The sequence below is a fragment of the Gobio gobio genome, assembly GCF_949357685.1.
Source record: "Gobio gobio genome assembly, chromosome: 12".
Lineage (NCBI taxonomy): Eukaryota > Metazoa > Chordata > Actinopteri > Cypriniformes > Gobionidae > Gobio > Gobio gobio.
The window spans coordinates 55235707-55307795 of record NC_137105.1 but is presented as its reverse complement, the minus strand read 5'-3'; the positions used below and the strand labels follow the sequence as shown (position 1 = coordinate 55307795).

General features: G+C 41.2%; 1 protein-coding gene across 1 annotated transcript; it reads right to left on the bottom strand.

Annotated features, from left to right (window-relative positions):
- Positions 1–14939: 14939 nt before the first annotated feature.
- On the bottom strand, positions 14940–52197 carry LOC307134794 (NLR family CARD domain-containing protein 3-like; the record flags this gene model as incomplete). The annotated part of the gene is made up of 10 exons (XM_079830791.1): positions 14940–16383; positions 35183–35229; positions 35313–35486; positions 42488–42661; positions 42767–42940; positions 43046–43182; positions 43348–43498; positions 49831–50083; positions 50228–51179; positions 51607–52197. 10 exons carry the CDS (start codon positions 52195–52197, stop codon positions 15782–15784), a joined length of 3255 nt encoding a protein of 1084 aa, XP_079686917.1. The 3' UTR covers positions 14940–15781.
- Positions 52198–72089: the final 19892 nt, after the last annotated feature.

Genomic DNA, 72089 nt, shown 5'->3' with positions numbered 1-72089 from the left:
CTGCTTAAATGCTGTGGGGAAGGTCCCAGTGTGAAGAGAGGTGTTGACAATATGAGTGAGTGCAGGAGTAACAGAAGATGAAATGGCCTGGAGGAGGTGGGTGGGGATAGGGTCAAGTGGACAGGTAGTGGGATGGTTGGAAAGGATGAGTTTGGAGACATCTGCTTCAGAGAGCAGAGAGAAGGAGGGGAGCGTGTGTGTGATGGTTGTTGAGATGTGCGTGTCGGTTTGTGGTGTGGAGAATTGGCTGCTGATGGAGGAGGTTTTGTTAGGGAAAAATGATGCAAAGTCATCAGCTGTAAGAATTGATGAAGGAGGGGGGGAGGAAGACAAAGGAGCAAAGAGAATGTTCTGAAAAGTGCACGAGAGTCAGAGCAGTTGTTGATTTTGTTGTCGTAGTAAGTAGTTTTAGCAGTGGAGACATTAGTAGAGAAAGAAGCGAGAAGAGACTGATACAGGGTTAGGTCAGTAGCGTTTTTAGTTTTGCGCCACTTCCTCTGCCGCCCGAAGCCCAGAGCGATGTTCGCGGAGAACATCAGACAGCCAGGGGGCAGAGGGGGTGGTGCGGGCTGGCCTGGATGAAACGGGACAGAAGTTGTCTAAACAAGATGTTAGAGTTGAGCAAAGAGTGTCAGTAGCACTGTTAGTGTCTAGTGCTGAGAACTGAGCAGGTGGAGGGAGTGAGGATGAAACCATAGTGGATAGACGGGAGGGAGAGAGCGAGCGTAGATTACGCCGAAAGGTGATCTGCGGCAGAGTGCGTGTTGTGTCAGGAGTCAGTAGGAGGTTAAGAGTGATGAGAAAGTGATCTGAGGTGTGCAGTGGAGTAACTAAAGTGTTGTCTGTGGAGCAGTATCGTGTGTAGATAAGGTCCAGATGGTTACCTGATTTGTGAGTAGCTGTAGTTGATACTCGCTTAAGGTCAAATGAGGTCAGAAGAGTGGTGAAGTCTGCAGCCTGGGGTTTATCAAGGTGGATGTTGAAGTCACCAAGCAGTACCAGAGGAGTGCCATCCTCAGGGAAGTGAGAGAGGAAAATATCCAATTCCTCCAAGAAGTTACCCAGATGACCTGGAGGGCGATAAATAACTACAACATGGATTTTAGCAGGGTGAGTGATAGTGATTGAGTGTGATTCAAATGAGCGGTTGCCAGATAGAGATGGAATGGGCTCAAATTTCCAATCATTTGAGATGAGCAAACCAGTACCTCCACCCCTCCCAATCGGACGAGGGGTGTGTGAAAAAGTGAAATTATTTGAGAGAGCTGCAGGAGTGGCAGTGTCTTCTGGTTTGATCCAGGTCTCAGTTAGGGCCATGAGACTCAGATTCGAATGAGTGGAAAGAGATGAAATAAAGTCTGCTTTGTTTACAGCAGACTGGCAATTCCACAGACCAATTGGAATGGACATTAATGTAGCAGAGGAAATAGGTACACTACGCAAATTATTAGGATTATGGCGTCTAGAATGTACTGAGCGTGATTTACGGGTGTATGTGGTAATAGTAGAGATTTGGAAGCACATAGTGAATACGGGTCAGAGAAATAAACAGAAAAACAGAAAAACAGAACAAGCTAAACACAAAAGGGGACAAAGAAAAAGGAAAGCTATACTCAAGGGCCTTGTCGGTGGAGTGGAGTCGCGCAGAGTAGAGTCGAATGGTCTTTACACTCTTCGGTCTTCACACGAGGAGGGCTTCACACGAGGGATGCCGTGGAGTACCACTCAATTTATTCTCACTTTAAGTGTCATTATTGAATACAGCTAGCTACTCCCAGTGAAACGCTTGAGCTCGCGCGAGGTCACGTGGTCAGCGTGTTAGCAAACGAGACTACAACAAACAGCCAACTACACCACACAGACAATGTTCTAAATAACAGCTGAACTACAGATCAAATGAGAAAATTAAAGCAGTACTCACACACTAGTTGTTCTCCCTGATGTTCGATCGCTTCTCTCTGGGCACCGTCCCAGGGGCCCGGAGATTTTAACAAAGCCAGCCAACCCCCCCCCCCTCCCCTGTGTTCTAGAGACTCGTCCTCCTTATATGCTGTGGTGGGGCCCCTAGATGACCAGCACGTGAAGTATGGGGTCCCTCGGGCCCTTGAGGGCCGAACGGGGGCAATGTACACGCGCAATCTATACCATTCATTTTCATAGGCTGTTCGTGTACAATGGACGGAAAGGTCAGATCGTCCCGAGACTGACATATGTGTCTTGTCTCGGGCCCCTGGGACGGTGCCCAGAGTTCTGTGTCTGGCCTTTTTTCGTGCTTAATTGGCCTAATTGGAAAAGCAGGGGTCAAAAGGTCAGGTACATTAATGCATTGTACACGCGCTGCGTACAGGGACCCTGTCAAATAAGTTACAGGTGTACCATATGTTTATCATATGTTTTACCATATGTTTCCTAAAAATCAAACATAAAGTTTCCGAGAATTCATCCGCTTCCAGCCACGGAATACGCATTTGTCCCCTTTCGGCCTATTTCGCCCCATGTCCCAGGCTCCGAACTTCAAAAATGGCTACATCTCCGCAACCAAGCCGCCTAGAGGCACCAAAGGAGGGTCAAAGGAGGGTCCCGAGCTTCTAGGGCCCCCGCGGGCCGAGATACAGGGCCCAACAGGAAAGGGTGCACTTCGGAAGGAAGGGTTCCAGAGGCTCGGGACTCTGGGGTCCGAGAGGGTCCCTAGGGACCCCTCACCAACCCGAAGGACGAGCCGCTGGGACTCGTTCTTTCCGATATATGGGCGGTTTTGTCCAAATGTCCCATATGTATAACTGGGTGTATCTCGGGAGTCGAGCCGAGTTGGAGCTTGTGCTTTCGGCCTGGAGGTTTCCCATATGGCCCCTTCCACCCCCACCGTCCTCAGCTCCTGGGACCTTCCGGTTTCCGAGATAAGGCCACTTCCGGTCAAGCTTAGACCGGACGCATCTCGGAAAGCAAGCCAAGTTGGAGTTCCAGACTCTGTGCATGGGAAGCATGTGGATTTCTTTCAACTTCTGGTGAAACCATGGCAGGACGTAATTAGTAGATGTTATGCTCATCAGTGTGTTGTACTGTGTCAACACATTGTAAATATGAAATATGACCCATTAATGCCTTGTACGCTCACTGTGTACAGGGACCCTTGATTTGGCAGAGATTAGGCAGTCAGGGGTCACTTTTTCTACTCGTGAACACGAGAAAGACTATGGTGAAGAATAGGCAGTTAGGGGGCACTTTAGGCTACTCGCTGACAAAAGGATGAAGATTAGGCTGGAAGGAGACACTTTAGGCTACTCGTGGACAAAAGGATGAATATTAGGTTGGAAGGGGACACTTTAGGCTACTCGTGGACAAAAGGATGAAGATTAGGCAGTCAGGGGGCACTTTAGGCTACTTGTGGACAAAAGGATGAATATCAGGCTGGAAGGGGACACTTTAGGCTACTCGTGGACAAAAGGATGAATATTAGGCTGGAAGGGGACACTTTAGGCTACTCGTGGACAAAAGGATGAAGATTAGGTTGGAAGGGGACACTTTAGGCTACTCGTGGACAAAAGGATGAATATTAGGTTGGAAGGGGACACTTTAGGCTACTCGTGGACAAAAGGATGAATATTAGGTTGGAAGGGGACACTTTAGGCTACTCGTGGACAAAAGAATGAAGATTAGGCAGTCAGGGGCACTTTAGGCTACTTGTGGACAAAAGGATGAATATCAGGCTGGAAGGGGACACTTTAGGCTACTCGTGGACAAAAGGATGAATATTAGGCTGGAAGGGGACACTTTAGGCTACTCGTGGACAAAAGGATGAATATTAGGTTGGAAGGGGACACTTTAGGCTACTCGTGGACAAAAGGATGAAGAGGGGTCAACTGGAATACTGGGAAGATTCTTCAGTGGGGCAAATTAGTAAAAAGGATGGAGGCTTGAGGCCATGTACTGATTACCGTGCACTCAACTCCCAAACTGTCAAGTTCAGTTATCCCCTTCCTCTGGTCCCAGCAGTGTTGGAGTTGCTGCGTGGAGCTCTTATCTTCTCCAAGCTGGACCTGCAAAGCGCCTACAATTTAATCTGGATTCGTAATGGAGATGAATGGAAGACCGGCTTTGTGACCCCAACAGGGAACTATGAATATCAGGTAATGCCTTATGGCCTGTCCAACTCAACTGAGCCGAGCACCTTCATCACGTGGATCAGGTCCACCTCTGTCCAGTTCCTCACCACCTCTGCCCAATTCCTGGGCTATATCATTGACCAACATGGCATCCAGATGGACCAGAGGAAGGTGGAAACCATACAAAACTGTCCACAACCTTCCACCATAAAGGAACTTCAGAGATATCTCGGCTTTGCTAACTTCTACCGGGGCTTCATCCAGAATTACAGTACTCTCAGCTCTCCACTCACTGGACACCCATGGCCACCAACGCCTTCAACCAGCTCAAAGAAGCATTTGTCTCCACTCCAGTCCTCATCATTCCAATCCTGAGTTACCATTTATCATTGAGGTGGACGCATCCTCAACTGGAGTTCGAGCAGTACTCTCTCAGCGCCAGGGTGATCCTCCATGCCTCCATACATGTACCTTCTACTATGTCATAGCAGAACTACGACATAGGCAACCGAGAGATTCTGGGCATCAAATTCGCTCTCGAGGAATGGAGACACTGGCTGGAGGGAGCTAATCACCGCTCTGAAGTAACCACAGATCTCATCTTCATCATCCAGATCCAGAATCCAGTTCCCCCGAAACCATTCTTCCTCCAGCCATGATTGTCAGCCCCATTCAATGGTCCATCGATGATCAAATCCGTCAGGCCACTCGCTCCGAACTTGATCCACCGGGAGGTCCTGAGGGGCGCATGTACTATCCACCTGTCGCCTGCCCCTGTTGGCCCTCCATGTCCCAGGATATCTCCTGATATGTCAAGGGGTGCTCAGTCTGTGCCATCACCAACACTCCCCATTCATTAGCTGAAGGGAAACTGGTCCCTCTGCCCATCCACAACATTCCTGGTCACACTTAGGCATTGACTTCATGACTGATCTTCCACCCTCCGATTCCTACACCTGCATCTTCGTCATTGTTGACCGGTTCTCTAAGGCTTGCAAATGAATCCCTCTAAAAAGTCTCCCCGCAGCTTTTGAGGCAGCTAAAGCACGTTTCCAACATGTCTTCCGCCCCTTCGGCCTGCCCAAAGACATCATGTCCAACCGAGGTCCACAGTTGATCTCCTGTGTCTGGCAAGGCTTCTTCAAACTTCTTGGTCTATCCATACATTTATCCTCTGGTTATCACCCACAAACTAACGGCCAGACTGAGGGAAAGATCCAGGAGATCGGGAGGTACCTGCGGTCTTACTGCCCCAGAACCAAAACAGCTGGAGTTGGTTCCTTCCCTGGCCGTAGTTTCATCTGCTTTTACAGTAACATATTTGAATCCCTGCTCTGCTTCTCTCATTCTGCAATAAATACTTTTTGACAAGATTTTGACTAACCTTTTTCTGCTCTCTTCTGATTGTGACAATATTGATATTGCTGTGCTGATATTATTCTCAGTCCAGTATAATCAGACTGATGCTGTGCTGATATTGATATTGCTGTGCTGATATTATTCTCAGTCCAGTATAATCAGACTGATGCTGTGCTGATATTGATATTGCTCTGCTGATATTATTCTCAGTCCAGTATGATCAGACTGATGCTGTGCTGATATTGATATTGCTGTGCTGATATTATTCTCAGTCCAGTATAATCTGCTGCTGTGCTGATATGGAGAGGACACTGTCCTGCGGCTGAGCCTTGTTCTCCAGCGCTCTCTGATACACCATCTCAGCCTGGGACAGCTGCCCTCTCTTCTCAAACTGATGAGCCCAGTCTATATACAGCACCGCCGCCTGCGTCCCCACGCCTTGGCCGTGAAGATGGCTGTACACCTCCATCGGATCGCTGTAGAAATTGGCCTGGACAGAGAGAGGCAGGTGTGTGTTCATCTCACAGAGCCAGATCCTGCCTTCAGAAGAGTGTGTGTGAGAGAGCAAGAGTGCACCTACACATCTGACGCAGTGAGCGACGTATCGCGGGTCGTTGTGGTACCGCTCATCTTGAAGGAAGGTCTGAACGATGCGCTCCAGCACCACAGACAAACCCTTCCTCTCCTCCACTGACAGCTTGCTCTCCAGAAACTGAACAAACCTGCCACACACCAGCCATAAGTGACAGACAGAGAGGGGATAATTTCATCAGAGCTATAATAAAGACATTAAAGATGTTCTTACTTATCCCAGGGGTCTAACGGGTCATCTCCAGCATAGCTGCACACGCTCAGCTCAAACGCCCTGCAGTGATGAAGAGATCATCAGTGTTATTCACTTCACCGGTCATGTTACGCCTGATCAGTGTATAGTAAAGTGTCATTTATTCATACCAGAAAACTGTTCAACACTGATAATAATCATAAATGTGTGTTGATCATCAGATCCTCATATGAGAATGATTAGTGAAGGGTCATGTGACACTGAAGACTGGAGTAATGATGATAAATTCAGCTTTGATCACAGGAATAAAATGACACTTTACTATATATTCACATAGAGAACAGCTGATCTACACTGGAGTGTGTGTGTGTGTGTGTGTGTGTGAGAACAGCTGATCTACACTGGAGAGAGAGTGTGTGTGTGTGTGTGTGTGTGTGTGTGTGTGTGTGTGTGTGTGTGTGTGTGTGTGTGTGTGTGTGTGTGTGTGTGTGTGTGTGTGTGTGTGTGTGTGTGTGTGTGTGTGTGTGTGAGAGAACAGCTGATCTACACTGGAGGAATATTTCACTGTTTTACTGGAGTTATGATCAGATTCATGAGCACAAGAGACTCAAAGACTGTCATAGATGTATGAAAATGTATTAAAACACACAAGCCCAGAGAAGGGAGGCACACAGTTGTGTTATATAGAACAAAACATCATGATATTGTCCCATATTAATAACCGAACTGAATCATAAACATCATCAGGACGAACACACACGGGTGTTCTCTCGGTCAGATGCTAACATGCTACTTACTGAAAATAAGAATTAATGTCCATCGTTTCTTCTTGTTGAACACAGAAAGTCCGTGGGGGAATGTTTACGGTTAATCGAGACTCATTTAAAACATGTTAATAACAATATTAATCGCTAATATTTCCGTTAACTAGCCCCGCTCTGCTAACTGTAGAACTGCAACAACGACATGTTTTCAAATGTACCGCTTAGCCAATCATTAGCCTTCATGTGGCTCAACAGCCAATCAGATTCCGACACAACAACGCGTCATGTTTACACGGTGGCTCCGCCCTCTCTATGGCTCTGGGTGGAGCTTACATGAATATTCATGAGTTTCCTGTTTGGCGTTAAAGACGCTCTGAAAATATGAACACGTGCTCTCCGGATCATCACAGAAACTGTTTTGAGATTTCCAGCTTCACATGAAAGAGCAGGGGCCCGTTCTTCGTACCTCGCTAACTCAGTTAGCTGGATTTGATTGTTGACGATTTGGCATGATCTTGGATTGTTTGGTTCTTCGAAGCTCATCCTGGACTTGCTGTCATAGTAACAGGTCCGTAAGCTTAAACCTGCTCAGGAGCAGCTTATTTCATGTAAACAGGATTAGATTGCATCTGGGGTCCGTTCTTCGTACCTCGCTTAATACATCTGAGATGATTTGACAGATCCCAGATCGTTTCATCGTGATAACTGATGTCTGGCTAATTTGGTTCTTCAAACGAATTTGCGGATTGGATTTAAATATCTGTATTAAATGATCCAAGATCACTGCACGTTCTTGTGTTCCCTGAAGAGGGCAGATGCATCGATACTCGAAACCATGATCAGCAATGCAGCGATTGGCTGGTGTCAAGACAGCAACGTAATGACATCATATAATTAAAAAATCCACCTGGCAAAAAACTTGGCAAATTACACAAAAAAAACCCCAAGAATATCTGGACCTTTATAAGGAAACAGCTAAACGACCAAACCAACATAAAAGTTATTGATCAATGATACATTTTTCTTTTTTTACATGATTACCAATTATTTATATTCACGATTTTATACGGTACTTGTACACCCTTTAAATTTTTATTTCAATGTTGTAATAAAATTTTTAATTCAATTTGAAGCAGATTTGTAACGTGACAGTATTAAAGTTTCTTAAGGGTCAAGATCAAATTCTCTGCATCTCCAAGTGGCTGTGTCTATAGTATTATACACAACATTATAATATTATATACATTCTCATATACATATACAATTTAAAATTGGTATATTATTATTATTTAAAAGTATTATTATTGCCCCTGGTTCAGTAATAAACTCTTGTAATAAAGTAGCAGTGGCTGGGACAGATTTTAAGTATCACCTCAAGATGCAATCTAATCCTGTTTACATGAAATAAGCCTGCTCATGAGCAGGTTTAAGCTTACGGACCTGTTGCTATGACAGCAAGTCCAGGATGAGCTTCGAATAACCAAACAATCCGAGATCATGTCAAATCGTCAACAATCAAATCCAGCTAACTGAGTTAGCGACGTACGAAGAACGGGCCCCTGGAGGTGATACTTAAAATCTGTCCCAGCCACTGCTACTTTATTACAAGAGTGCATTACAAGAGTGCATTACTGAACCAGGGGCAATACTAATAATTTTATATTGTATATGTATATGAGAAAGTATAATATTGTGTATAATACTATAGACAGCCACTTGATTGAGCGATTTATTTCTAATGGAATAATTACTTTATATAATTTTATTTTTATTGGTTTACACACATGTTGTACAGTTACTCTGAGCCATGCATTAAGTGATCACGGATATTATGGGAGTGGCTTGATGCAGCGCAAGAGAGGATCATTTGATCTTGACCCATAAGAAACTTAAATACTGTCACGTTACAAATCTGCTTCAAATTGAATTAAAAATTAAATTACAACATTGAAATAGAAATGTAAAGGGTGTACAAATACTGTATAAAATCGTGAAAATAAATAATTGGTAATCATGTAAAAAAAAAAAAAACATTTATCATTTATCTATTATAACTTTTATGTTGGTTTGGTCGTTTGGATGTTTCCTTATAAAGGTTCAGAAATTCGTGGGTTTTTTTTGTGTAATTTGTCAAGTTTTTTGCCAGGTGGCTTTTTAATTATATGATGTCATTACGTTGCTGTCTTGACGCCATCCAATCGCTGCATTGCTGATAGTGGTTTCGAGTATCGATGCATCTGCCCTCTTCAGGGAAAAAAAGAACGCTCAGTAATCTTAGATCATTTAATCCAGATATTTTAATCCAATCCGCAAATTCGTTTGAAGAACCAAATTAGCCAGAGATCAGTTATCACAATTAAAAGATCTGGGATCTGTCAAATCATCTTAGATGTATTAAGCGAGGTACGAAGAATGGGCCCCAGGACAGACCTCACAGCCGACAGTAAATACATAAATAAATAAATAAAGAGAGACTCAGTGATTCTGAGAGAATTCATTCTGCTGATCTCATCACATTCATGTTTATTCATACTGTCATCAGTTCACATCAATCATTCATAAAACACTTCATGATTACATCAATCAGTCCTTTATTACATCTCATGATCAGTTTACAATATACTGTCACGGGGTGAGGAATCACACGACAAGGCAGGCTAGGTGAAAAAGGCCCCGGAGGGTGGATTTTATTTACAGTGCAGTAAACCAGGTGAAAATAGTAAGTGAGCCGGTGCGTGGTGGCTGGTGATCCTCGTGCTCGGGGGTGCTCAATCCGTGGGAAAGTGGGTGTCCAAACGTGCTCCAGTGAAGTGGGCTGTCGGTCACTCGCTGCTTTCTGGGGGAGAACAACAAACAGAGGTTAGTCCAGCAGTGCATTCAGCTCGAGACCAGAGTCTGTCCGTCTGCTCATCCGTAGCTGCTTTTATGTCTCCGGGCTGATGAGGTGCAGCTGTGACCGATCAGCCCATGGTGATGACGTGCAGGTGCGTTGTTGCCAGGGCGACGCTGATTCCTCTGGGTGGACTCGTCACATTCCCCCCCCCCCTAAGCGTCGTTCTGGTCCTGTGGACATATGGAGACAGTAGGGGTGAAACAAAGGGAGGGTGGGGAATGACCCCTGACAGACCTGCATAAGCTGTCCATATCCTGTCCAGAGTCCGTCGGCGTTCGCGTTGGCGGCCCCGGCCCGATGACGTACCTCAAAGTGGAAGTCCTGGAGCGCTAGGAACCAGCGAGTCACCCTGGCGTTGGTGTCCTTGGCGCGGGTCATCCACTGTAGGGGCGCATGGTCGGTGACCAGGGTGAACTTGCGGCCTAGCAGATAGTACCTCAGCTCCAGGACTGCCCACTTGATGGCCAGGGCCTCCCTCTCGACGGCGGCGTACCTCGTCTCAGCCGGGGACAGCTTCCTGCTGATGTAGACGATCGGATGCTCCTCGCCTTCCTGGATTTGGGACAGGACGGCTCCCAGTCCTGTGTCGGAAGCATCCGTCTGCAGCAGGAAGGGGCAACCGAAGTCTGGAGCGCGGAGTACCGGCGACGACGTCAGGGCTGTCTTGACCCGGGCGAAAGCCTCTTCGAGGTCTGGGGTCCAGCAGACTTTCTCCGGCTGGCCCTTCCTGGTCAGGTCTGTCAGGGGGGCGGCTAGAGAGGAGAAGTTGGGGATAAAGCATCGGTAATACCCTGCCAACCCCAGAAAGGCCCGTACCTGGGTCTTCGTCTGCGGTCTTGGGGCGGAGTGGATGGCCTCAACTTTCTTCTCCTGGGGCTGGATGAGGCCCCTTCCGACTCGGAAACCCAGGTACTTGGCCTTGGAGAGGGCGAGGTGACATTTGCGGGGGTTGGCAGTGAGTCCAGCCCGCCGGAGCTCCGAAAGCACCCTCCGCAGACGTTCCAGGTGGTCTTCCCATGCCTCGGAATGGATGACGACATAATCTATGTAGGCCGCCGCGTAGGCCTGGTGGGGCCGTAAGATGATGTCCATCATCCGCTGGAAGGTCGCTGGGGCCCCGTGCAGGCCAAAGGGAAGGGTCCGGTACTGCCAGTGGCCACTGGGGGTTGAAAAAGCAGTCTTGGGTTTAGCGGATTCTGAGAGTGGTACCTGCCAATAGCCTTTGGTGAGGTCCAAGGTGCTGATGTACCGGGCCCTTCCCAACCGGTCCAGCAGCTCGTCGACCCGAGGCATGGGGTACCCGTCGAATTCGGAGACTTCGTTCAGGCGTCGGAAGTCGTTGCAAAAGCGGAGGGTGCCATCCGGCTTTGGGACCATCACGATGGGGCTGGACCACGGGCTCCGGGATGGTTCGATTACCCCCAACTTCAGCATTTGTTGGATCTCTTCCTCAATAGCCTGCCGACGAGCCTCCGGGACACGGTAGGGCCGTTGCCGGACGATGACTCCTGGCGAGGTTCGGACGTCGTGCTGTACCACGTTGGTCTGCCCGGGCTGGGTCGAGAACACATCCTGGAACTGACTGACCAGGTGTTGCAGCTCCGCCTTCTGGGCAGCCGAAAGATGGGGGTTGACGTCTACAACCACGGGATCGGTGATACTCAAGGCCGCTACCTGGTCCCGGGTCCCCACCCACTTCTTCAGGAGGTTTATGTGGTAGAGTTGCTCTGCCTGCCGCCGTCCCGGCTGCCTCAGACGATAGGTGACTGGCCCAATCCTTTCAATCACGGTATAGGGTCCTTTCCAGGTGGCCAGGAACTTGCAGGCAGAGCTGGGGACCAGGACCATGACGCGGTCTCCCGGCCGGAACTCCCGTGGTTGGGCTGCCCGGTCGTACCGGCGTTGCTGCGCCTGTTGAGCCTTGCTGAGGTGTTCCCGGACTAATGGCATCACCCGGTCGATCCGGTCCCTCATCTGGCGGACGTGCTCGATGAGGGTGCGATGAGGGGCAGGCTGCTGCTCCCAAGCTTCTCGGGCGATGTCCAGGAGCCCTCGTGGTTGGCGGCCGAAGAGAAGCTCGAAGGGGGTGAAGCCAGTTGAGGCCTGGGGTACTTCGCGGATCCCGAAGAGCACATAAGGAATCATGAGGTCCCAATCCCGCTTATCCTCCGCCGCCACGCGTCTCAGCATCTGCTTGAGGGTCTGGTTGAACCTTTCTACCAGCCCGTCCGTCTGTGGGTGGTAGACTGTGGTCCTCAACTGCTTCACCCGCAGCAGCCTGCAGAGATCCGCCATTAGCCGGGACATGAACGGGGTACCCTGGTCAGTCAGTATCTCCGCTGGTATGCCAACCCGGCTGGCCAGCAGGAACAACTCCTGGGCGATGTTCTTCGCGGTGGCCTTGCGGAGGGGAATCGCTTCGGGGTACCGGGTGGCATAGTCGACGATGACCAGGATGTGTTCGTGGCCACGGGCAGACTTCGGCAACGGCCCCACTATGTCCATCCCAATCCGTTCGAAGGGCACCTCGATGATGGGCAGCGGAATGAGTGGGCTGGGGGGAGGAGTCCTGGGCAACGTCACTTGGCAGGTCGGGCAGGCCTGGCAGAACCGCTTCACCTCGGCCTCCAGTCCCGGCCAGTGGAACCGGTCGCGGATACGCTGCGTGGTGTTAGCTGCCCCGAGGTGACCTGCCATCGGATGGGAGTGCGCCAACTCCAGGATGGTTTCGGTCTTGGTCCGAGGGACAACTAGTAATTTCTTCTCCTCCCCCCTTCGCTGTGCGACACAGTATAGCAGGCCCTTCTCAACGACAAAATGCGGGAGAGGATGGGGCCGTGGGAGGACGTCTTTCCCGTCGATGATCCGCACTTGGGACCAGCAGTGCTTCAGGCGATCGTCCTCCCGTTGTTCCTTGGCGAATGAGCCCCCTCCGGCAGCCTGCTGATACACATCAAAGAACGGATTAGTAGATTGGGAGGGGGACTCACCATCTCTCCCGCTGTCGGAGGCTAGTAGCGCTGGTCGGCGGCGGGGTCCTCGCGGCCGTCTCCGTCTTCGACGGTTCCCCTCCTGGCTGACAGGCTGAGTGGCGGCGGTGAGCAGGGCGTCGAAGCCCGGCCAGTCTCTCCCCAGCAGTACGGCCACCGGAAGGTCCTCTACCAGGCCGACTTCCACCGGCCAGGTCCCTTGGGGCGAAGAGATGGCGACTCGACGGGCTGGCACTTGGCGAGTGTCTCCATGCACACACGTAATGGGGAGGAAGCTCTTCTCGCCTCTTCGGGGCCCACACACTCTTGACTGGAGGAGGGTGACCGTACTGCCAGAGTCCAGCAGGGCTCGGAAGTGTCTTTCCTCGATCACCACGTCTGCTTCCGGGTCTCCCGATGGCATCCGCTGGTGGACGATGCAGCCTGCCAGCCACGCACGCGGAGGCGGCATGGGTTCGGCGCTGGGCATGGGCTCGTCTCGCGGCGGGGGAACCGTCGGCCTGCTTACTGGTCGCGAGGTGCCCTCGAACGGCCGTCGCTCCTGGACCACCCTCCGGGGGAACGGCAACGCTCGCTCCCCTGCCTCACGGTGGTGGATGGCATCCACCAGCTCGATCGCCTCCACGAGATCCGCGGTGTTGGCCGGGTTTCTCATTCCGACCGCCTGCCGGATGGAACGGGGAAGAGCACGGAGGAGGCGATCGACCACCACCCGTTCCGCTACCTGAGCTGCCGTGGGACTTCCTTCCATCAGCCAGTGATGCGCGATGCGTTTCAGGTCGGCGGCTTGGGCACGGGCTGGCACACGAGGCTTGAATTCCCATTCATGAAACTGTTGGGCGGCACAGATGGATGAGAGACCCAACCTCGCCAGGATTTCACGCTTGACTTCGTCATAATCCTCAGCGATCGCACGGGGAAGTGAAAAATAAGCCCGCTGGGCTTCTCCAGTCAGCAGAGGTGCCAGCGCGCGTGCCCAATCGTCCTCTGGCCACTCTTCGCTCCGGGCAGTGGTCTCGAAGACCTGTAGGAAAGCCTCCACGTCATCATCCGCCGTCATCTTCGGCAGTAGGCGGGTGGCTTGGGCACGCGGATCAGGTAGCGGAACGCGCTGGGCGGCGGCAACACGGATGGCGGTGAGTTCTTCTTCCGTCCTTCCCTGGCGGGTGGCGAGATGTTCCGCGATTTGTTGCTGGCGGATGCTCACCTCCGTGAGGCGCTGCAACACTTCCTCCATCTTCGGGGAGCGAGCGTGCTACTTCCGGGTTCTGGCGTGCGGGAAAAAAAAAACAAACAGAGAAGATTAGGATTTTTGGGTGCGGTGAACTTGTCGGTGATTCCTCACGCTTCTGCCCGCATTCTCCACCACTGTCACGGGGTGAGGAATCACACGACAAGGCAGGCTAGGTGAAAAAGGCCCCGGAGGGTGGATTTTATTTACAGTGCAGTAAACCAGGTGAAAATAGTAAGTGAGCCGGTGCGTGGTGGCTGGTGATCCTCGTGCTCGGTGGTGCTCAATCCGTGGGAAAGTGGGTGTCCAAACGTGCTCCAGTGAAGTGGGCTGTCGGTCACTCGCTGCTTTCTGGGGGAGAACAACAAACAGAGGTTAGTCCAGCAGTGCATTCAGCTCGAGACCAGAGTCTGTCCGTCTGCTCATCCGTAGCTGCTTTTATGTCTCCGGGCTGATGAGGTGCAGCTGTGACCGATCAGCCCATGGTGATGACGTGCAGGTGCGTTGTTGCCAGGGCGACGCTGATTCCTCTGGGTGGACTCGTCACAATACATATTAAAGCAATCTGATAATACATCAATATTATTACAGCCTTATTCAAGATTCAGAGCAGTGTGTGTGTGAGTCAGGGTTTTTCCTGGGTCAAAAATGGTCTTCTGACAGACATGGTCATCCACACACACACACACACACACACACACACACACACACACACAGTAAAAAAGTACCCTACCCACGTGATCTGCAAGCGCAATACTGACAATACATTTTAAATAAATTAAAAGAAAGTTTGTCATTTTTGCTTATTTTATTTTGATACATTGATGTTTGTTTTTGTTCCTCATTTTTACACTATTTACAGATAATTGTTTTGGTATATAATCATATCAATATTAAAAAGTAGTATTAAAAAATTAACAAATAGCCTAATTTTCTGCCATATACAATTTCATAAAATTATCAGCTAGCTAATAACAACTTTGTTCTGGGTTCACCTCACTCCAGTCTAAACTAAATGATTTTAGGCTATTTATTTTACTACACATTGTGAACATAAATAAGCTGAAAGACTGTGGATAATTCAAAGTAACTCTTACACCCCTTCGTGCTAAATTGGGTAAGCACACTTGTGTTCTCCTTTCAGATGTTCTGAGTAAATGATTAAACTGATTCATGAGTTCAGTGTTGGACAGATCAGTTGTTCTAACCAGTCGTTAAAATGATTCGGTTCAAACGAGTCATTAGGCGATGAATCGGACATTAGCAGACGCGTTGTGTGCGAATCCCCTCTGTTAGAACATCGCGAAAGATTTGTCAACACAGAAAACACTTCATAACAGAATATAATTTGTTTCCTGTTTATTGAAAGTATGCTTTATGTCAGCTGGTCAGAGAAGAGTCAACGTTTTTGGAGCGCAATTCACACCCAGCGGGAATTAAAGGAAAACATCGTCTGATAGCGCCACGTGCAACATGGATTCGGTCTTCCGACCTTTTGATTTTGATTAACGTAATATGTGAAATATTAGAAAGCTAAGAATGCTTATTTTGAAGACAGAGAGAGGGAGGAGCTCTCCGATCGTTCTCTCCATTTATGGATATCTATGGTTCTCTCTGTCACTCAGTTAACACAAGCGCAGCAGTCATCTGTTCTACGTCAATCATAAATCACAATATCGGGACAAACATTTTTCAATGTAGGAATAACCCTGTGAGTGTGTGTGTGTTTAATCTGACACAGAGACACTGAAGAATCATCATAAACCCAAAACCCAGCACAGAGGGGTTCAGTGAATGTGGTGTTGAGTGTGTGTAAGTGTGTGAGTGTGTGTGTGTCAGAGATGCTATAGAAGGACAGAGTGCCGGCCGACACGTCCACACACACTCCTGCTCTCTTAGAGGATGAACGGATGGCAGGGATATCAGTCCAGATATTATTGTGACGGACAGTGAATCTGTTACCAGAGCACCACAGACTCCAGGATTTGTCATTGCGTCCAAACACACAGTCATCACTCTGTCCTTTCCTGCTGATTCCTTTATATGCCACTGATATATCAGCACGTCCGCTCCACTCAGCCTCCCAGTAACAGCGTCCAGTCAGACTCTCTCCACACAGAACCTGAGGACACTTCTCAAATCTCTCTGGATGATCAGGATACGGCTGATCCTCTCTCACACGCTTCACCTTCCTGTTCCCCTCAGAAAGAACGAGACGAGTGTGTGCTGTGTTTGGATCCAGTGTGAGATCACAGGCGTCTGAACACAAGAAGAGAGAAACATCTAGAACAACAGTCACTAGTGTGTGTGTGTGTGTGTGTGTGTGTGTGTGTGTGTGTGTGTGTGTGTGTGTGTGTGTGTGTGCTGTATTTGGATCCAGTGGGAGATCACAGGCGTCTGAACACAAGAAGAGAGAAACATCTAGAACAACAGTCACTAGACGTGTGTGTGTGTGTGTGTGTGTGTGTGTGTGTGTGTGTGTGTGTGTGTGTGTGTGTGTGTGTGTGTGTGTGTGTGTGTGTGTGTGTGAGAGAGTGTGTGTGTGTGGACAGCCCTACGTTATGGGGACAAAATGTCGATATCCGAAATCCTCGTCCTTGTGGGGACATTTTTTGGTCCCCATGAGGAAAACATCTTATAAATCAGACTAAGTGATGTTTTTTGAAAATGTAAAAATGCAGAATGTTTCCTGTGATGGGTTGGTTTTCAAAGTGCGTTTATCCACCTCTAAATTGAGTTTATCCACCTCTAAATAGCCTACAGTTCCTAAGCCATTTTAAATTAAGCTTATGTCGTTTTAGTTTCATATTGTTAATTTTCATTGGTTGTTTGTTGTACAATTAGACGAAGTCTTTCATATTGCGCTGCAACTGCCAGTGTGAGTAGTGGGAAGTTCGGATCATTTTACTGACTCGGATCTTTGAGTCTCGTTCAGCAAAATGAACTAATCTTTTTTCTTTCCGTCTATAGGACTGACAGGAAGAACAAAATACTCGGATCTCACCTGTCGATTCAGAATCAGAACCCATATGTTGCGTAATGCGCACACGCGGTCAACACAAAATGAACGAATCACTTTCTGAGACAACTCGGTAGTCCCGAGTCATATTAAAGATTCGTTCAAAATGAACGAATCATTCATGAACAACACGCAACCAAGATTCAAACATAGATATCCGGCAATTTTTTTTGCGCCGTCAAGACAGCAGCCCTCCTCCTAATGCCAGCAAACGGGCTCCAAGCCCAAAGTGAGTGAGCTCGGGAAAACAGTACTAAACTTTATGTTTTTGGGGTTAATTTGGTTCACGGTTAGATTCATGCCACTGACTCAACAAGTCACCTCTTTCTTTTCCCATTAGCCAATGTAGGCCTACAAGTAAAATTCAGGATACATTATTATCAGTTAAATAACTGGATGTAATTATATGCATTCTCTGGTATTTAAACCACTGAAAGTTTGTGACAACAAGCTCCCTTTGCTAGTCAGCTACAGCCGTTCGCGGGTACGGTAAACGTTTCTATGGTAATAACAGCGAGTTGGACCAATCAGAGGCGGCGCTGTTAAGCTTAGGGCTGTGGGTAGTGTAGTTTTTCTTACAGACCTCTAGCTACAGAAGCAGAAACTTTCGTTTCACAACTCGTGGTCAGTCTACCTCAGATGTTTTAGACATTATGGCTGATAATTTAAATCCTTATGGAGAAAAATCAATGGGAGTTTTACTTCCTGTTTGCGTCTGTAGATTTCTCATAAATTCATCAAAAGTTTACATTCTAAATGCAATCGCAAGCGATCGCTGTCTGCACCCTGTCATCATCAACATAAAGCTCTCGCTCTTCTTCACCAAATTCACCCTTCTGTCGTTAATCTGCACCTGCCTCATTAGCAATTGGCAAAAACTGTAATCAACAAATATTTAGATAATCGATTTGTCGGCTTGAGTAATTTTTTAAGACAAAAGTAAAATTCTTTGATTCCAGCTTGTTTAATGTGAATATGTTCTAGTGTGTTCTCTCATATGTGACAGTAAACTGAGTTGTGGACAAAACGAGACATTTGAGGACGTCATCCTGGGCTTTTGGGAAACACTGATCCACATTTTTCGGACATATTATAGACCAAACAACTAATCGATTACTTGAGAAAATATTCAACAGATTAATCGACTATGAAAATAATCCCAAATCTAATTATTATGTACAAGTGCATTGCATTGGAATCCCTGGATATAAGCCTCCCCTCTCTATCTCTCTTAAATATTTTTGTTCTCTCTGAGAACAATAGCTATCATCAGGATACGTTATACACCGGTAGGCAGTGGCCCACCTTACCGTGACCACGATGCGGTCACCCAGAATTTATAGTTTACCTACCTCTTTTTTTTACCACTACACCTCTGATTACGCCTATGGAAAGTCCCCATAAAACATGAAAACCCAACATGTGTGTGTGAGTGTGAGTGTGAGTGTGAGTGTGTGTGTGTGTGAGTGTGTGTGTGTGTGTGTGTGTGTGTGTGTGTGTGTGTGTGTGTGTGTGTGTGTGTGTGTGTGTGTGTGTGAGTGTGTGCGTGTGTGTGAGAGTGTGTGTGTGTGTGTGTGTGTGTGTGTGTGTTTGGATCCAGTGTGAGATCACAGGCATCTGAACACAAGAAGAGAGAAACATCTAGAACAACAGTCACTAGACGAGTGTGTGTGTGTGTGTGTGTGTGTGTGTGTGTGTGTGTGTGTGTGTGTGTGTGTGTGTGTGTGTGTGTGTGTGTGTGTGTGTGTGTGTGTGTGTGTGTGTGTGTGTGTGTGTGTGTGTGTGAGTGTGTGTGTGTGAGTGTGTGTGTGTGGGAATTGTAAGAGTGGACTCCTGTAGATGGTTCAATCTACAGGGTTGCCATAAAACTAAAGAAACGTTATCAGAAATATAGAAGAAAACTGTACATTTCTTGTCTATTTCCACCCACTGCAACTCATACCAACGACGGAGATAAGCGCAGTTACAATAGCAAAATATGTGGGAGAGCGTTGCTATAATGTGACTATATTGTATTGCAATAGAGAGCACTTCAAAGTCAATACTAAATCAAAACTAGTTAGCACAGTATTTGTAATAGAAAGGATTTAATGACAAAATCTGGTTATGGTTACACTTAAAATAGTTTCAAAATGGATGCATGAGATGATAAACTTATACCATTAATCGTACACAGCATGAATACAATGTTACCTGAGAGAGAGAGAGAAAGAGAGAGAGAGAGAGAGAGAGAGAGAGAGAGTGGGGGAGAGAGAGGAAGAGAGCAAAGAAGAGAAATCCCAATGACTTCAAGAGCCAGAGGGAAAAGAGAGAGAGAGCCACAGATCCAATCCTCTTTTATCTATTCCTTGACCATGTGACTGAAACCAAATGTATTCTTTTAAACTGACCAATCAGACCAAAACTCACACATAACATTCAAACTGACCAATCAGACCAAACTTCCCCCACTATCACACATAAAGGTGGGGCACCTCATGTGGCCTACAGGCCTGTCTTTTGTTTTCCAGGTCCTTCATATAAGCAAATGTGTTGACAACAGTAAAGCAAACTTCTTTGTTGGATTTCAAATATCAAATATCTTTGATTATTTTCAATTCCTTCAGAGTGTTTCACTGTAAATGTTAGAACATTAGGGTTAGGTCACCTAGGTTTATTAATGCTATTAAAACACATACGAAACCCAAATAAACAGTAAATACAAAAATACACTTTTCAAATTTTATATTTTATTTATTTAAAGACTTGTATTTTTTAAATGGATCTAAAAATAGATGTATATTTCTATGTATGGAATATTTCAAACGTGTTTATTCAGAACTACACACGCCGACACACAACTCAGAGCAGGTCACTCTCAATATGACAAAACAAAGCCTCAAATTCTGTCAGTTTTATTCTGAAATTCACTCAATAAATGTGTTTTCCTCTGTTTAATGTGGCGTGACAGATCGCTGTAGCGCCTCAGTTCAAGCGGCATCTCTTCCTCTTCACTACGAGTTACAACAGCAAATAAACATGAATGAACATCAGAAGATACAGAACAACTGACTGACATCAATCCTGTGTCATGTGATCATCCATCAGTGTTTCAACCGCAGAAAGACGTCAAGCTTGAGAACAATATGTCACGCAACATTACATTTACCTCCGGAAAGCCATTCAATGACAAGAAACTCGACAGTTAACTAGAAAAATAATTCTAGAGAGTTCACTAGATTATATATTCATTATATCTCTACTCTTATTAAAGAGTTATGACTATAGTTATTATTATAAAATTGGAGGCTTCTCTATAGTTTAGAGCAGGGGTGGCGAACTCCGAGCCTGGAGGGCCACTGTCCTGCAGAGTTCAGCTCCAACCCTGATAAAACTCACCTGCCTTTAGCTTTCTAGTAACTTCAGACCATGATTAGCTTGTTCAGGTGTGTTTGATTAGGGTTGAAGCAAAACTATGCAGGACAGTGGCCGTCCAGGACCGGAGTTCGCCACCCCTGGTTTAGAGCATTAGTTGAGATATTCAAATATTAACACACTTTATAACAATATTCATTAGTTATAAACATTCAAACGAGTCCTCAAAACATTTTAAAGCCACGATGTTCAGAACATCACACAAAGATATAGAAGAAAATGTAGAAAAACATTTTGGATAAATAAACCTAAAATAATAAATGAATAACAGCAGAAAGGCCAAACTGCAGATCTGCAAATTAAATCGGCCTGTGCTAGCACACTCTCAGTAGCGCAACACCGATGCTCTGAGAAACTATCAAATATTCGTTTACAGAATTAAATTAGAACAGAATATACCTTTCTAATAAATAAAAATTAAAAACGCAATAAGTCATATGTGTATAAACCGGTGTGTGTAATCAGATTAGCCGCTTTCACACAGCAATCCCGGGAAATTAGCAACAGCGTTCTGACTTTTTACCGGTAAGAGACCGTTCACACATCAGCACCAAAATACGTTAAATTCTTTAACCGCTGCGCCGCTCTTCATTCGCCCGCATGAGAAGAAGTGCTTTAGTTTCACTATCTGTTCAATTTGACAACATATGACGTCTTGTGAAAGGCATAAGGAATGATCAAACAGAACGCGTGTTTGCTCTTAAAAACACAAGACGGGTATAATAGTATCAAACTGCAGAGCCGCAGCGCTGATGAATGGAGAAGAAGGCTGGGTCTCGAGTGTTGAAGCTGCGAGACGTGGCTCAATGGTCAAAGATGATCATTTACCAGTAAAGTCTGTGTGTGAAGGGGCTATTGAGGACCCCATACAGCCAAAAGGGCATGATCCTCGTTTCATAACACCTCTGCGAAGATTCAACTGTGAGATTGGTAGTGGAATCAGGCTCTTCCTATTGAATCTTCAACGATTCGGGGTCACCTCTACATTGTAATATGTTGATTAATCTCATATTTGATGCGTTGGGTTGGGTTTACTCAGTTTCCCAGTGTTCATTCTTCAGCTTCAGCTCAAACGCAATGCCACACATTATGATTGGGTTATTAGAAACAATCACATTCCTCTTAGATGTAGATTGATGAAGCATTATTGATAACTAGCAGTGGAAATAAAACTGCCCATCACTAGTACCTCTGTTAGAACTTTATATTTAATCTTAGTCTTCTGAAGAGGCATGTTGCTTTATATGAAGAACATAGAGTGATTTAAATATGGTAAACAGAAGCTCAAACATGCTCACATGACACGGCAGAACAAACCTCATTGGTTCTTGCTCATCATGCAGGCACATTTGAGTTTCTGTTTACCATATTCTTGGTTGGACCTGGACTGTCAATGGAGGCACAGAATTATGTTTAATTAAAAATATATTAATTTATGTTTTAAAGATGAACAAAAGTCTTATCCAGCAGCCATATCACCCTGCAGACCAAGACTGGTTTCTCACTGAAGCTAAGCAGGGCTGAGCCTGGTTAGTACCTGGATGGGAGACCAACTGGGAAAACCAGGAAGCTGGTTTAATGACAATGACAATCCAAGAATTAAATCACATTTTATTTCTATAAAAAGCAAAACGACAGTGGAGGCGTAATGTAAATGTAGCGGTGGCATATTCTATCCTAACTTCACCCTCATTCTTTTTACATTCAAAAACATCATAATGAATAAGTAATAGGCTATTTTGTGTGGGCGCGAGCTTCAAATATCAAGTCAAGAGAGTGAACAACGCACATCAAGAAAGGAATGTTATTTCACTATTTAAGATAGCCCGTTGGCAGGCCAGTGATATGTTTTGGTAGCCCGTCACTGGCCCATACATGTCAGAGTCTCATCCCGAATCGCAATGAATCAACAACACCACAAATAAAGAATTCTCCAGCCTGTGACAGCGTGCTAAGGTATGTTCAGTTAGACATGTACACATAATCAATTCGATCTGTAACAAAGCAATACTATCACAAATAAAAAACATGTTTTACTCACATAAATGTGTTGCACCATTCCTGTCGGATCCAATATAGAAGGCAAAGCATTATGTTTTAATCTCAATATGTCTGCAAATCGAGGCTCGACCTGTATCTTGTTTAACTGTTACAGACGATTCCACGGTGAAATTAAGCGAACAAACGTGCAATGTAGTAATGGGCAATATAAACAATATGCAATATAAACAATACAAAATTTGTGATAATGCATGTTGATGACAATCTACCCGTGAAATTTAGAGCAACGAGCTGCAACCGGCTGTAACGCATCATCGTATTCGTCATCTTGAGTAAACAAAGCTGAAAGTCAAACGGAGGAGCTGGTAAAAAAGACTGGTGCAACATCCATTATTTGGACTTGGTTCGGATTTAAGCCGTCTGACGAGCAGCTGCAAACTATACTCGGTCGCAGAATGACGGGCGTGTGCGCGCACACACACACGCGCTCGCTTGACACTCGCTCGCTGTCTTTGTAGTCTCTGCCGTGTGTCACTATATGAGGACATGAACGCATAACCCATCACTTGATGAGAATTTAACGTTTCATTTGAGAAAACCGTCATATCATGGTCTTCACGACAAACCGTCAAAATAAAAGTTTGGCTTAATAAATATATTAGGCTACAGTAGATTTAGCTACGTCTCTACTAATAATAATAATTATGCCTAAATGGTTGCTTATTTTTCACTTGATCTTTTTTATAAACAATGTTTACTTTCAAACAGCATATACAGCCTTTAAATGTTTATGTATTATTTACTTAAAATTATTATCATCATAAAAAAAATAAACTTATTGAATTTTTTTTTTTTTTAAATAGTTAAATAAAAAAATAAAATAAAAAAAACATATTGCTGTGGTACAGAGTACCGTAATACTTTTATGGTATTGGTACCGACTACTGGAATTTTGGTATCATGACATCCCTATTGTAACGTGGTGTTTTTGGTGTTGGTTCATGTTTCAGTTTTAGTTTATCATGTTCAATGTTATGGTACTCAGTGTGTCATGTTCACTGTCTTGTTTCCTGGTCTTGTCATGTGATTCCCATGCCCTCATGTGATTTTGTCATGTTCTGTCATTGGTTCATTGTCTGACCATTGTTCACAGGTGTGCCTTGTCTTGTCACTAGTCTCTGTGTATTTAACCCCTAGGAGTCTGAGCTGTTTTGGGGCCCTTTAGAAGTTTACATACTCTGACATTTGTGTTTTTTTCAGTTGCTTATAAACATATTAATGGCAAAAGTGTAAATACACTGTATTCAGCACAAATTGGGCTACAATAATATATGAGCAACATGTATGTACATGCTTGTATTTTTGAGAGAAAAATGTTTATGCATGATTTTTAAAAAAACAAAAAAAATTGTTTTAAAATGAAGGCCTCAAAACACACAATAGATATGTGTTCAAAAGACTTTTAACTCCAGGGTGTATTTGCATTGAGTTTTTGCTTAAAACTGATGTGAGAATCATTGAGCCTACTCATTCACATAAAACAATAAACTGATTTAAAATTTGTATGACAGTTTTTCTTCACAAAGTCAGTATGCGATGAGGCGTGATATCTAATGAATAATGATGTAGATCATCTGAGAGGACAAATAACATAATAGCCTGCATAATGAGCTGCATAAGGAATGAGCTTCATGTACTTATGTGACTGAGAGCAGCAGGACAAAGGACATTACATTGTACTTATCTAGTAAATGCATCTTGATTAAAGAACGTTTAAATATTTAGACTAGAAACAGGACAACATTAACAAAGAACATTTTTTCTACAAAAACGAAATTCACTGTAAAGAAAGCAATTAACTTTCTACAAAACAAAACTCCAGAATAATTTATTTAGAATGTAGTCAACAAAGGCCTATTGTATTTTAAATGATCAAAAGATTTGACTTCACTGCAAAAAATGCTCTTCTTATTTAGTTGAAAATTGTACTTATCTAGTAAATGCATCTTGATTTAAGTATGTTTAAATATTTAGACTAGAAACAAGACAAAAATTACTAAGAGCATTTTTTCTACATTTTTTGTACCATTTTAGTTTTTAGTTTTTGAAAGTAGTCTCATGCTAAAAAATAAATAAATAAATAAATAAATAATTAAGATTAAGATACAATTCATACAAAACGAAATTCACTTTAAAGAAAGCAATTCACTTTCTACAAAACAAAAAAATTCCCTTTCTACAAAACAAAACTCGATATTAACTCGATAAAACAATTAAAATTTTAAAAAAAAAATAACATTAGGCTATAATATTTAAACATCAATATGAAGCAAAATACGTTTGACTGGTACTGTATTTATAGCTTCGGACCAGACATTTGTGAATAAAAGCTTTATTGCTGTGACACTAGGCTCTTTTACAATAAACACATTATAATCTGTCCAAAACAGGTCAAATAAATCTTGTCTAAACAGTCTTGCATGTATGACAATGCGCAGGATTCATATTTAAACTGTCTTTGTGCGTTTAATATTCACAGATGCTAACAGATTAACAGAATAAACTTAACAGAATAAGGCCTACCTTACAATCAGCCCTTGCTTTAAGAAATGAACAGCTTTTCATTAGGTTTCTTCATGAGCTTTTCGCAACGCGTGTCAAAACGATGTAGCTGAAGTAGGCTATAGCAGAACTTGATGTGTTTATTTGAGTTAATGTGTGGGCATCTCAGTATTTGAATCTCAATAAAGCGTATGCTCCGTGGGCGTGGTCGCATTAGCGGATAATGAACTGGCTCGCGAAAGACTGACATCTATCACTTTTCAACCAGATTACATAAACACAGCATATTTGTTTTCGATTTGGTTTACATTGTTTAAAACCTGACATTTCAGCGTGTCTTTATACATATGTCACATGTTTGTGAGACAAGAATTCACTAAGCTAGAGGTCCTTTTTTGAAGACTATCTGAATGAATGTCTTTGAGAGAGAGGCTGCAGATTGCGCATCATGTTTGATTTCTTTATTTTGCAAAAAGCAAAACATTCAGTTTTTATTGTGACTGTTGTTACGGCCAGCTCGTTTTGACCGTACATATAGGATACAAGTACACTGAATGACTTGCAAGTTTTTATTACTCTTCAATATTCAGATAAATTAATATAACAAAGTCTAGGGTTCAAAATCAAAAGGGGAAATCATAATCCAAATGGGGAAGAGAAAAGGTGGGTATGGGTTGCAAACAAACAAAGGTATGCCAAAGAATGACTTCTCCAGAGGGTGTCGATCCCCTGGACGAAGCAAAGTATAATGGTGAAGGCCAAGGCTTTATCCTCTCCTTCATTAGGTGGAAAATAGGGAACAGGTGTGTACACTCTCCTGCGCTCTCATTAACACAGCGCCCTCAGCAGGCGAGCAAGTGGAACGCAGGGTCGTAACACCTCCCTCCTCAAAAAAGATTCGACCACGAATCTAAACAACAAAGAAAAGACAGTTAAAACACTTCCAAGAACAAATACAAATAAAAGTTCTGGGGATCCAGAGAAACGTCGTCTTTTCAATCTTCAACACCTCTGGGCCCTAGAGATGCAAAGAAAAAGGAACAGGCAACGCAGAAATGTTACGCTCTAGAAAGTGTGTCAGCTATAACATTATCTTTTCCTGAGACTGGTCAAAGGCACCTGCCAATACCCCTTTAAGAGGTCGAATTTGCTGACGTATCGGGCAGAGCCAACTTGATCGACTCAGTCATCAATTCGAGGTAAAGGGAAACAGTCCGGCTTTGTCACAGAATTAAGTTTTCGATAATCTGTGCAGAATCGATATGAGCCATCAGGTTTATTTACTAAAACACAAGGGGAACTCCATGAACTGAAACTAGATTCAGCCAGATTATGAGCAAGCAGATAGTTCACCTCTTGTTTCAGCAAATCTCTTTTAAAAGGATTGACTCGATAGGCATTCTGTTTAAATGGACATGAGGTTCCTACGTCGATATCATGTTCGATGACAGAAGTGCGACCGGGAACGTCAAGGAAAAGAGAGGGAAATGACATCAACTCAGTGACATCACTTCTCTCTTTCTCAGTCAAATAAGAAAGATGAGAGGACAGGTTAAGAAGAATCTCAGAGTTTTTAAGTCGCCCGTCGACCTTTTCTCGAGAAAGGAAACTCTCATCCTCATCAGCATTCTCTAAAGAATCCCCACTCGTGCTGTGAAAGAGAGGAGACGATTCTGGAAAAGAGTCACAAGAGTTTACCACATTAACAGTAACGGAACGAACAGGAGCTATATACAATTTCAACAGGTTACTGTGACAGACTTGTACTTTTTTTCTCCGGTCAGGATTATTCAACAGATAATTATTATCAGAAAGACGTTTGGCTACACTGTAGGGGCCTGTAAATTTAGCCTGAAATGGGTTGGCAGGTAGAGGCAGCAAAGCCAATACTTGATCACCCACCTGAAACTCCCTCAGCTTAGCTTTTCTGTCAAAATGTTGTTGCATTTTTATTTGAGATTTACTCAACTTCTTTTTAGCAAGAGCTCGTGCCTCATACAATCTACGCCGGAATCCACTCACATAATCTGAAATGTTTTCTAGGGGTGTAACGGTTCGTGTATTCGTACCGAACGGTTCACGGGGTGAGTTCCAAATGGAATCAGTATTCCCTATTTGATCATCCCTATGTGAGCAGGACACACGTGTACCGTATGTAGCAGTTTGGAATGCACTTGGCAAAGGGAGCGGCGTAAATTCCTCATTATCTTCAGCTGGGATGTTCCGGTGACAACGCAGCACAGTGTCCGTCAGCAGATCAGGGTTGCCAGATATTCACAACAAAACCCGCCCAATCGCTACTCAAAACTAGCCCAAAACAAGCCCAGTCTCATTTCAGTGGGGTTTTTTTGGTAAAAATCTCTTATGGGGGGTAAAATATATGTCTTTTTGGCAGGGTTTCCTGCTGAAATACGCATTCCCGGTGCTAAATATCACACAATTGGGGTCGCTTCAACCTGCGGACATGTATGAACTTGGCAACACTGCAGCAGATGTCGCAGTTTTATCTGCATCATTTTCTTTTTTTTAGCCTAACTGTTGCAAATAAAAATAAACATTTTTTATTTTAAAATGTTTATAAAAATATGCTTTGTAATACTGTATATAAAAAGTAATATAACTCTTAAAAATGTGAATTGTATATTTATTTATGCCGGCGCTGCGTTGTCACGGGAACATCCCAGCTGAAGATAATGAGGAAATTACGCCGCTCCCTTTGCCAAGTGCATTCCAAACTGCTACATACGGCACACGCGTGTCCTGCTCACATAGGGATGATCAAATAGGGAATACTGATTCCCGTGTCCTGCTCACATAGGGATGATCAAATAGGGAATACTGATTCCATTTGGAACTCATCCCGTGAACCGTTCGGTACGAATACGCGAACCGTTACACCCCTAATGTTTTCAGAAGGTTTAGACGTTCGCCACTCATCAGCTAACACAGCCGTAGGTCCTCGAACTACATGTCCGAACACTAATTCATTTGGGCTAAACCCAAGACTTTCTTGGATTACCTCACGTATCGCTAATAACATCCATGGCAGACCTTCTTCCCAATCCGCATCGAGTTCCACACAATATGACCTCAAAAGGGACTTCAGGGTTTGGTGAAACCTCTCAAGAACTCCCTGACTCTGCGGATGATAGGCACTAGAATTATTGTGGTTTTCTTTAAGTTGACGCAGGGCTTTGGAGAACTGTTTTGACATGAAGTTCGAACCCTGATCGGACTGAATAACTTTGGGAATTCCAAAGGTCGACATGAAATTAGTGAGGGCTTTCAAGACAGATTTAGTAGTGATGGACCTTAACGGATAAGCAGAAGGATAACGAGTAGTCTGGCACATGACGGTTAAAAGGTATTGGTGACCAGTCTTAGACCGGGGCAAAGGACCAACACAGTCAACTATCAAATGCTCGAAAGGTGTGGAGACGACAGAAATAGGCTGCAATGGAGCAACAGGTACTTTTTGATTTGGCTTACCGGTGATCTGGCATGTATGACAAGATCTAATATGTTTTGCCACATCTCGTTTTACCTTAGGCCAATAGAACTGTCGCAAAACTCGATCATACGTTTTACGAACTCCGGTATGACCAGCAAGTCCTTGATGAGCCAAATGCAACACAGAGTCTCTCACGGTAAAAGGAAGCACAATCTGAGTTTTAGGTTCCAGAGAAACATCTTTATGCAGGACCACTGTCCGACAAAGCAGACCATCATCAAGAAAGTACGAAGAGGACAGAGGACCAGAACACTTCTTAGACCCAGCTGCAGAAAATAAAGGTCCAAGAGTGTCATCGCTCTGTTGAGCTCTAATTAAATCCTCTCGAGAGATCTGTAACAAAGAAGTTAGAGAACAGTCATCAACATCAGAGAGATCAACATTGGTTTTCTCAGGAGTGGACAGAACCTCAGACGTATCAGCAGATTCATTTTGCAGCACTGTTGAATCTTTCTGGTCAGAAGACAACGGAGAGCAGGATTTCAGGTCTCTTTGCTTAGGACATATATACTCATCAGATCCTGGCTTACCTGTATTAACAGTGTAAAAGAAAGTGTCATGCAGTGGAACTTCAACTTGATGTTCAGACAGGGGTTTAGCCATGGATCGAGTAACTGCACAAGCTGGAAACAAATCAGGAAATTCTCTACAATTGTCAACATCAGATTTCCTGGGTGTAGATGCTATTATGGGCGGAGCTGCCACACCACTCCGTCCCCAAACATTCCCACCAGCTAAATCATTTCCTAGAATAAATGTAATCCCAGGGACTGGAAGTGCAGAACGAACACCAACTACTACATCACCAGAGACAATGGCAGAGGAAAGATGGATTTGATGCAAAGGCACTTCAACAAACCCCATCTCAAAACCTCGCACTAGTACATGAGTTCCAGTAGCGGTTTCAGAAGTTAAAGGCAAAATTCCTTCTAGGAGAAACGACTGTGCGGCTCCCGTATCTCGAAGAAGACACACTGGCACCGTTTCGTTTGAACCAGGCAATGACACATTTCCCTCAGTGATAAAAGGTGTATAATCAACGGAGGAAGCTATACACTAATCAACAGATTTATCACCAGCACTAGATAAATGACAATCTTTCTCATCACGAGTGTCAACAATAAATGGTGAAGTAGAAACTAAAGCAACAGGTTTAGACAATCTCTCTTTCTTCTTGAGAATTAGACAGTCAGATATTTTATGACCAGGCTTTTTACAATAAAAGCAAACCATGTCTCGTGAGAGTGCAGGCTTACTAACATGTTCAGCAACTGTCGCCTTAATATTCCTACTCATCACAGGAGACTTCGTCTTAGGCTGAAAGCAAAACTTAGACCTACTCATATCGTTGGTTTTAAGACCGACTGAATTGAATGACCCACGATGGGTTAACACAAATTCATCAGCCATGATAGCAGCTTCAGAAAGTGTATTCACCTTGTGTTCAGTGAGATGCGTAGCTACAGCATGAGGAACACAATGTTTAAACTCCTCTAAGAGTACTAATTCTCTTAACTGCTCTTTAGTTGTAACTTTCATTGAAGTGCACCAACGATCAAATAAGTTCTCTTTTCCTCTTGCAAATTCAACATGAGTACATTCATCTGTTTTACTCAAACTCCTAAATTTTTGTCGATATGCCTCAGGCATGAGTTCATATGCATGTAACACAGCAGATTTCACCACATCATACTCACCACTCTGTTCCAGTGAGAGTGCAGAATAAACTTCCTGAGCTTTACCTGTGAACACACACTGTAACAATAAAGTCCAACAGCTTCTTGGCCATTTCATGGATAAAGCAACACGTTCAAAGTGATAGAAATATTTATCCACTTCCTTTTCAGAAAATGGCGGAACTAATCTCATATTTCTGTGAACATCAAACACAGGTTCACCTGCATTCGCACGCGGTTGTGGAACAGGAGGCACATTCGCTTGCGCTGTCTTTGCTTCTAGTTCCAACTCCAACTTTTTAATCTGAAACGCTCTCTCCTCTCGATCCTTCTCTATCTGAAATGCTCTCTCGTCACGTACCTTCTCTATCTGAAATGCTCTCTGGTCACGTTCCCTCTCAAGCTCCATTTTTCGCATGGCTAACTGATGATCTAATTTTCTCCCTTCAAATTCTCTTTCTACCGCTCGCTCTTTCATAGTGTGATCGTCACGTTCAGCACGAACTCTCGCGGCCTCTAAACACAATTGCTTCTCTTGCAAAGATAATTCTGGAAATTTTGTCTCACTTTCACTATAAACCTCAGCAGTAGACACAAACGATTCACTAGGAGTAATTAACTCAGTGCTTACCTCTATAACTCCCCTATCAACAAGTGATCGCTTCAAAGTAGTCACGATAGTTTCCTTCAGCCTCTTTTCTTGAGAAGTAAGATCGACACTGAAGCGTTCGGCGATTTGCACTAACTGCTCCTTTGTACAACTCTCAAGCAAAGCTTCTGACGGACACGCAAAGAAATCTTCGACCACCGAAGACATTTTGTTTGTATATGTATACGCACAATAACAAACGAAACTACTACACGTGAGACGCTGTTTACCCGAAATACAACTCCCATAAGCCACTGCTTCAAAAATGAACTACGTCACCGTATTACGCAACCCATGTTCATTCACAAAAACTTCCGAAGACTTCCCACAAGTCAAAACACAGTGTAAACGCGAGATTAAACCGCACTATACACACAAACACAATGATTTACCTTTACTTATTTGTTGAATGGATTTACCGTTTACAATATGAGAACTCCAGATCCTAACTCAGAAAACACTAACTAAACCCTACCTGGTCTTCAGAGATGTACCGGGCTCGGGGCGGCATTAAACGCTGAGCTCCGCGACAATCAGTCAGACTGAAGGTCCGGAAGCGTACCCCCTACAGGGAGTGAATCTCCACCCAGGATAACCTCCAAAAACAAGAAAGGCAAAATAACAAAACAAAACAACAAACAGTGCTCCGTCGGAAAGATTGTATTCACAATCCAGCTGGAAACACTCTAACTAAGCAGAGTTCTCATTTATAAAAGGCAATCATTCACAAAAACATACACACATACAACCCATACTTACCAACGTTTCCTACCCCCATAGGATCGCGGACGAGACACCCAATTTATGTTACGGCCAGCTCGTTTCGACCGTACATAAAGGATACAAGTACACTGAATGACTTGCAAGTTTTTATTACTCTTCAATATTCAGATAAATTAATATAACAAAGTCTAGGGTTCAAAATCAAAAGGGGAAATCATAATCCAAATGGGGAAGAGAAAAGGTGGGTATGGGTTGCAAACAAACAAAGGTATGCCAAAGAATGACTTCTCCAGAGGGTGTCGATCCCCTGGATGAAGCAAAGTATAATGGTGAAGGCCAAGGCTTTATCCTCTCCTTCATTAGGTGGAAAATAGGGAACAGGTGTGTACACTCTCCTGCGCTCTCATTAACACAGCGCCCTCAGCAGGCGAGCAAGTGGAACGCAGGGTCGTAACACTGTACACAAAAAAATTGAAAAATTGAAACTTAACAGATTATGATGTATAACACTTGCCTGAATGATAAGAACGACAGAGTTATTTGAGTCTCTTTGACACTGATAAGAAAAAAAGAGAGCCCGACCTTCGACTCGAGAGGGTTAAGCCCTCATGTTTGCCATGTGTCTTTGTCTGATATTGATCGTGTAACCACTGATGGTGAGTTTCTGTTGTAAAGTCAAGTCTAGTCTAGACTGTTTTTGTAATGCCAAGTCAAGTTTTCTTTTTATGTTTTGAATTTTGATTTTGGAATAAACTGCACTTGGGTTCACAAACTTGCCTCTCCAGTGGATTCATGTTACACCTATTCCCTAATTCACAGTATCTGATCCTTTATTAACAAGACACCAGTTTTCATTTTATTAAGATAACAAAATGTTTAAAACCAAATACGTTTAATTAGGCTGCAGGTAAGAAACTTTGTTTGAAATATGTTTCCTTATGGTTTGGCTTTCCTTAGGGTCTATGTAACCTGTTCTGAAATGGGTCTATTATAATTTATTTATCGCAAAATATATCATTATCGCAAGAGGCTGCAATGTATATCGAAAAATGGATTTTAGGCCATATCGCCCATCCCTAGTGCAATGTCTTACAGACGTGAGCTAGAACCGGCATGTTTATTGCTCTGTAGCGCGATCCGTTTAGCTCCACGAGTCGGATCACAAGTTGAGGTTTGAAGTTGATTTCTCAATTCATCACCCCTTTAAAACGCAAGGTGTCCAGGGCGCATAAAGAGCACAAAATGCTCACAGCCAATAGAAAATTTGAAAAAATTTGCAATTACATGATTCTTAATTGTGTGGAAGTATAACCTTAACTATCTTGTAAAAGTCTTCTCGTACTGATGTTACTGTAACATTTAAACAACATTCAATTAATAACAAGAAAACCAGAAATTTTAACATTATAGAAACATTTCAAATCAAAGTTCCCAAAGTTGTGGGGACCAGCCAGTGCTTCAAATGAGAAAAATGAATAAATTATGCTTATTTAAAATTGTAAAAATGGAGAAAGTTTTCTGTGAAGGGTAGGTTTAGGGGTATGGGCTTAGGGGACAGAAAATATGTGACCCGTTACGGCAACCAGGGACACAAGTCGGCAGCACAAGTTTCGAGCAAAATGAGAATGAAAACAATGATTTTGTTTTCAAAATTAGTGATTTTCGCTTTTGTGCAGAATCTGTTAGTTGAGATCATGAAGAAGCCTCTCCATGTTTGAGATAGCAGTATTGGTATATTTAAAAGCATACACTTTGAGGTTGAAATCGCCTGGTTTTTAAGAGATTCTAGCATGCAGCAGAGGCGTGTTTCTCTTTTGTTATTGTCCCGCCCTCTAAGGGAAGCGTGGCTCAGTGTTGCCAAGTCCGCTGTTTTTCATGTCCGCGGGTTGAAGCGACCCCAATTATGTGATATTTAGCCCCGGGAATGTGAATTTTAGTAGGCAACCATGCCAAAAAAAACATGCCCCTGAAATGCGATTTTTACCAGAGAAGCCCCCCTGAAACGCGATTGGGCTTGTTTTGGGCTAGTTTTGAGTAGAAATTGTGCGGGTTTTGTTGTGAAAACCTGGAAACCCTGGTGGATGATACACGAGCAGTGAGCAACAAGCAGCTGATACGAAGTGCAAACCTCCCAGATAACACAATGTCTGAAACAGTAAAGAACCAATACGATCATCTTTCCCTTGTGCAGAAAGAGAGGGCTGAGTACAATGACATGACTGAAAATAAACATACATACAGGTCCTTGAAAGTGCTTGAATTTATTTTGTGCAAGAAGTTTTCTGGAAGAAATTCAATATTATTCTCTCCGGTCCGATAATGTGTTATTTCGCCAACACTTCGTGGACTATGCTTGATTTACGTTTGTTACTTGCATTTATGCATTACATTAAGTGTTTCCCGCGTGAGGTACTTTGTGTTGTACATTGCCATGATGTTCACGCGCGCACAAAACCACTACGGTACCTCAGCGTTTCACAGACACAACTTGAAATATTGCAAAAATAGACTGGTTACATGAGCCTAAGCTCTTTTCAATAAAATCCATGCAAAAGTTAATATCAGATCATTTTAGAATACAGTATAGGATGTACCGAATATTCTTCAGTTTTATGCAAAACAGAAATATGACAAATAGAATATCAGACCTCTGTCATATGGCCAAAAGTAAAGTCCTTGAAAGGTTCTTGAATTTGAAGTTAACCAAGCTGTGGGAACGCTGTATTAACAACTATCCAAACTGTTTTAGACCTAAAAGAGCCTTTGTAGGCCTATGTTACCCTTAAATGTCAGAGAAAATAACAGAATCAGAGATTTTTTTTTTCTTATAGAAAATTGTACTTTGCATATTATACTATAAAAACACATAATTATAGTTGATTTTAGTTTATCATAGTTGATCATGACGGTTATCACAGAATCCTGTTAAAAAGTCCCAATGCTACACAATGAAATCAATTCACCAAGTTTTATGTAGAAAACCAGCAAATAACAAATAAAAAGGTTTTATAAAAAGATAAAACTCACATATTTCAGCCTCTAAATCATTTTTAGTCAAAAAAAGATAAATTACTGACATTTACAATGCACATTATCCTTTATTATTAATAGTATGCGGTCCGATTGTAACCATGCAGCTTTACAGGGGGAGCTTTACAGGGGGTACTATTGTCACTCCCAGCAGGTGAGAACAAAATCTTTAGAGGCAAATTTCTCCCTGTTAAGCTTTTTTGAATGCCTACTTTCAAATGGCCACAACTTCTCCAAATATTATCAGATTGTGTTACACATCACTGGAAAGCTTGGAGACTACACTTTCAGAATCTGTAAATAACTCAAAATGCTCCAGAACCGACTTGTGTCCCTACCTTCCGTGACTGGTCACATATGTTACATCAGTATAAAAACAATAGAAGTATATGGCAAGTCCCCACGAAGATACAAAAATCCAACATGTGTGTGTTTGTGTGTGTGTGTGTGTGTGTGTTTGTTTGTAGACATACACTTTCGTGGTCCTGCTGTGATCCTTATCTCCCCTCCATGATCAACACTATAAACACACAAACACACATTAATGTAAATATACATCATGCACACATGCGTTCATTATGTCAGTATCAGTGTTTGACACACTTGAGTATCTGTAGTGAGCATTTCAGATCCTCCAGTTTGTCGGAGAGTAGCTTGACTCCTGAATCTCCTGGGTGATTGTAGCTCAGATCCAGCTCTCTCAGGTGTGAGGGATTTAAACTCAGAGCTGAAGACACAAAACCACAGCCGTCCTCTGTCACCATACAGCCAGACAACCTTCAGATGGATCAAAACAGCCTTGTCATCTATCTAGTTCTCTTTATATGTCTCACCAAAAACATTTTCATATTTGTCTTATTAACACATTAAAACACACTGGATTTTCAAACATCAGCAGTAATGCTACTCAATTAAATATATCAGTAGTAATTCAATAAACACACTTTAAAAATTTTTATAATACATGCAGTCCTCCAGAAATTCACATTTACATTTCTGTGAATGATGAAGTTTCTCTATTTAACTGTGATATTTCATTGGCTGAGGTTTTAAACGTGCTTTGATTAATTTACTGTGCGTGTGCGAATGTGTGAGTGTGTGTTTGTGAGTGCATGTGTACGTGAATTTGTGTGTGAGTGTATGTGTGTGAGTGTTTGTTAAAGGCATGGCCGGACCATTGGTCTGACTGAGAGCTTTGAGGACATTATCAAATGTATTATTGTTTCACATTAATAATGTGAAACAAGGACACACACATTGAATCGCATCTCCTCACATTTATTTGTGATCACATGGCTACAGTAAACAGCTCCATTAAGGCTTTTAGCCCAAAAGAGCTCACATTTATAAAGATATTGACCTCGTGTCTTTACAGAGAATGATACTTTTCTATTAATTTTCCACTAAGTTCTGCGATCCGAAGAGTTTTAAGCGTTCTCTCCAGTCTCATTATATTGGGGCAGAAATGTCATCAAAATGATAAAAAATATCTATTCAATGAGTTCCTGTTTTTTATATTTATAACATAAGCCTATGATATGAGTTATCACACGATCAAGAGTGCCGTTTTTCTGAACATCTTTTAGTTTGACGCATTAAAAATATGTAACGCAATTAATGCAGCATCTGCGTTTTCTGTCATTAAAGCCACAACAAGACAAAGAGAATGCGCTTTCTGTGAATGTACCGTCTGTGGCTTCGTTTACACTAGTGTTTTTTTGCTTTAAAATGCATAACTTTTGCTATTTGGGCTGCTCTTGTTTGAAAAGGGAACAATATAGAGCAACACGAAGAAAGTCAGAAAAAGGCCTGCATGAGGGAGAGGAAGACGAGTACCAGGACAAGGGAGAGGAGTGGGTCAAGGGCAAGGGAGAGGAATGCCTGGAAAAGGGCAAGGTAGATTTAGGGTAACTGATGAAATAAGAGCTACTATCATAGACCATGTCATAAACCACAGGCTATCATACAGAGAAGCTGGTGAACGAGTACAGCCAAAACTCAGCCAGGACACAGTGGCATCCATTATTCAGATTTTTCAAGAAACCAACAGGAAGGACATTGTATAAGGGCTTCTCCTATTGCAAAGTGTAAATTATTTTACCATGTACAACCCCAAATCAGAAAAAGTTGGGACAGTATGGAAAACGCAAATAAAAAAAAAGAAGTGATTTCTAAATTTACTTTGACATGTATTTCATTGCAGACAATATGAACACAAAATATTTCATGTTTTGTCTGGTCAACTTCATGTCATTTGTAAATATGCATCCTTTCCTGTCATTCAGACCTGCAACACATTTCAAAAAAAGTTGGGACAGTAAAGCATTTACCACTTTGTAATGTTGCCATTCCTTTTCACAACACTTAAAAGAAGTTTAGGGACTGAAGACACCAATTGATGAAGTGTTTCAGGTGTAATTTTGTCCCATTCTTCCTGCAAACAAGTCTTAAGGTGGGCAACAGTACGGGGTCTTCGTTGTCGCATTTTGCGCTTCAAAATGCGCAACACATTCTCTATTGGAGACAGGTCGGGACTGCAGGCAGGCCAGTCAAGTACCTGTACCCTCTTCCTCCGCAGCCAGGACTTTGTAATGTGTGCAGAATGTGGTTTTGCATTGTCTTGTTGAAATATGCATGGACGTCCCTGGAAAAGATGTCTTCTTGAAGGCAGCATATTATGCTCCAAAATCTCTCTACTTTTCAGCATTAATGGTGCCTTCACAGAAGTGCAAGTTACCTTTGCCAAGGGCACTGACACAACCCCATACCATGACAGACCCTGGCTTTTGGACTTGTTGCTGGTAACAGTCTGGATGATCCTTTTCTTCTTTGGTCCGGAGCACACAGCGTCCATTCCTCCCAAAAAATACCTCAAATACTGATTCATCTGACCACAGTACACGTTTCCACTGTGTGATGGTCCATCCCAGATGCCTCTGAGCCCAGAGAAGTCGACGGCGCTTCTGGACACTGTTAACATAGGGCTTCCTTTTGGCACAGTACAGTTTGAACTGGCATTTGTGGATGTAACTACGTATTGTGGTACTTGACAGAGGTTTGCCAAAGTAGTCCTGAGCCCAAGTGGTGATATCGCTTATAGATGAATGACGATTCTTGATGCAGTGCCACCTGAGGGATCGGAGATCACGGTTGTTCAGCTTAGGCTTGCGCCCTTGTCCTTTACGCACTGAAATTCCTCCAGATTCCTTGAATCTTTTAATTATGTTATGCACTGTTGAATGTGAAATATCCAAATCTCTTCCTATCTTTCTTTGAGGAACATTGTTTTTAAACATTTCAATAATTTTCTCACGTATTTGTTGGCAAACTGGCGATCCTCGGCCCATCTTTGCTCCTAAAGGATTAGACCTTTCTTGGATGCTGCTTTTGTACCAAATCATAATTACAAATCACCTGTTGACATCACCTGTTTCAAATCACATCATTATTTAACCATTTTACCTCATTACTAGCCCTAAATTGCTCCTGTCCCAACTTTTTTTAAAATGTGTTGCAGGTCTGAATGACAGGAAAGGATGCATATTTACAAATGACATGAAGTTGACCAGACAAAACATGAAATATTTTGTGTTCATATTGTCTGCAATGAAATACAAATCAAAGTAAATTTATAAATCACTTCTTTTTTTTTTTTTGCGTTTTCCATACTGTCCCAACTTTTTCTGATTTGGGGTTGTAATAAAAGCCACCAAAATTAACAAGATTGTTACCAAAGTGAACCTTAATTTTGAATTCTCACATGTTCACACCTCGTGTCTTTACAGAGAATGATACTTTTCTATAAATTTTCCACTAAGTTCTGTGATCTGAAGAGTTTTGAGCTCTCTTGAGGTCTCATTATATTGGGGCAGAAATGTCATCAAAATGATAAAAAAATATCCATTCAATGAGTTCCTGTTTTTTTATATTTAAACATAAGCCTATGATATGAGTTATCACACGATCAAGAATGCTGTTTTTCTGAACATCTTTTAGTTTGACGCGTTAAAAATATGTAACGCATCTGCATTTTCTGTCATTAAAGCCACAACAAGACAAAGAGAATGTGCTTTCTGTGAATGTACCGTCTGTGGCTTCGTTTACACTAGTGTGTTTTTGCTTTAAAATGCATAACTTTTGCTATTTGGGCTGCTCTTGTGTGAAAAAGGAACAATATAGAGCAACACAAAGAAAGTCAGAAAAAGGCCTGCATGAGGGAGAGGAAGATGGGTACCAGGACAAGGGAGAGGAGTGGGACAAGGGCAAGGGAGAGGAATGCCTGGACAAGGGCAAGGTAGATTTAGGGTAACTGATGAAATAAGAGCTACTATCATAGACCATGTCATAAACCACAGGCTATCAGAGAGGCTGGTGAACGAGTACAGCCAAAACTCAGCCAGGACACAGTGGCATCCATTATTCAGATTTTTCAAGAAACCAGCACAGGTAGGACATTGAATAAGGGCTTCTCCTACTGCAAAGTGTAAATAATTTTACCATGTATTACAGTGACTGTATGCCTCTGGTCCCTATCTGTATTTTGTCTATCTAAGGATTCAACGGCTCCCTCAGGGGGCAGAGGAAAGCTCCTAAATGAAGAAAAGGCATTTTGCAAGCTACTCTGAGATGGGTCATTCATTTTTTGTACTGAATTTCTGCAGCAAAAGAAACAAAATGCATGCATTTACTAAACCCAAAAAAACAAAAATGTGGAGTCTTCAAAAGACACACAATCTATGATCAATAAAATATACTGTCTGTTGTATAAGGGCAGGCCTGACACATAAAATAATGCAGTTTCTGTAATTCCATCTAGTGTTAGTGTTTTTATAACATTGTGCTATGATTGACTAAATGTCCCTGAAGAGAACATGTGTTAGGGTTTTGGTAGTTATAGTGTGTTAGTGAATTATTGTATTTTGAAAATTCGTTTTGGCGTTTAGTTTACAATGTGTGATTTTGAGCATGAAATTAATCGTTTTGGCAATTGTAATGTAGGTGTGTTGGTGCGTTAAGAGTTTAGGAAATGTGTTAAAAGTATTGAAAAAAATTGTCATAGCGATTGTAAAAAACTGTAAATGAGTTAAAAGTCTTCAATGAACGTAAAGAGTACATGCAGTCCTCCAGAAATTCACATTTACATTTCTGTGAATGATGAAGTTTCTCTATTTAACTGTGATATTTCATTGGCTGAGGTTTTAAACGTGCTTTGATTAATTTACTGTGCGTGTACGAATGTGTGAGTGTGTGTTTGTGAGTGCATGTGTACGTGAATTTGTGTGTGAGTGTATGTGTGTGAGTGTGTGTTAGAGGCATGGCCGGACCATTGGTCTGACTGCGAGCTTTGAGGACATAATCAAATGTATAATTGTTTCACATTAATAATGTGAAACAAGGACACACACATTGAATCGCATCTCCTCACATTTATTTGTGATCACATGGCTACAGTAAACAGCTCCAATTGTAATGTAGGTGTGTTGGTGCGTTAAGAGTTTAGGAAATGTGTTAAAAGTATTGAAAAAAATTGTCATAGCGATTGTAAAAAACTGTAAATGAGTTAAAAGTCTTCAATGAACGTATAGAGTTGTGAGAAAATGGAATGCGTGTCAAATGCGCCACTAAAGCTGTCTGTCATTAATATTAGTCAAAGAACAAAGGTAACAAAGAAAATTGTAGCTTTAATAAGGATTAATCTTTATTTAATTTATAATTTATGCAGTGCAGTCTCTTTGATAACTTTATTCAATTTGTATATATTTATCTGTTAGACAGGTAGGAAGGGCACAGGTAAATATGACATTAATTATGGGTTAATGTGAAGATTGTTTTATATTTACTTAACCCTCTGGGGTACTTCATTTATGGGTCACACTCAGGACTTTCAGTTCAAAAATGACCCGGAGGGCGGGATTAAGATAAAAAATGTTTTGAGTAAAATCAATGAAATAATATTTTTGTTCAATAATATTTTTTATTTTCTTTTTTGGTGTTTTGAGATGATTTTATTATTTATAATTAATATTTATGCAATAATAATGACCCATTTTTTCCCCTTGAATATAATAAAAATAAAAAATAAAAATAAAAAAATAAATAATTATATATATATATATATATATATATATATATATATATATATATATATATATATATATATATATATATATATATAGCAATAGCACATTTTTACCACTATAGTAGATTTACAGCTCTCTGTAGAAAGGCTTGTGAATTCTAGTGATTTTTACACATATTTGCCAATTTTTTTCAGGTTGTTGATTTTAATATATAATAACAGATTCTCAAAGACTATTTTTGTCAAGTTTTTTTGTTTGTTTTACGACCATTTCGACTTTTCAAAACCTGTCCCTAAGAAAGGTTTTTTTTGGGTCTTCATATACCAAGTACCAATAAAGTAACCAAGTTTCGGACCATTCCGATGAAGCTACGATTTTTTAATTTTTTTTATAAAACGCTTCGGGTCATTTTTAACCCGAAGCACCCCAGAGGGTTAAATAAAAAGTTGTTAAATTTTTGAAGCCTAATAAATGTTAAAATTGATAGCTTTCAATCACAGTGTAATGTTGAATGGCTATAATGTTTAAAAGTTAAACAAAAAGTCAATTTTCACAGAGACATCAGTTGCAGTATTAGTATCAGTGATAATGGCCTTCATTCATAAAAAGATGCCATTAAACAAGTATATAAATATACTTATGTTGTTTCTACATTAATTCAGAGATTAATTGTGAAACTATTACATTATAAAATACAGTATATTAAAATCTTTACCCCAGTTTCACAGACGAGGCTTAATTTAGTCCCAGACTAAAATGCATGTTTGAGCTGTTTTAACTGAAAGCAAATATGTCAGTGACATTGTTTTGTCTCAAGACGCACATCAGTAATGTTTTATCTAAGGCACGTTTATAAAAGCTACTTGTCCTACATGCCCTAATTGAACTAATGCCTAATCCTGACTTAATCTAAACCCTGTCTGTGAAACCAGGCCTTAATGTTGTTAATTTTGATTAACCACTGAAAAATGTGTGATTGATTAATCAGTTTTTTTTATTGATTGCCAGCATTAATTTATGTATTTAAAGTTTATAACTGAGTGGAATATGGAACTGAGTTTTGCTACAAATAACACAACCTTTAACACAGTGTTTTGATTTATTATTATTTATATAAATCATTTTATTAAATGATCTATACATGATATGCTCCATCTTCTTATTCTACTTGAATTTATTGATTAAATTAAAAATAATTGTCATACAAGATGCACACTTCTAATAAGGTTAGAAACGCTGTAAAGGTATAAATGCCTCTGGAAATCTATTTAAGGGGTCAAATATTGTCACTTAATGGAAAAGATTATTTCTGTCACTGCTGCGATAGACCAATGCACAGAATATGAAGAACATGAAAATCTTTGGGAGTCAGCTCTCCATGACAGTTCTAAACCAGACAAGATACCAGACCAAAAAACACACACTCAGTAAAATATCATACAATTATAGTTCATCAACAAAATCCCAGAAGATATTGAGGTATTATTTTTTTCAATATTGCACACCCCCAGTGTATGTGTGCTTAATACGTGTGTGAATCTGCACTGGTCTCATGGCTCAATTCAATTATGATTATCATGTCAAAAAGAATGACTGAAAGAGAGCAGAAAACACACATCAACAGTCAGATCATCTACAAACAGACACCAACATTATGACCGGCAGACTGTAAATTATATTTTATATGTTCTTAAATACCTCAGTATCTGCAGATGACAGTTTGGACTCTTCAGCCCATCAGAGAGCAGCATCACACCTGAATCCTGCAGGTCATTGTTAGTCAGGTCCAGCTCTCTCAGGACACAGTTTGAGGATTGAAGAGCTGATGACAAACTCTCACAGCAATGATCAGTGAGATTACAGCCAGCAAGACTGAAAGAGAGCAGAACACACACATCAACAGTCAGATCATCTACAAACACTCACCAACATTATGACCGGCTGACTATAAATTATATTTTATATGTTCTTAAATACCTCAGTATCTGCAGCTGACAGTTTGGGCTCTTCAGTCCATCAGAGAGCAGCTTCACACCTGAATCCTGCAGGTCATTGTTACTCAGGTCCAGCTCTTTCAGGACACAGTTTGAGGATTGAAGAGCTGATGACAAACTCTCACAGCAATGATCAGTGAGATTACAGCCAGCAAGACTGAAAGAGAGCAGAACACACACATCAACAGTCAGATCATCTACAAACACTAATCAACATTATGACCGGCTGACTATAAATTATATTTTATATGTTCTTAAATACCTCAGTATCTGCAGATGACAGTTTGGACTCTCCAGTCCATCAGAGAGCAGCTTTGCTCCTGAATCCTGCAGGTCATTGTTACTCAGGTCCAGCTCTCTCAGGGCAAAGTTTGAGGATTGAAGAGCTGATGACAAACTCTCACAGCAATGATCAGTGAGATTACAGCCAGCAAGACTGAAAGAGAGCAGAACACACACATCAACAGTCAGATCATCTACAAACACTCATCAACATTATGACCGGCTGACTATAACTTATATTTTATATGTTCTTAAATACCTCAGTATCTGCAGATGACAGTTTGGACACTTCAGTCCATCAGAGAGCAGCTTTGCTCTTGAATCCTGCAGGTCATTGTTACTCAGGTTCAGCTCTCTCAGGACACAGTTTGAGGATTGAAGAGCTGATGACAAACTCTCACAGCAATGATCAGTGAGATTACAGCCAGCAAGACTGAAAGAGAGCAGAACACACACATCAACAGTCAGATCATCTACAAACACTCACCAACATTATGACCGGCTTACTGTAAATTATATTTTATATGTTCTTAAATACCTCAGTATCTGCAGATGACAGTTTGGGCTCTTCAGTCCATCAGAGAGCAGCTTCGCTCTTGAATCCTGCAGGTCATTGTTACTCAGGTCCAGCTCTCTCAGGACACAGTTTGAGGATTGAAGAGCTGATGACAAACTCTCACAGCAATGATCAGTGAGATTACAGCCAGCAAGACTAGAAAAGATGAAATAATATAACATTAAAACAATAATGAAATAACAATAAAGGAATGCAAAGGAAGTTGCCAGTTGTCTGTACTCAGGAAACCTGGAACAAAATATTTAACATTCTAGCCTGGATGAAAGATGAATGATGAACTACTGAGCATGGAAATTCAATCATTTTAGCATTCATGTTCATTAAAGTTGCAGTAAGTGATTTTTCAGAAACACTGTTGAAAGTGGATCGGACCAAGCACCATAACACACTTGTAGCCAATCAGCAGCAGGGGGCGTGTCCACTCATGATGGTGGAGGAGAGACCGTGAGCCAATCAGCAGTAGGGGGCGTGTCCAATATTTTAAATGATCAAAAGATTTGACTACACTTAAAAAAAATGCTCTGCTTATTTAGTTGAAAATTGTACTTATCTAGTAAATGCATCTTGATTTAAGAATGTTTAAATAATTAGACTAGAAACACAACAAAAATGACATTTTTACTTATCTAGTAAATGCATCTTGATTTAAGAATATTTAAATATTTAGACAAGAAACACAACAAAAATGACATTTTTTTAGCATTTTTCCAATTTTTTTGTAATATTTTTTGTTTTTAAAAGTAGTCTCATGCTAAATTTTTTTAATAATAAATCATTAAAATTAAGATACAATATATACAAAACAAAATTCACTTTAAAGAAAGCAATTCCCTTTCTACAAAGCAAAAAATCACTTTCTACAAAACAAAACTCCAGAATCATTTCTGACAAACTTTGATATTAAATAAAAAAAATACAATTAGGATATAATATTTAAACATCAATATGAAGCAAAATACGTTTGACTGGTACTATATTTATAGCATCTGAGCAGACATGTGCCAATAAAAGCTTTATTGAAGTGACACTATAATCTCTTTTACACTAAACACATTATAATCTGTCCAAAACAGGCCAAATAAATATTGTCTAAACAGTCTTGGGTGTATGACATTTAACAGGACTCTCAGGTCTTTTTGCGTTTAATATTCACAGATGGTAACAAAATAAACTTACCTGCCTTACAATCAGTTGCTCTTAGAAATTAATAGCTTTTCATGAGGAGAATAAATCCAGGATTACTGCTCAAACGCGTCTCAAAACGATGTAGCTGAAGTAACGTTACAGCGCTTCACTAGATGTGTTTGTATGAGTTGATGTGGGCGTTGATGAGGGTATCGTCAGTTTTGAATCTGAAAGAGCGCACTCTGTGTGGGATTGGTCGCATTAGTGGATAATGAAGTGGCTCGCGGGTGACTGACATCAATCTCTTCACACAGATTACATAAACACAGCATATTTGTTTTCAATTTGGTTTACATTGTTTAAAACCTGACATTTCAGCGTTTCTTTAGACATCCTGTTTGCGGGACAAGTATTCACTAAGCTAGAGGTCCTTTTCTGAAGACTATCTGAATGAACGTCTTTGAGAGAAAGGCTGCAGATCGCGCATCATTTGTTTTCTTTATTTTGCAAAAAGCAAAACATTCAGTTTTTTTTGTTTATTGTGCTATATACTATATATTGTGAAGATATAGTATATATAGAAAAATATATAATGGAATTTTGAATGGTTGTATAAGGGCTGGGTAAATAACAAGCTTTTGCTTCAGCCCGCTCCTTTTCTGTCTGTCTGTCTGTCTGTAAATTAAGAAAGAAAGAAAGAAAGAAAGAAAGAAAGAAAGAAAGAAAGAAAGAAAGAAAGAAAGAAAGAAAGAAAGAAAGAAAGAAACAATGAAAGTCTAACAGTAGTATTCAGGTACAGAAATGTAATAATTAGGCCTAAATGTAAAATACTGCAGAAATTAAATATAGATTATCTTTGTTAAATCTGTATTTTGTTGTTTTAATAACATTAATGACAGACATCAGCAGGAATATTAGGCTGCTGTCACTTTAAGACGGGCTGAATATACTGACACACATCAGGTTTCTTTCTCAACTGTTCACATAACCGAGAGAATACTTGCCTGGAGAGGTATTTTGACAGTTTTGTGTTTCCAATCAATCGCAAAACTGAAATCAATTCGGTGTTTGCGTGCTATGAAACACACCATTCTCTCTCTCTCTCTCTCTCTCTCTCTCTCTGTGTGTGTGTGTGTGTGTGTGTGTGTGTGCAAGCTTCGGGTGTGTGTGACTGTGTGCACAGATAACAGCACGCAAGTCAAGATTTTAGCAATTAAAGAAGTAGCAATTAATCCACAAATCACGTACGTGTCGAACCCTGGGGCCTGGTCCGTATGGATCACGGATCAACTGCGATCCGTTGCACCCCTAATACTTATTAGATTATTAATTGTTGTTATTATTTTAAATGATTATTGTCCCTGGTTCAGTCAATGTACTCTTGTAAGAAAGTAGCAGAGGCTGGAACAGACTTTAAAGGGTTAGTTCACCCAAAAATGTAAATTCTGTCATTAATTCCTCATGTCGTTCCAAACCCGTCAAACCTTCGTTCATCTTCAGACACAAATTATGATAATTTTGATAAATTATTTAATTAAAATGTAATGAACACTTTTGGTCGTCCTGAGTTTAACAGATACACCAGTAGAGAGACAGTGAAGAACAGACAGAGAAAGATAAAGACAGAGAAAGAGAAAGACAGAGAAAGTGAAAGTGAAAGATGGAAACTGGAAAGCAACAGGGCATCAGAAAGAAAAAGGGGAGGACTGCATTGCTCCTGGATGCAAAAATGAGTTTTGCTGTTAAAACAAATGACGAGTCCATTTTCATAAACTGCCACTGAAACAGAGAACAGCACTGATTCAGATTCAGACACAAAGTCCCACTGCCTCAAGATTTCCATAATTATACTGGAATATACAAAATGTCAGAAATTAAAATGAAGCTCATTCATTATAAACACTCATTTGTCATTCCACAACACACAGAGATCAAAGCTGATGAACCGCAAAATACATATTTCTTACTGTGAATCCACGTTTACCAATCAGGAATCCATACGGTGGATAATCTCCAAACGTTGTCCCTCATCCAATCATCTTCCTTACCATCATCTTTACTGATCCTTTTGTATTACGTGCAATAAAGTTTATAACTTGTCCTTCACTGCTGGAGTCCTGAATTATTTTTGTTTGTCTATATTTTATGAGTCCAGAATTGCGTTGAAACAGCGCTGGAGCCTCTACTGGTCGGATACTTGTGACAGATATTATGAGTTTATCTATTACTCTGTGTGTGTGTGTGTGTGTGTGTGTGTGTGTGTGTGTGTGTGTGTGTGTGTGTGTGTGTGTGTGTGTGTGTGTGTGTGTGTGTGTGAGAGTGTGTGTGAGTGAGTGAGTGAGGGAGTGTGAGTGAGTGAGTGAGTGAGTGAGTGAGTGAGTGTGTGTGTGTGTGTGTGTGTGTGTGTGTGTGTGTGTGTGTGTGTGTGTGTGTGTGTTTGAGTGAGTGTGTGTGAGTGTGTGTGAGTGAGTGTGAGTGTGAGTGTGTTTGTGTGAGTGTGTGTGAGTGTGAGAGTGTGAGTGTGTGTGAGTGAGTGTGTGTGTGTGTGTGTGTGAGAGAGTGTGAGTGTGTTTGAGTGAGTGTGTGTGAGTGTCAGTGTGAGTGAGTGTGAGTGAGTGTGAGTGTGTGTGTGTGTGTGTGTGTGTGTGTGTGTGTGTGTGTGTGTGTGTGTGTGTGTGTGTGTGTGTGTGTGTGTGTGTGTGTGTGTGTGAGAGAGTGTGAGTGTGTGTGAGTGTGTGTGTGAGTGTGTGTGTGTGTGTGTGTGTGTGTGTGTGTGTGTGTGTGTGTGTGTGTGTGTGTGTGTGTGTGTGTGTGTGTGTGTGTGTGTGAGAGAGAGTGTGAGTGTGTTTGAGTGAGTGTGTGTGAGTGTGTGTGTTGCGTGTGTGAGTGTGTTGCGTGTGTGAGTGTGTTGCGTGTGTGAGTGTGTGTGTGTGTGTGTGTGTGTGTATGTTTTTGTGAAATATCAGGACACAAATGTGTATAATGACATGGGTATGACATAGGTATTACAAAAAGAGGGTGAAATATAAGGACGTTCCCCATGTCCTCACTTTTCAAAATGCTTATAAAATCACACAGAACAAGGTTTTTTTCACAGAAAGTGAACTGCACAGTCTCCTGTGATGGGTAGGTTTAGGGGCAGGGGCAGTGAGTGTGTGTGTGTGTGAGAGAGAGAGAGAGTGTGTGTGTGTGTGTGTGTGACATCACGATGGAGCGCCACCATCGTGATGCCACGCCCCCGTTGCGAGTGCGACACACACTAATCCTCTTCTATAGTATTAGTTAAACTAAAAACTTAGCAGGGATTGCTCTGTAAATTAAATTGAGAATGTAACAAATGCATATATGCTATTTTAAATACTGTAGTCTATGCCAGATATATATAGCCTACATTTTGAAATCATTTGAAGCTGAAACATCCATAAGCATGCGTGTTTATTTTTAGCACTTCTGTCAGTGAAACAACACCGCCTATAAAACATTTAAACGATTTTCAATAAATAATGGTTACCTCAAGAATATAAGAAAATTAAATATTAGTAAGAACAATATTTGATTCATACTACTTCCCCGCGAAGATGCGTCTTATACCGCTCTGCGCTTTGAGATGAATGTGGGACACAAGCTGGATAGACACCTTTCGAATATATTCATCTTCATGTGTTCTCCTGATGTTGCAAGGCAACACTTGCTGTAGAAGGTCTGAAGAGCGGATTTTATCTCCCACAAGGTCAAGATATTTAGGCAATGTTTGATTATTCACTGCCAGAGAAAACGAAACTAAAATCACCGGCGTGTGAGTGAAATGTGCTATTCAAATAAACCAAACTTGACGAGCCTTACCAAGTTTAATAACAAAAACAAACTGTGTTAAATCAAATTTGAAGTAAAAAGGTATTCGTCCCACAGTGTTTTTTATACTTTACCACAGTAAAGGATGTGAATAGTTATAATAGACTTAATTATAAGCAAACGAAAGGAAGAAACGTTTATAATCCCCAGCGAAAATGGCGACGTGAGTGAAGATTTGGGAAAAGAAACGAGATGTCCACGTACATTGGGATAAAATGGACTAGGCCTATTGTTGAAATTCACGGAAAATCGAGTGACCAAATCCAGATCGCAAAACAGGATGAAAAGGTGCTTTCTGACCATTATTTCCTTTCTAGGCTAAATAAAGCTTTATGCTTCACTCCTGTGGTAATATTCACGTGAATATTCAGCATTCACATACAAAACACTGGGTTAGTAAAATAACGAAATTATTTTTTTAAAAGTAGAAAATAGTATTTATGTAAAGAGATATATTCAAATAAAAAGAGCTCAACTCTTAAGTGGAAGGAAGCTATTTTTTCCCCTCACGTGCAACCTAGCGGATGAGTCATTATTTGGGTTAGAAAAAATAACGAAATGATAGTTTTAAGTATAAAATAGTATTTATGTAAAGATATATAGTATATTATTTACCTAACCCCCCACAACGATATCATCGACCATCACGATGTTTTACTGTAAACATCGTCAACTGCCAATTTAGGGGACATCGCCCAACCCTAGTGTATGTGAGTGTGTGTGTGTGTGTGTGTGTGAGTGGTGTGTGTGTGTGTGTGAGTGTGTGTGTGTGTGTGTGAGGGCTGTGTGTGTGTGAGTGGTGTGTGTGTGTGAGTGGTGTGTGTGTGAGTGAGTGAGTGAGTGTGAGTGAGTGTTGTGTGAGTGTTGTGTGAGTGTGTGTGTTTGCACTAATAAATGCTGCTGCCTACCAGCCGAAATCACCAATAACACTTTGGTCCATATATATGTTTTTCTATATCGTCATAAATATCATTATCGCAAATATTCTTGAAATATGGTGATATAATTGAGTCTATATCGCCCACCCCTACCAACAGCGTCAACCAACCCCGTGACGTCACTGGTTATAGTTCTGCAAGATGGCGGCACCTTTGCTACAAAAGCTCTAACAAAACTCTGAGCTTGTTATTCAGGAGAAAACCTCTCATTTAGCAAATGGTGCTGATTCATTATTAAACATGATTCTTCATTAGTGAATAATTAACACTCACAGAGCTTTTGTGCAGTTGCTCACAGCTGGTATCAGTCTTCTTCTGCCCTCAGCTGATGTGTTGTATTTCCTGAGGTTCAGCTCATCCAGCGGCTCCTCTGAGATCTGAAGCATGTAGGCGATTGTTGAGCAGTGACACGGAGAGAGTTTCTCCTCTGAGTGTTTGTCTGATTTCACAAACTCCTGAATCTCTCTGGACAGAGTCTGATCTTTCACTTCCAGCAGACAGAGGAACAGATTGATGGACTGATCAGCTGAGAGTTCATCCTCATCCTCATCCTCATCCTCATCATCATCATCATCATCATCATCATCATCAACATCATCATCATCATCATCAACATCATCAATATCATCAACATCATCATCAACATCATCATATGGATATAGGAGTCCACGTCTATCATCCTTCTCATCTTTGATCTTCTTTTGAATGTACTGTGTGATTCTCCTGATGTCCTCTGAGCTTTTCTCTCTGTGTGTCAGTAGATCCTGTAAGAGTCTCTGATTGGACTCCAGAGAGACGCCCAGCAGGAACCGCAGGAACAGATCCAGCCGTCCATTCTCACTCCTCCTGAGGGCTTTATCTACTGCTGATTTTAGTGGTTTATACAGAGAGTCTTCATCAGATCTGTAAGATCTGAATTCCTGCAGTGGTTTCTTGTTCTTGATCACATGAGAGTAAAACTCATAGAAAGCAGCGAGAAACTCCTGGACGCTCAGATGAATGAAGCTGTAGACTTTCCTCTGATGAATCACAGATTCCTCCTTAAAGATCTCAGTGCAGATCCCAGAATGCACTGCGGCGTCAGTGACGTCTATGCCGCTCTCTCTCAGGTCCTCCTCATAGAACATCACATTGCCCTTCATCAGCTGTTTGAAAGCCACTTCAGCAAATTTCACAATCACTTCTCTGTTGGACGGCAGGAGTTTCTCTGGATCTCTCTCTTCATACTTTAGATTCCTCATGTTGATCTGAATCAGCAGGAAGTGGATGTACATTTCAGTCAGAGTTTGAGGGATTTCTGCACTCAGATCTTCTTCCAGGAGCTTCTGAAGCACAGTGGATGAGATCCAGCAGAAGACGGGTATGTGGCACATGATGTGGAGGCTTCTTGCTCTTCTGATGTGTGAGATGATTCTGCTGGCTTGATGCTCGTCCCTGATTCTCTTCCTGAAATATTCCTCCTTCTGAGGCTCATTGAATCCCTGAATCTCTGTCAGACGGTTGATGTATTTGGAGGGGATCTGATTGGCTGCTGCTGGTCTGGAGGTGATCCAGATGAGAGCCGAGGGAAGCATCTCTCCTTTCATGAGCTTTGACATCAACACATCCACTGATGAAGTCTCAGTCACACCAGAAACTTCCTTTGACATCAACACATCCACTGATGAAGTCTTTCTGAGCAGTTTTCTTTTCATGGTCTTTGACATGAACTGAAAAAACAGGAAAACATATATTGTCTAATTTACTTAATCATATTATTTGCGATCTATGCAAACAAAATTGTGTTTCTCTTCTTATAAATCAGTCAATTTACAACAAAAAATATACAAAAATAAAATAAAATTGTGTTTCGTGATTTGATTAAAAAGGCAGGATCTCAAGTGCACACCACTGTTGTTAGGGAGCCATATTAAAATCATTTTGAGATTACTCAATTGGGTTACTTAAAAAATACTTTATTCCATGATGTTAAAATTATGTGAACAAATGATGTTTGTTTAACTTCATTGATTCATGTGGAACTGATGTACAGAACTGAATCCAACACACCTTTTTTTCCAGTGCTGCAGCCACTGATGAAGTCTTAGTTACACCAGAAACTTCCTGAGCGTCTGAAAACCTCAGTGTGATTCTGCTTTCATCCAGACCATCAAAGATGAACACAACTTTACACTCCTCATAAATCCTTGAGTCCAGATCTTGAAGTTCAGGATGAAAGTCCAGCAGAAGTCTGTGAAGACTGTACTGATGATCTCGGATCAAGTTCAGCTCTCGAAATGGAAGCACAAACATGAAATCTACATCCTGATTGGCTCTTCCCTCGGCCCAGTCAAGAATGAACTTCTGCACAGAGACGGTTTTTCCGATTCCAGCGATGCCTTTAGTAAGAACAGTCTTTATCTGCTCTTTCTCCTCACGTCCTGGTTCAGGTGAGGCTGTAAAGATGTCATTGCAGTAGATTGGAGTGTCTTGTGAGTGTTGTGTTCTGGCTGTTTTCTCCATCTGTAAAACCTCATGTTCTTCATTCACTCCTCCTCTCTCTCCCTCTATGATGTAGAGCTGTGTGTAGATCCTGTTCAGGAGGGCTTCATTCTCCTGGAGTTTCATTCCCTCAAATAATCTCTCATACTTGTTCTTCATGCTGGTTTTGTGTCGGTCTTTGACTCTCTGGAGCTCATCATTCATTGGTTGAGGAGAATCTCCAGTCTGATCCTCTCTATCCACTCTGATCAAACAATGACAAAGAACGATAAATAAATGTAAATGAAATATAAAGTTAAAATATACAGTAAATCAATAAAGATGTCAATCTTGTATTTTCTGTGTAATTAATGCATTCATGTCAGTTTCAGTTTAACACTTTTCACAATGCACATTGATCCAAAGCAGCTTCACAGAAAACAGAGAAGTAGAAAAACACAGAGAAAAGGAAAACCGTGTCTTTCAATCCTCCAGCGAGCAGCTCAAGGTGACAGAGACCAGGAACAAACTCACAAAGAGCTTTAAGAGATGATGAAGAAACCCAAACCTCATCCTCAATCTGACACCAGAGAGCCTGTTAGACAATAAGTGTCTTATATCTGGACATTGGGGTCAAAGTTGTAAAACCGCATTAATTCGCTCCAAGGATCGGTAGCGAAACGCGGTGAAGGCCGCACGCGTTTTCAGTGTTTCAGCTGTGAGATATGGATTTGATTATAATATTCTTTATCTGACTCCATTTATCATAGTTGTCGCATTTAGAAGAGAATGATCATTTATATTTGATAGTTAATCATACATTTAATCATTCCGTTTTAACCCTTTGTTGCAATTATACCGTTCCACATTGGAGATGTTAATAATTACAGATTAATTCAGAAAGGATCAAAAATGTAACAATTTATTAGCAATCAAGTAAATGTAAAATGTCAATTACATAATAGACAGAAATCTCTTTTAAAAGGAAACACAAATTCTAGTTATGGTTACACTTAAAATAGTTTCAAATAGATGTAAACATAAACCCTTAATTATGCTCCGTAGGCCTCTGCCTAAAATGTTACCTGTGAGATAGAGAGAAAGAAAGAGAGAGAGAGAGAGAGAGAGAGAGAGAGAGAGAGAGAGAGAGAGAAAGAGAATTTTGAATTTTGAATTTGAAAAAGCCTTTTATTACTATAAAATCACACTTACAAAATTACCTTATATCATGTAAGTACCAAGGAAATCATTAAAACATACAAATAGGTAAATTACACTAACTGTGTGAAAAATAAATCATCTTCAACAACAGTGCATAATACCCCATTACCACACCATTTCATTTCAAATGTTAATAGATCCTTTGTAGACTTATAAAAACAAAAATCTATCAACACTCGTGATTTCACCAAATTTAAAAACAGTATTACTGCATCTTCACCCGACAATCTTTCAACCTTATTTTTCCTGCTCATGTAAATGGCCAGTTTTGCCTGACCCAACACAAAATTCAATAACTGACAAGTAAACATTTTGCTTCGGACAAATTTAAAACCAACAATAAAAATCCTCATGGAAAACAATTCTTTAAAAGAAATAAAAACATTTTCTAACACTGAAAATAAAGGTTTTAGTCTGTCACATTCCATAAAAGCATGAAAAACGGTTTCTCTTTTTGAGCAAAAAGGACAATCAGCAATAACTTCACGATTAAGAATTGAAATAAAAGCATTAACAGCAATGGCACAGTGAAGAAGCCTCCACTGCATATCTCCTGTCTTTTTAGATAACGGTGGCTTATACAGTGACCTCCACTCAGGTTTCACATTCTCTTCAACACCCATCTAACTTAGGTAACATGGTAATCATGGGAAAACACTTTTCATTAGAAGGTGTATTAGAAGTATTAACTTCCACATGTCTGTCCATAAGCAAATCTTTTTCTTCAGTACTGACCAACAATTTCCAGTTTTTTAGCATTTGCTCAACAGTCCGTAAAGACCTGACCTTTAGACTAGAGGCCACTTCTTCTGTTCTTTCAAGGTCCATCCCAGCTACCTGAATCAAACGTCCAAACGTAAAGATCTGTGAATTCCGCAACAGTACATTAAGTCCATGAAAGGAGCAATTGTCATTTGTTAAATCAAACCGAGCTCCATTTATTAGCGGCTCCTCCAAAAGCCAGTGGAGAGAAGGTGTTGTCTCATTTCTCTGTGATTCAAAGAGACTCCAAACCTTAAAAAGATTGCAATAAAACACTGGCAGTCCATTCACGTTCACTTTCAGGGGGTCCATTAGAAACAGGGATTTGTCCAACCCCAGTCCTTCAGTTCTGTGTAAAATGGAGCATGTAACAGCCCGCCACCCATTCACTAATGAACCATACAGAAATCTTTGTAAAAATTGCAAACAAAAGGCTGCAATTCTACTTTTCAAACGTATCAAACCATGACCCCCCTCCTCTTTAGGTAAATACAACACACTCTGTGGGACCCAGTGCAACTTATCCCAAAAAAAATCAACCAAAAACCCTTGAACTTTTACTAGAAGTTGTGCAGGAGGGTCCAAACATGCTAGCCTATGCCAAAGACAGGAAGCTACTAAATTATTCACAATTAATGTTCTCCCTTTATATGATAACTTTGGAATTAGCCACTTCCATCTATCAAGCCTACCTTTCAACTTATCAGCTACCCCTTCCCAATTTTTCTGAATGAACGTTTCATCTCCCAGATACACACCTAAGTACTTAAAACCACTTGTTCCCCATGTTAAACCATCAGGAAGACTTGGTTTCCCTTTTGACCAATTTCCAATTAAAAGTGCTTCACTCTTGTTCCAATTCACTTTTGCTGATGATAAAATTCTAAAATTTTCATTAAAACCTGCACATCATTTTGCCCATTAATTAAAACCACCACATCATCAGCATAGGCAGACAAAGAAATACTATTTTTACAAATAGGTAGATTCAAACCACACATATTTTCTCTTAGTTTTTGCAACAAAGGTTCTATAGCAATTGCATATAACATCCCAGACAAAGAACAGCCCTGTCTAATACCCCTACAGACTTTAAAAGGGGTGCATAAGCCACCGTTTATCTTGAGCACACCCTCAACGTCACCATAAAGCACTTTCACTTTATCAATAAAATCCTGACAGAATCCAAAAGCTTCTAAAGTTCTCCACAAATAAGAGTGTTCAACCCTATCAAATGCCTTTTGTTGATCTAGTGAGATAAGCCCAATATCAATGTTGAGTGCCTTGGAGACATCAAAAATATCCCGGATAAGGGCAACATTATCAAAAATTGACCTACCCGGGACACAATAAGTCTGATCTGGATGCACCACCTGATCCATTACTCTAGTTAACCTATTAGCTAAAACCTTTGAAAGCAATTTATAATCAGAACAAAGGAGCGAAACAGGACGCCAATTCTTAATTTCTAAAAGATCTCCTTTTTTGGGGAGAAGAGTAATGACTGCTCTACGGCTACTCAATGGCAACCGGCCTGAGCCCAAACTGTCATTAAGCACCTGCAAAAGGTCCTCCCCAACCTCTGTCCAAAAAAACTTGTAAAATTCAATGGGAAGGCCATCAATTCCTGGCACTTTCCCAGAATCCATACCTTGAAGGGCCTTATGCAACTCCCCCAGGCTTAAAGCACCCGAGAGCTCTGCATTGGCCCCCTCTGACACTTGAGTCAAACTTTCAAAAAAAACACTCTCAGAATCCCATCCTGACCCCAACTCATTCTTATATAGGTTTTCATAAAAACCACAAGCTCTTTTTCGTATTTCTGCATGACTAGATAAAATCACTCCTGCCTCAGAGCGCAAAGCATGGAAAAAACGTTTTTGCCCATTTTTCTTTTCAAGACTAAAAAAATATTTAGATGGTGCATCCATCTGTTCAATACTTAAAAAGCGAGAACGAACCAGAGCTCCTTGTGTTTTCAACCCCAGTAGGTCTGCTAGCTGGGTTTTCTTATTTGAGATCATCTCTGTGTAATTTTGATTACTTGTTGAATTAGCTAAACTCTGTAATTTAATTATTTCTGCCTCCAAGGAATTCATAGAACTATTTAACTCTTTGGTAACATTGCGGGTGTGCTGTTGACAAAATTGTTTTATTTGGAGCTTTCCAAAATCCCACCATTGCTATAAATCTCGAAATGAATCTTTTGTTTTTTTAAATTCTTCCCAAAATACTTTAAATACATCCTTAAAATCCTTACTACACAATAAGTTAGTATTGAAATGCCAGTATGCACTATGTGGTTTAATTTGATTTAAAAAGAAAAAACTCAAAACCATATGATGATCAGAAAAACTGACCGGTGAAAAGACACAACTTTTAAAAATTCCCATCTGATGTTTAAAACCATAAAAACGGTCTAATCTAGCAAGGGATAAAACATTATCACGAGCATGAGCCCATGTATACTGTCTCTGTCCATCATGAAAATGCCTCCAAACATCACATAAATCATTCACATTTATCATCTTAATGAGATGATCACGTGAAGGCATATGGGGCTCAATGTGATTTCGGTCAATATTTTTTTCCGTACAATTAAAATCTCCTCCTAAAAATAAATATTCTTCGGTACTGCATTTTTGTAACGTGGTACTAAGGGCATCTAAAAACACCAATCTTTCCATTGCTGCTGTTGGAGCATACACACAAACAAACACAAAACACAAAAACATATTTTTCAAAAATTGCTCTTATTTTTAAAATTCTCCCTTTTACAATCTCATCGACTTGATAAGAGACTGGACAAAAACTCTTAGTAAATAAAATACCTACACCCCCACTAAGTGTGGTGTTGTGACTGAGTACAGAAATACCATCCCACTCCTGCATCCAATCAGCAGCATTTCTAACATCACTGTGTGTTTCTTGGATAAAAGTGACATCTATTTTTTTCTGTTTAATAACTTCAAACAATTCAGCTCTTTTCCTACTATTTCTTGCACCATTCACATTCAATGATGCAATACACACTTCAGCCATACTCAGAAAAAGAAATAAAACCAAATCATAATCATTGATTTAAGCTTTTTCACTGCCATCATTTAAATCCATATTGAGTTTTCGCAATATTTTCTTTAACCTGTACACCTCCTTGTTTGAAAAACTGCCTTCAGCCATGAAATTCTTTGTTTTTTCCACAAACTGTCCTACATCTGGGAAGTACTCATTGACCAGCACCCCTCTCTTGTTCTTTGTTGATCTGAGGAACAGCTTAATGTCCTCTACATCATAATTGCGACTATAAGACTCACTTTGTGACAACGTAACACTGGAGTCAGATAACTCGCTGTCACTCTCTGAATCAATCGGATCAACAGCATCTTCAAGATCTAATTTCTTTAAATGTCTAAAATCATGAACTCTATCTGACTTCTTCCTTTTCAAAGGCACTTTAAACAATGCTTGTTCTGAATCAATTTCATTAGGCCTAACGTTACCATCAAACTCCGGAACATCCCCCATAACAATTTCTGAATCTCTGTTATCGCTTGACTCACCTTTGTCTCCATCGTTCTCATTTTTTTCACTTTCGATTTCTTCCCCCACTGAAAACAAAGTATCCTTCGCAGTCCCAGCGCTCTGAGCTCCATCATGATCGCTCGCCCGTGCTACCGTGGACTCATCCACGGCTGAAACTTCACCGGCCTCACCAGACTTCTCGGCCTCACCGGCCGGTTGCACTGTGCCATTGGCTGCGCCTTCCGCGTCAGCCAACCGGTTGTTTTCCTCTTGTTTGCTGGGACAAGCTCGGACCAAATGGCCAGCTTTACCACAGCCGAAACATTTGATTCTGTCAGTGGTAATGAAAACCACATAATCAAAATCATCCACACGGAAATTCAGCGAGAGATCTAGATCAGCATCATTGTTTACAATCATGTAAACGGAACGTCTGAAAGACACATGTTTCAGTAAGGGAGAAACACGGCCAATTGGAATTTTTTTAATCGAGGAGACTAGTTTTCTGTAACGAGACAAGGCTTGCGTTAAAACAATATCGTTAATAAAAGGCGGGACGTTCGAGAGAATAACTCTTTTAGACGGTAATGAAAGTGGAAGAACGGGAATAAGAACACCTTCTAACACTATTCCCCTCTGAACTACTTCGTTTGCTTTTTCTATTGTACTCAAGAAAATTACAATAGCGCTGTTCATTTTTGAGGCAGACATTACATTCTCATGACCCACTATTTCCCCTACAGCTAAACAGCAACTCTCCACACTCGCTGTCGCTGCCACTTTTACACCGTGATGACGAGTAAGTGAACCCAAACCATGCTCACTCGGAACCGCCATGGTCCCCCCCAAAAACAACACCCACCCCCCTACAAAAACAAAACACCCCCCAAAAAAGTGCTAAACCATACCAAAAAAAAGAGAGAAAAGATAGAAAAAAGTAAACAACTCAAGCACGATTCACCACTCACACTCACTACGCTACTTCACTCACTCAATCCCAGGATGCACTCAGAGAGAAAGAGAGAGAGAGAGCTAAAGAGCAGCTCTCTCTAGAGAAGGCCAGAGAATCCAAAAAGAGCGAGCTACAGTTGAAATCCTCTTTTATCCTCTTCCCTGATGTCACCAAACTCAAATGACTCTTTTAAAACTGACCAATCAGACAAAACTTCCCCCATTGAATCAAAGGTGTAAAAACCTTTTTGCCATCCAGCCATTCTTTTGTTCTTCTAACTCCAACTGGTCCCTCTGATGGCGTTAAGGGGGAGGGGGTTGAGTCAATTTCAAATATCTCGATCACGACGATGGCTGCTAACAGCAAAGCAGATGATTTTGTTCTATTTCAAATATCTTTGATTATTTTCCACCTTACAAAGTTCATCACTGAATGTTTGTCCACGGATTTGAGGTGAAATCAGAAATAAAAACCAAACTCATCTCTCTGTGTGTTCAGTGTGTTTCTGAGTCTCATTAAATGTCGTCTCTAAGTTACACTAGAGCAGTTAAAGGGATAAAGGGACCCGTTAAATTCACCCAAACATTAGGGCTGTGCAATTAATTGAATTTCGATTTCGATTTTGGCTCCCAACGATCACCAAAATAGTACAATCGAGAAAAAACAATTATTTTGCCATGTTCAGTTTTGCAAGAACACTCTTAATTTGTCTTGCGTTCTGAATGAAACGCGCACGCACACATCCGCCCCTCCCGAAGCCACAAACTCTCTCAGGTCGTGAGTCTCGTGACTCGTGACTCGTGTGCATATCATCCGCTGGAATTTAAAAACTCGGTGCGAGTAAAGATGGCAGAAGGAGGGCAGTTACAGCAGCGTTTGGTGAGCAAAAAAGGCAAAACCAACTCCGTTGTCTGGGAACAGTTTGGCTTCGAGGAATCAGACGACGAGCAGAAACATGCTACGTGCAAGATTTGCTACATGGTAGTGGCTGCAACGCAAGGGAACACCACGAATTTGTTTAACCACTTGAAAATTAAACACAGAGTGACCTATGACAATCTAATAAAGAAACAAAAACTGACGAGAGCAGGGGTGCCGTGTAAACGTCCTTTTTTTTCCTTCATATTTTTCAAATAATTCTCTCTTTGTAAACTTTGTTCAATGCATGCGAGTGCTGCCGTATTTTCGAATGTGACCAGTCATTTTCGCCGTCATCACCCGGGTGTAGAGCCAGAAGACGCAAATGAGAAGTAGCGCGCACTGTGAGAAAATGTGTCTCTGTGCCCTCATCCGAAAGCGCGCACACGTCTCACAGCGCGCAAATATTGAGTTCTCTTTCAAGTCTTGCTCTTGAACGGACAAACTCACACAAAACCTATGTCAAAGTCCATCTTGATTAGTAACATAGCAGACACAGTCTGTATATGCCTTAAGTAAACTTTATACAGTCGATAAAGACGACGCATATCCATGCATTAGGTCTTAAAGGGGCAGTAGCCTGCTGTCTGTTTAATGTCAAACAACAAAAGACAAGGACATCACTCACTGCTCTTGATTGAATAGCTTTTGTAAGTTTAATAGGATTAATCTTTAATTTATGCACTCAAATATGCAATGTTATTTTACATTTGATACATTTCTGTACCTGAAAACTAATGTTTGACGTACCTGAAAAACCTGAAAAGTATATCTGCCGAACCATATTGTTGATCTTATTTATTTGTGGTTATCATTTTTACTTGAATACTTTTATACTTTGATTTGAATATGTTATATTTATTTTAATAGTTCAAAAAGTACAACAAATGTTACAATTTCAATTGAATTGTTGAAAGGTGTCTTTTTAATAAATGCAACACATTCCCAAAGTCATGTGAAATAATCGTGTTACATAATCGTGATTTCAATATTGACCAAAATAATCGTGATTATGATTTTTTCCATAATCGAGCAGCCCTACCAAACATGAGAATCCAGTCATTATTTACTCAACCTGATGTTGTTCTAATAGCTTATGATCTTCTTTCTTTTTCAAATTATTAAAAGATTTTAACATTTTATAATGTAATATTGATCTAAAATCCTGACCTTGTCTTACGGCCCTATAAAATCAGTTAAATTTTTTCCCAAATTCCGTTTTTTCCGTATTAATTTTTGCTAATTCCGTGTTTTTACCCTTAACTGTTATTTTAGTCGTAAAAAGTGTGCTTTTAATGTTAATATAATAGAACATAAAACATAAAATAGGATTGACCTTAAATTTATTGAGGTAACAAACATCACATTACTCTGTACTCTTCAGGACAAATACTTCATAACAAAGTCATAACAAAATATTAGTGCTGTCAATTGATTAAAAAAAAACGGAATGAATCAAATTTTTTTCTGTAATTAATCATGATTAACTGCAATTAAAAAACATTTGAGTTTTTAATATTTTGATATTGTAATAATTTCAGTTACTCTCCGAATGAATGAAGAAACAACTTAAAGACAGCATATTTTAAATATGTGTTGTAATGGCATGTTTTTATGAATGAAGGCCAGTATCACTGATGTCTCTATGAAACATTAATGACGTTACATTACAGTAAAACTGAAGGCTACCAATTTCAACATTTATTAGGCGTCCAGATTTGCTTCCCCCGGTCTGCATTTTCCCCAGACATACGTTCTTCTACAAAACAAAACAGCATTTCATTCCAAATACGTAAAATTCCAGGAAATTCTGCGTTAACACTAGATTAACTCCGCGTTAATATGCCAATTCCGCGATTCCGTCCGCGATTCCGTGAACGCGGAAATTATAGGGCCCTATTGTCTGTTGGTCTGCTGTGAGGCAGGAAAAGCACACAAGCTCACCATTTTGAGAAATCAAGATGAATTAAGACACAAACACACGTCTAAAACCATTAAAGTGTGAGTTCTTTCTTCTCTGAGGTGAAGATCTCCAGAACGGCTGTCAGATGACAGTCCATAAACACCAGGGGCCTCATTTATAAACGTTGCATACGCACAAAAGAAGGCGTACGCCATTCTCTACGCAATAATTGGTATTTATAAAAAGCAAACTTGACGGGAAAATGTGCGGTCCTTCACGCAAGCTCTGACCCAGGCGTACGCACAAAAACGGGTGAAATGAGAAATGGCGACACCGTCGGCAGATGGAAGAAACACGTGAAAGTGTGTGAAACTGCAGACCGTTGTGTAAAATAAATGGCAATACTGCCTCTCATAAATAATGAAGACATTTACATTTACATTTACATTTAGTCATTTAGCAGACGCTTTTATCCAAAGCGACTTACAAATGAGAGCAAAAGAAGCAACTAGAACAGTCAAGGGCAACAGTATGCAAGTGCTGTAACAAGTCTCAGTTAATCTAGCACAGAACACACAGGACAGTTTTTTTATTTATTTATTTATTTATTTTAAAATAAATTAGACAGACAGAAAATGAATAGAATGATAAGTGCTATTCTTGATTGGTGAGGTGCTGCTGGAAGAGATGTGTCTTTAGGTGTTTTTTGAAAATGGCTACAGACTCGGCCGCTCGAATTGAGATAGGCAGGTCATTCCACCAGGTGGGAACAGCCCAGGAAAAGCTCTGTGATAGCGATTTCATGCCTCTCTGGTATGGCACCACAAGGCGTCGTTCACTAGCAGAACGTAAGTTCCTGGAGGGTGTGTAAGTCTGAACGAGCGAGTTTAGGTATATTGGTGCAGAGCCAGTGGATGTTTTGAAGGCGAGCACCAGTGCCTTGAATTTGATGCGAGCAGCTATTGGCAGCCAGTGCAGACTGATGAAGAGAGGCGTGACGTGCGCTCTCTTCGGCTCATTAAAGACCACTCTCGCCGCTGCATTCTGGATCAGTTGCAAGGGTTTGATAGTGCATGCCGGAAGGCCCGCTAGAAGAGCATTACAGTAGTCCAGTCTGGAGAGAACAAGAGCTTGGACCAGTAGTTGTGTGGCATGCTCTGATAGGAAGGGTCTAATCTTCCTAATGTTGTATAATGCAAATCTACAGGATCGGGTTGTTGCGGTGATGTGGTCAGTGAATTTTAGCTGATCATCAATCACAACTCCAAGGTTCCTGGCTGTCCTGGACGGAGTTATGGTTGATGATCCTAGCTGAATGGAGAGATTGTTATGCAGTGCTGGTTTGGCTGAGAGCACAAGCAGTTCTGTCTTTGCAAGGTTGAGTTGAAGGTGATGTTCCTTCATCCAGGCAGAAATGTCTGTTAGGCAGGCAGCGATACGAACACCAACCGATGGATCATCTGGTTGAAATGAGAAGTAGAGTTGAGTGTCGTCGGCATAGCAGTGATAGGAAAAGCCATGTTTCTGAATGACCGATCCCAGTGATGACATGTAGATGGAGAAGAGAAGTGGTCCAAGCACTGAGCCCTGGGGAACTCCAGTAGCTAGATGATGTGACTTAGACACTTCACCTCTCCATGACACCCTGAAAGACCTACCTGAGAGGTAAGACTCGAACCACTGGAGAGCAGTTCCTGAGATGCCCATCTTCATGAGAGTTGACAAATTCATGAGAGTTGAGAGTAGACAAATCCAGTAAGATAAGTACTGTGGATTTGGAAGCTGCTCTTGCCTGTCTTAGTGCCTCCGTAACTGAGAGCAGGGCAGTCTCAGTTGAGTGCCCGCTTTTGAAGCCGGATTGGTTGATGTCCAGGAGGTTGTTCTGTTCAAGAAATGTAGACAGCTGGTTAAACACCACTTGCTCAAGTTGTCTTTGCAATGAAAGGAAGAAGGGATACCGGTCTGTAGTTTTCTAAAAGTGCTGGGTTTAGAGAGGGTTTCTTAAGCAGTGGGGTTACCCGAGCCTGCTTAAATGCTGTGGGGAAAGTCCCGGTGTGAAGAGAGGTGTTGACAATGTGAGTGAGTGCAGGAGTAACAGAAGAAGAAATGGCCTGGAGGAGGTGAGTGGGGATAGGATCAAGCGGACAGGTAGTGGGATGATTGGAAAGGATGAGTTTGGAGACATCTGCTTCAGAGAGCAGAGAGAAGGAGGGGAGCGTGTGTGTGATGGTTGTTGAGATGTGCGTGTCAGTTTGTGGTGTGGAGAATTGACTGCTGATGGAGGAGGTTTTGTTTGTGAAAAATGATGCAAAGTCATCAGCTGTAAGAGTTGATGGAGGAGGGGGAGGAGGAGGACAAAGGAGCGAGGAGAATGTTTTGAAAAGTGCACGAGAGTTGGAGCAGTTGTTGATTTTGTTGTGGTAGTATGTAGTTTTAGCAGTGGAGACATTAGTAGAGAATGAAGCAAGAAGAGACTGATACAGGGTTAGGTCAGTAGCGTTTTTAGTTTTGCGCCACTTCCTCTCTGCCGCCCGGAGTCCAGAGCGATGTTCACGGAGAACATCAGACAGCCAAGGGGCAGAGGGGGTGGTGCGGGCTGGCCTGGATTTAAGGGGACAGAGGTTGTCTAAGCAGGATGTTAGAGTGGAGCAAAGAGTGTCAGTAGCACTAACTAATGAGAATTCAGTTCTCCTTTGAGTAGTCTCTTCAAAGATATCTGATCCACTCCCCCAAAACCAGGTGGGGGTGTTGCAAATATTTACAACCCTTTTGTTCTAGTTGAAGTATTTAAGGCTGGATGTTCAAACTCTCTGGGGGAATATTCTGCAATCAGACCCCCCGTGCAAACTGCATGTAGATGTGCCAGACATGATGACTCTTTTAAATTATTTTCATATTGCTTTGCAATTGTGTTTTATGTTTTTACGCTGATCAGTTGTGTAGCCTACCATGGATTCTTGCTTACGTATTTACTTTTCCTGTCTGGCCAAAATAAATGTTAACCTTGATTTCTCTTGTATGGTTCCGAAATCGTTATTCTAGTATGGATCGATGTAGAGTCCTTTATTACCGCAAAATCTAGGGTTATGATAGATCACACCGATGACGGTACGACTGAAGCATGGAGCGCAGCGTACGCGATATTCCGATTTCTGACTATCGCTGGGTTAGCACGTTGTAGTCCATGAATATTACTAAAATTACACTTTTTGTTGAGTGAGCATGTGCAACCACTTAAAGGTAAAATATTCACCCTGCATCCTCTGACTAATTACAGAAGTAACCGTTTTGTGTCCGTGAGCGCGCAATGTCCGGATGCGTCTGTCTCTATGCGATTTAGGGTCTCTCGATGAACGAATATAAAAACTAGGAAGATATAAAGAAAATCAATGATCTAAATTAAATCGCAACTAATCGTTAAATCAGCTGATAAACTCTAAATGTAGCACACTTTATGGAGTCACTTAGAATTGGAGTCAGATAAAATTATTAATGGAGTCAGATTAAAAATGAGATATCAATAAATTTGGAGAACTTCACCGAAAGGCTGAAAAGGCTTACACGCAGAATTCCTTCTGGCCAAGTCATTAGTATCCGGTTTTTGGGCTAATGGATGGAGATTTACAGTGGTGACCTGTCCTCCGTGATCTCCCGTTGTCGAGTGTCTTTTCAGCTAAATATTGGGATTGCCACAAGCGAGAGGTTTGATCTTCTTCTCTTTCTTCAGCTGTTATGTTAAGTCCATTCTTATTTGCCTTTTATAAATGTTGGGAGTGTATAGTACTGAATACTGTATAAATCTGATGGGGCGTGGAAATTTGACAACCATATTGCTTATCAGGGACATGAAAGCAACAGCGTAGAGTAGAAATGATATCCCTTGCTTTAAAATTCTCCTTGTTTGCACACGCAGCAAGAGAGGAGATTTTATTTCTGTACTCAAGAGAGCTCTGTAAATTAAAACCTCGAATTCTGAGGAAAATGTCCAGTTACATTTGTTAATTTGCTTTGCTGCAACAACGCGACAAAGAAAAAGAACAAATGGTCACGTTAACTTGTGAATGAAATCTTGTGAGTAGATGAGCTAAAATATAATTGAAAAGATCTCACTGGAATCCTTTGTGTGTAAAATGTGAAGGTGGACAAAACTGGTTCAGGTCTGATGTCACAATTATAAATGTCTTATAAAATATAGCGTTTTACTATGGTCTTACTTCAGACTTTGCAATCACTGCACTTTTGTGTGTTTATTAATGTCTCAGAAGAGACTGAGAAAATGAACAGACCAAAGATAATCTTTGGCTTTCTCCATCAGACCTGTGTTTGTCAAACCTTCCTTTTCATATGCAAATAGATCCTCCAAAGAATGCAATTGATAACTTCTCAGCCTAAAACAAGAAAATTGTGCCCAATTCTATATTGTGTAGTCACAAAAATCTTTGAATTGAGCAATAATTTGATCTGTGCTCTCAGTGTTTGCAGTTTATTGAACGTTCACAGCAACTAAGTTTATAACTGGCTTCCAGTTTGGTCTTATTGTTGTGCACCCAATGATCAGGCCAGCACAGCAGTAGCTGCAGGGCCAATCTAAAGATCAGTGAGATGATAACAGATTATTCTGGACAAATGACTCAGCAGAGATCCTCTTGAGACCAGCAAATAAAATTATTATTTAATTCATACTGTTTTAATATAATATGATTTATATTATGATTATAATGTAAATTATATTATAAATGCCAGAAATGGTTTTAATCTCAGGATAATTCAGCATTATTTAGAAGAGGAAAGAAGGTTGGGAAAGTATGAAAAGGATTAGAATGTAGAAAGAGGGGATGTGCAGGGAAAAGCTTCCTGAATGGAAATAAGATGGCAAGAGCACTATTAGTGTTGAAATGATGGGAAGGAGAATATAAATGGTTAAGGAAAGAATTGTGAAGGAAGAAACTGAAGAGGGAAAAAACCTAAAGAGAAAGAACTTCTGTACCTTCTATTTGTGCAATAATTTAAATGAGAAAAATTACAATGCCCAGTTAAATGAGTAACCTGATTGTTGTAACTTGAATAAGTTGAATTCAGGCAAGGCCTAACAATTTACATTTCATTGATCTCAACCCAATGAGAAAGGGGAGGTACAAGTTTTCCATTGCAAAGAAACTCGCAAGTATTAGCAAATTCCTCTCTGGGAGCAGCAGATTACATGGGGCCTGATTGGGGAAGTCATTTTACTGGGAATGTAATGAAAGTTGTGTGTTATGTTAACTTGAGGCATTCACTCTACAGGGGTCACACATCACAGAGATCCAAAGGGTCAAGAGTTCAAATGACACCATAAACACCTGGTGACCGAATGCTCTAAACAACAGATCTGACTTGTATAAACAGCATCATTTAATGAGATTGCCACAGGGGACCTGGGTGTGATAATGATCACAATACAGCAGATTGTGTAAACACAACTGCAACAGCAACTTAAGGTGCAACTAGTCTGACTGCATTTACACACAGTCAGATCTGACCATTATAAATCAGTTTATCTGACCTTTCCTTTACAGAAACATGATCATGATTATGATACATGTCTTTGTAAACTACAAAAAATTTTCTCCTAATGGCATAAAACCGTAACAGGTTAAAGCCATCTACAACAATCTATCTGGCTAAGACCAGTAAAGAAAAAATAAGATAGCCTCATCTATCTTAATTAAATTTGTGTAAAGGTTCAAGATTAAACTGTATTTCGCTCTGTGCTTGTTTTCCTTTCAGGTGAATGGCTGCCACCCTTCAGATCCAGATTCCACTGGGTCTGAAGTCAGGACACACACACACAACTTAACATCTCGGAGATGGGTGTGAAAAGACTTCATGAAGCCATTCACACTTCACAGCACACATAGTTACATGGCTTCCCAGTATAAAAACTGGAATAAAATTATACAACACAAATTATGGTAGGATAGACACCACCCATCTCCTATACACATCCATACACAACACACATCCTTAATTCTATCACCGCACAACACATTTTTCCTGGCATAGATCATGGGACTATCCAGGCCAAAATCATTCACATAATGCAAATTTATCATACACTATTAATCTTCATACATACAGGACAAATTGAATTATTTTCATAATTCCATTTTTATTTGGTTTGAACAATTTTATTTTCATAATTACCTTTTATTTGGTTTGAATAATTTTACGGCTTACAGCCATGTCAACTTCCTGTATGTAAACACTGCAAGATGCATAAAACATGTGCATGGCTTTGTCACACATTAATTAATGGACAATTAAGTGATCAGTAAACTGATGGACAAAATGTTTAATATGTCCAGTCCTTAGCATTGTTGAAAACTGGAAGGGCCCCTAGTTTCCAACATATGACTAATGACAATAAAATATATCTAAAGACTTAGATCTGGGATACAGGCATTTCTATAAATTAAGTAAACAATTCTCAGTCAGACCTGCATCATTGAGTGTGACTCCGCCTGTACATCAAATGCGCAGAAGATGAGTGCCAAAGTTTAACTAAAGATTTTAAATCTCTTTTTCTGTAAATCTCATTCTCTAAGTAATCTGATTGAAACATAAGAATTCAATAATGATTTGCATTCAAAACAACTGATACAAACAATTTTATAATGGCAATTATCCAATTGTGTATTTCCATGTTTAATTATGTGATATATTTTAATTATGCATACTGCTGGTAAACCTACTGTTCTATTGACGGTTTTGATACCCTTCCTTCAATTCATCCAGACCATGTTTAAATTCCACTTCAATATCACTAGTGGTATTGAAGAATCTGGCAATCAAATGAGACTTGCTCACTAAATATATGACACTGAGAAATGAGACCGTTTTTACCACTCGCACTTCTGACAGGAGTTTATCATGTGTTGTTATTTTTGATGTTCTTGTGATTATCCAACAACTCTCTTTTTCCATCTCACAATAACCACAAAGTCATCGGTGTTCAATTATTGCATGGTTATTCAGAATTTGTTCAGGTGTCTAGCACACGATGGAGCATCATCAGTGAAATGATTCCTTCACCCATGGAGATCTGACCTGCCCGGCAAACCAAACCTTCTGCTTGAAGGTGACCGAGGATTTCTCTAAGGGTCAGCTATTGATATGAATCCTGGGGAGGACACAGATGTTTCCTCAAAGTGTAAAGACACTTTCCACTGACACTTTCTGCTCATGCTTACTAACGCAACTGACTAGGGACAACAAGTCATTCTACAGACTGAAAACCCTCACAATCATCGGCAAGTGGAAACAAACCTGACCAACGGGATAACAGATATCCTGCCTAATTGCTTCAGCATCCAATCAGCACAGTACGCCTACACCTAAAGGGACTGTGCCGCTGAGGTGTATTTCAGCAGTGTTTTCATCTTCATGTTCAGCCTGTCTTAATGTTGTTATTTCAGGTGACTGCTTGAATCCAGCACCCATTGATTTGTGCTGTTAACTCCAGGATCAGCACCATGAACACTTCGGAAATTACATCCAAAATATGGAAACAAGGAATGTCCAAGTATGTCCCCTTGGGAACTAATCTGAATTTGTCCCAATTGGCCAGGGGCCGTCTGTAAGAGTCGGTTTTGGTGCTAAGACAAAAGCTGAGATACACACCTCAGTAATTGAACAATAAAAGTCACTAATCTTGAGGAAAAGATCTCACAGAAACTGTGACAACACCCTGACAAACATTCCTCCCCCCTCCCCATTTTGCCCTCTCCTTGTCCTGGTTTCAAGTCACCAAATGCAGATATATCAGTGATGATGTTATTTGTAAATTTATTGTTTTATCCTTTTCATGTTTGATGTCTTTTTAAAGGTCTCAGTGCGAATGGTAAAATGGTCTCAGTTTCACTGCAGTCACTGGTAGTATTAGAAAGATTGGAAAACTAATGAGAATTCAGTTCTCCTTTGAGTAGTCTCTTCAAAGATATCTGATCCACTCCCCCAAAACCAGGTGGGGGTGTTGCAAATATTTACAACCCTTTTGTTCTAGTTGAAGTATTTAAGGCTGGATGTTCTAACTCTCTGGGGGAATATTCTGCAATCAGACCCCCCGTGCAAACTGCATGTAGATGTGCCAGACATGATGACTCTTTTAAATTATTTTCATATTGCTTTGCAATTCTGTTTTATGTTTTTACGCTGATCAGTTGTGTAGCCTACCATGGATTCTTGCTTACGTATTTACTTTTCCTGTCTGGCCAAAATAAATGTTAACCTTGATTTCTCTTGTATGGTTCCGAAATCGTTATTCTAGTATGGATCGATGTAGAGTCCTTTATTACCGCAAAATCTAGGGTTATGATAGATCACACCGATGACGGTACGACTGAAGCATGGAGCGCAGCGTACGCGATATTCCGATTTCTGACTATCGCTGGGTTAGCACGTTGTAGTCCGTGAATATTACTAAAATTACACTTTTTGTTGAGTGAGCATGTGCAACCACTTAAAAGGTAAAATATTCACCCTGCATCCTCTGCCTAATTACAGAAGTAACCGTTTTGTGTCTGTGAGCGCGCAATGTCCGGATGCGTCTGTCTCTATGCGATTTAGGGTCTCTCGATGAACGAATATAAAAACTAGGAAGATATAAAGAAAATCAATGATCTAAATTAAATCGCAACTAATCGTAAAATCAGCTGATAAACTCTAAATGTAGCACACTTTATGGAGTCACTTAGAATTGGAGTCAGATAAAATTATTAATGGAGTCAGATTAAAAATGAGATATCAATAAATTTGGAGAACTTCACCGAAAGGCTGAAAAGGCTTACACGCAGAATTCCTTCTGGCCAAGTCATTAGTATCCGGTTTTTGGGCTAATGGATGGAGATTTACAAGTGCATGCCGGAAGGCCCGCTAGAAGAGCATTGCAGTAGTCCAGTCTGGAGAGAACAAGAGCTTGGACCAGTAGTTGTGTGGCATGATCTAATAGGAAGGGTCAAATCTTCCTAATGTTGTATAATGCAAATCTACAGGATCGGGTTGTTGCAGTGATGTGGTCAGTGAATTTTAGCTGATCATCAATCACAACTCCAAGGTTCCTGGCTGTCCTGGATGGAGTAATGGTTGATGAACCTAGCTGAATGGAGAGATTGTGGTGAAGTGATGGGTTGGCAGAGACAACAAGAAGTTCTGTCTTTGCAAGGTTAAGTTGAAGGTGATGTTCCTTCATCCAGGCAGAAATGTCTGTTTGGCAGGCAGCGATACGAACACCAACCGATGGATCATCTGGTTGAAATGAGAAGTAGAGTTAAGTGTCGTCGGCATAGCAGTGATAGGAAAAGCCATGTTTCTGAATGACCGATCCCAGTGATGACATGTAGATGGAGAAGAGAAGTGGTCCAAGCACTGAGCCCTGGGGAACTCCAGTAGCTAGATGATGTGACTTAGACACTTCACCTCTCCATGACACTCTGAAGGACCTACCTGAGAGGTAAGACTTGAACCACTGGAGAGCAGTTCCTGAGATGCCCATCTTCATGAGAGTTGACAGGAGGATATGGTGGTTAACTGTGTCAAAAGCAGCAGACAAATCCAGTAAGATAAGTACTGTGGATTTGGAAGCCGCTCTTGCCTGTCTGAGTGCCTCCGTAACCGAGAGCAGGGCAGTCTCAGTGGAGTGGCCGCTTTTGAAGCCGGATTGGTTGATGTCCAGGAGGTTTTTCTGTTCAAGAAACGTAGACAGCTGGTTAAACACCACTTGCTCAAGTGTCTTTGCAATGAAAGGCAGAAGGGATACCGGTCTGTAGTTTTCTAAAAGTGCTGGGTTTAGAGAGGGTTTCTTAAGCAGTGGGGTTACCCGAGCCTGCTTAAATGCTGTGGGGAAAGTCCCGGTGTGAAGAGAGGTGTTGACAATGTGAGTGAGTGCAGGAGTAACAGAAGAAGAAATGGCCTGAAGGAGGTGGGTGGGGATAGGATCAAGCGGACAGGTAGTGGGATGGTTGGAAAGGATGAGTTTGGAGACATCTGCTTCAGAGAGCAGAGAGAAGGAGGGGAGCGTGTGTGTGATGGTTGTTGAGATGTGCGTGTCAGTTTGTGGTGTGGAGAATTGACTGCTGATGGTGGAGGTTTTGTTTGTGAAAAATTATGCAAAGTCATCAGCTGTAAGAGTTGATGGAGGAGGGGGAGGAGGAGGACAAAGGAGCGAAGGGAATGTTTTGTAAAGTGCACGAGAGTCAGAGCAGTTGTTGATTTTGTTGTGGTAGTATGTAGTTTTAGCAGTGGAGACATTAGTAGAGAATGAAGCAAGAAGAGACTGATACAGGGTTAGGTCAGTAGCGTTTTTAGTTTTGCGCCACTTCCTCTCTGCCACCCAGAGTCCAGAGCGATGTTCGCGGAGAACATCAGACAGCCAGGGGGCAGAGGGGGTGGTGCGGGCTGGCCTGGATGAAACGGGACAGAGGTTGTCTAAGCAAGATGTTAGAGTGGAGCAAAGAGTGTCAGTAGCACTGTTAGTGTCTAGTGCTGAGAACTGAGCAGGTGGAGGGAGGGAGGAAGAAACCACAGTGGATAGACGGGAGGGAGAGAGCGAGCGAAGATTACACCGAAAGGTGATCTGTGGAGGAGTGTGTGTTGTGTCAGGAGTCAGTATGAGGTTAAGAGTGATGAGAAAGTGATCTGAGGTGTGCAGTGGAGTAACTAAAGTGTTGTCTGTGGAGCAGTAGCGCGTGTAGATAAGGTCCAGATGGTTACCTGACTTGTGAGTAGCTGTAGTAGATACTCGCTTAAGGTCAAATGAGG